Source organism: Oncorhynchus mykiss, chromosome 4, assembly GCF_013265735.2.
Source record: "Oncorhynchus mykiss isolate Arlee chromosome 4, USDA_OmykA_1.1, whole genome shotgun sequence".
NCBI classification, from domain to species: Eukaryota; Metazoa; Chordata; class Actinopteri; order Salmoniformes; family Salmonidae; genus Oncorhynchus; species Oncorhynchus mykiss.
In genome coordinates, this window is record NC_048568.1 from 29652116 (window position 1) to 29713063 (window position 60948).

General features: G+C 44.1%; 3 protein-coding genes across 4 annotated transcripts; 1 reads left to right on the top strand and 2 right to left on the bottom strand.

Annotated features, from left to right (window-relative positions):
- Positions 1-3817: 3817 nt before the first annotated feature.
- Positions 3818-30157, bottom strand: LOC110522457 (leucine-rich repeat and fibronectin type-III domain-containing protein 5). 2 transcript variants are annotated; one of them, XM_021600873.2, is made up of 6 exons: positions 29484-30157; positions 9789-10705; positions 9311-9485; positions 8757-9096; positions 5632-5932; positions 3818-5513 (listed from the first exon to the last, which is right to left on the bottom strand). In XM_021600873.2, exons 2-6 carry the CDS (start codon positions 10677-10679, stop codon positions 4902-4904), a joined length of 2319 nt encoding a protein of 772 aa, XP_021456548.2. In that variant the 5' UTR covers positions 10680-10705; positions 29484-30157; the 3' UTR covers positions 3818-4901. The 2 variants fall into 2 exon arrangements, with proteins under 2 accessions (XP_021456548.2, XP_036831969.1); XM_036976074.1 differs by lacking the exon at positions 29484-30157 and having other exon boundaries at positions 9789-11740.
- A 468-nt stretch (positions 30158-30625) lies between these two features.
- Positions 30626-33702, bottom strand: LOC110522459 (sterile alpha motif domain-containing protein 15). The gene is made up of 3 exons (XM_021600878.2): positions 33228-33702; positions 32927-33025; positions 30626-32065 (listed from the first exon to the last, which is right to left on the bottom strand). Exons 1-3 carry the CDS (start codon positions 33297-33299, stop codon positions 31895-31897), a joined length of 342 nt encoding a protein of 113 aa, XP_021456553.1. The 5' UTR covers positions 33300-33702; the 3' UTR covers positions 30626-31894.
- Positions 33703-33916: 214 nt separating this feature from the next.
- On the top strand, positions 33917-54686 carry LOC110522458 (methylmalonate-semialdehyde dehydrogenase [acylating], mitochondrial). The gene is made up of 12 exons (XM_021600876.2): positions 33917-34199; positions 40788-40829; positions 40990-41064; positions 47759-47920; positions 48047-48125; positions 48651-48953; positions 49289-49410; positions 50010-50199; positions 50407-50588; positions 53229-53408; positions 53735-53833; positions 53994-54686. The coding sequence occupies exons 1-12, from the start codon at positions 34161-34163 to the stop codon at positions 54093-54095; spliced, it is 1575 nt and encodes a 524-aa protein (XP_021456551.1). The 5' UTR covers positions 33917-34160; the 3' UTR covers positions 54096-54686.
- Positions 54687-60948: the final 6262 nt, after the last annotated feature.

A 60948-nucleotide genomic window follows, 5' to 3' on the forward strand; every position in this document is an offset into this window, starting at 1 on the left:
TGGGGTCAAATGAAGTGTACATGAACCTACCTCATTAAATCAATTATATTACAATTACATCTGAATAACACTGTAAGTGAGCCTGACCCAGGGTAGACATACAGACAGCTAGTAACAGTTGATTATTAGTAAACAAGGAAGTCTTTTGTTTTTATTTGACCATTTCAATTATCCACCTCACTCCCTCCCCTACTCCCTCCTGGTACAGACAGACTACTGGAGCTTCCCAGAAACAGTAATCACATTCACTATTAATGAGACGTGTTCATTCTGGACCCATTTACTGCTCTTAATAATGCATACTCTCTGGAATTGTCTGTGGGTATATTACACTGTGTGCATATCAAACACACACACACACACACACACTCTCCATGTCCTCCTGGAAGAGAGATATCTGGTGGTTCGGTCATGTTTTCTGTCTGGCCTCAGGCTTAATACTCTCCAGGAAAATATGAGAATGTATTATGCGGGGGGTCTCAGGGGTTGTTTAAGAAGCTAAAAGACACAATTACATCTCTACAAATGGACAATAAACTACTCTTCTCCTTCTTCAGTCTATAATTTATGTCTGGCAGGCTTTGCACTGATTTAACCACAGTTTCAAATTCATCTGTCACGCTGAAGCATTACAGATTCTGCGATATAAATGTAAAGGTTATTGTGATTGAGCCGACATATGTAGAGTTTTACCATGAATGCAGTCTCCACTAAAGCGGGAAAGTTGTCTTTAAATGTCAATCGCACTGTTAAGCTGAACTTCCACGATGCTGGTTGAATAGTCCCTACTCTATGAAGGGTGCCAAGTGTTTACGCCAGAGCTGATTAGTGTCGGCCCTGGAGGCCCGAAGCACTTCTGGTTTGCATCCTCTCCTTCTAATAAGGGTGAGTGCAATTAACTACCCGGTAGAAACAAAAAACAGAAGTGTTTCGGCCCTGCAGGACTGGAATTTAACTGCCCTGGTTTACACAGTAATAAGATTAGGAAGTTACCAAATGTCAATTCAAAGTCCCTTAGCAAGGGAGGAGGACCAGAGGGAGGAGCTTTAAGAAACATGCAGGAGTTGAGGGAGCGCAGAGGAGTAAGCGCTAGAGGGGAAGGGGGGTTAGAAGTCGGACAGAACCCTGCAGTGTGGTTTTGTATTTGGCTGCAGGGCACACTTCACTGGGCAAGCTCACTGGCAGATGTTCAGCAGTGGTCCATTTCCACCCCCTCCTCACCCCTGCTGACCATTTCCTCACCCCTCTCCTCAGCCCTACTAACCTCTTCAACACCTCCTCACCCCTGCTGACCATCTCACCCCTGCTGACCACCTCCTCACCCCTGCTGACCACCTCCTCAACCCCTGCTGACCACCTCCTCAACCCCTCCTCACCCCTGCTGACCACCTCCTCAACCCCTTCTCATCCCTGCTGACCACCTCCTCACCCCTGCTAACCTCCTCAACCCCTCCTCACCCCTGCTGACCACCTCCTCAATCCCTTCCCACCCTCCCTCCTCAACCCCTCCTCACCCCTGCTGACCACCTCCTCAACCACCTTCTCACCCCTGCTAACCTCCTCAACCCATCCTCACCCCCCTCCTCACCCCTGCTGACCACCTCCTCAGCCCCTCCCCACCCCCCCTCCTCACCCCTGCTGACCACCTCCTCAACCCCTCCCCACCCCCCCTCCTCAACCATGCTGACCACCTCCTCACCACCCTCCTCACCCCTCTCCTCACCCCTGCTAACCTCCTCAACCCCTCCTCACCCCTGCTGACCACCTCCTCACCCCTGCTGACCACCTCCTCAACCCCTCTTCACCCATGCAGACTTACACAGATGCTATTTTTTCAGTTTTTTTTCCAGTTTTTTTCTTTCTGGTATCTCCCTCTTTCTTTACCCCACACTCTCTCCCCCGCTCTTTTTCTCAAACCAACCCCCATTTCTCCACCTCTCCCTCTCTCTTCATCCATCTCTCTTTCCCTCTCCTCAGAAATACACGTGTTATTAACACACACCTCTGGCACCCACTAGAGACTGAGTCGAGGTCCGGGCCTGGCTCCTCCGCTACACATTTTAATCATCCATAATGAGAGAGAAATAATAAATACATGTGCCTTTCGCTCCAGCCTGGCCTGTTTGGCTGACATACAGTACCAGTCAAAAGTTTGGACAAACCTACTCATTCCCGGGTTTTTCTTTATTTTGACTATTTTCTACATTGTAGAACAATAGTGAAGAACAAAAGTGAATCATGTAGTAACCAAAAAAAGTGTTCAATCAAACTATATTTTATATTTGAGATTCTTCTTAGTTGCCACCCATTGCCTTGATGACTGCTTTGCACATTCTTGGTATTCTCTCAACCAGCTTCACGAGGTAGTCACCTGGAACGCATTTCAATTAACAGGTGTGCCTTGTTAAAAGTTAATTTGTGGAATTTCTTTCCTTCTTAATGCATTTGAGCCAATCAGTTGTGTGGTGACAAGGTGGGGGGGATATACAGAAGATAACCCTATTTGGTAAAAGACCAAGTCCATATGATGGCAAGGACAGCTCAAATAAACAAAGAGAAATGACAGTCCATCATTACAATAAGACATGAAGGTCTTTAAGTCCAGAAAATTTCAAGAACTTTGAACACTTCTTCAAGTGCAGTCGCAAAAACCATCATGTACTGTGATGAAACTGGCACTCATGAGGACCGCCGCAGAAAGGGAAGACCCAGAGTTACCTCTGCTGCAGAGGATAAGTTCATTAGAGTTACCATCAGAAATTGCAGGCCAAATAAATGCTTCACAGAGTTCAAGTAACAGACACATCTCAACATCAACTGTTCAGAGACTGCAATATGTAGCAATATGCCATCCCATCTGTAGCAATACACCATCCCATCTGGTTTGCGCTTAGTGGCACTATCATTTGTTTTTTTTCGACAGGGCAATGACCTAACACAACTCTAGGCCGTGTAAGGGCTTTTTGACCAATAAGGAGAGTGATGGAGTGCTGCATCAGATGACCTGGCCTCTACAATCACCTGACCTCAACCCAATTGAGATGGTTTGGGATGAGTTGGAGAGTTAAAAATGCTTTAAGATTATACCGAACCTTAATCTCATTTGTTTTTCAGTCGTGACTCGAGATTAAAGGTTGTTTGTAATGGAAACAACCTGTTTGTTTATATTTTCTTTGTTAACTAACATTGAAGTGAAACAAGCTTCTATTTTGGGGTCTGATGGGCTACAGTTGAACTAAGCTGATGGGGCATTTATAAATTATATTCTTCAAGAATCGATGGGTACATTTCATTAACACAGAAGTCCAAATATTGATGAAGTAACTGCAGATCGTCCCTTTAAGAAAGCAACAATAGAGCTTGACAGCTTGTAGTCAGTCATTCCTATGAGCAAAATGAATGGAGAAAGAATAGGGTTTTGGAATAAATGCCGAATATAAGATCTGAGGTTAACACAGGCTTATGAGATCTTATACGTTTTGTTCCATAAGATAATATGTCAGTTAACATGACCTTTATGAATTATGAAGACTTTATGTGCGTTATTTTTAAATTACCAAAATTCACAAAAAGTGATGTTAGTTGATGAAGATTATGGCATAGAACAAAATGCATAAGATCTCCTAAGCCTGTGTGTACCACAGACCTTATTTTCAGCGTTTATCCAAAAACTCTATACATTTTCCCATAGGCTTTGTTCAACGGACCATGGCAGAGTTAGTGTCTACAAATAGTCAACATTGCTCTCTATAGGTACCTGGTAAGTTATGTCACAAGCATATATCATAAGATATCATAAGGTTAAAACTACATTAGATTCCTTTTTCTCATTGGTTTATTTATACTGGTAAACATCAAACAGAAACAACAGTTAAATCAAGAGCCGACTTCTCATATACTGTTTTTTGGCTTTCGTTTCCTCTTCACCGACAAGTCAATTTACAACGATTCTTAGCCTGACATGACAAACAATGTTTTAATAATTGTAAAAAACATGAAAATGGACCACACATCCTTTATCACTCTAGTCATCATGTCTTTGTTTGAAGTATCATATCAGCTGTGACAATAATCCTATGTGTAATTATGTGATAAAATGTACTGATTCAAACAAGAGGGCAGTATTAAGCTCAATCGATGCCGCCGGGTAACGTGAATGCTGCATTGTACTGCGTGTCTGGTGCAGCTTGATGAAAAATATCCAGCTCTGTCACCAGACTAAATGGCACCATATTCCCTATATAGTGCATTACTTTTGACCAGAGTGCACTATAGGGAATAGGGTGCTATGTCACACACAGCCTGGTTACATTCTGTTCTACACTTCTGTCTGGGGTGTTCTGCACATTCGCAATCCCTCCAAATGCCACCGAGTTAATTAAGACATGTCTTCAACCGTCTGGAAAACTGATGACAAGAAATATGTCCATTCATAGTCTACACAGTGATTGTAATCACTTTACATTACAGGCAATGTTATAACAAGTATAATCGTCCATCCCTTTCTCTACCTCTCTCTCTAAATAATGCTAGACTTCCATCTGCATTCAAAACCATGCGAACACTTACGGGTGTATCGCATAACATGTTACACAACTCAACAATTTTGTACATGAAGTTGCTTTATACATTTTTTGGTGCCTTCAGTTTTATCCAAAGTCAATATAAAGATGACTTTGAGAAGATATTTGCTTTAAGGTCGATAATCAAATGTTAAACATTTGTCCTTTAAAACCCTGTTTGGCCTCCTTGTCTTCAGAAATACAAGAGGAATCTGTGGGTCTTGCAGACTAAAGACTGCAGTAACAGTCTGAACAAGGTATAAAGTCACTGTCTGCTCCACCACAGGCCACAAATCCAATCCAAGAAAACAAAAACCCTATAAACCTGTAAAATCCTGATCATAGAGTGCTTTCGAGAAGCCACTCGGATCCGTACAGCTTGTCTCTGCTTCTGTGTATGTTTGCCATTGCACTTTCCAACTGGGGCAGTTCTCCACTCGTGGACAGACTGTGTTTGGAGCGCAAACCCCTACCAGGCTTTGGCTGCTGCTGCTGTACCAGGCTGAAGTAGCAGCACTCCTTGTACGAGTCCATGTTCAGAGAGTGCCGCCTGTTCACCCTCACGCCCCCTGCTGGCACTGTCATGTAATGGTGGGAGGACCCTCCAGGGGGGCTTGGCCCTCTAGCGACCTTTGTCCATTTTGTGGAAACGGCGGAAACAACCATTTTAGCTTCCGCTGAGTTATTCCGGTTTGTGTTCTCTAACTCCACATCTGTCTGGCAGTCGGGAATGGATGGCTTGGTGGATGTGGTGGTGGTCAGGACTGGGGATCGCTGCTGCTTGAACAGCTCAGGGGGAGGAATGCCCACCCTCAGATACTCATCCACCTTCTCTGGTTTCTCCAGACAGAGAATCTGCTTGGACAGAGACTTGGACATGGACTTGGGGACGCCGCAGCCCTGGAGCTGACCATCACTGCTCAGAGACCGGATCTCACCCATTTCCAAAGCCTTATGAAAGAGAGAGGTTTTATTGATCCCCCAGGGAGAAATGACCTCATCAGCTGTATAATAACAACAGTACAGAGACAGTAGTAACAAAGAAAAGAGCAATACTCAATACTCCTACCTTATCCTCATCGCCTTGGTTACAGACTCGGTACCTCACTATGAGGAAGACGATGAAGGATAAGACGGACGCCACGATGATCCCTCCGATGATGACCACGATGGTCCCTCCCAGGAACTGGGACTGCATGAAGTGGCAGCGGAGGTACTGGGGATCGGTGGTGAAGCGGATGCACCCCACCACCCGCGTGGCGGTCAGGGAGGTCACCAGGTCGTCGTAGATGGCCAGCACACACAGGTCGTACTGTGTACCGGCAGCCAGGTTGTTCACCAGGATACTCTTACTGCTCGGAGGGATCATTCTGAAAACAGAGAGAGAGAGAGAGTGGAATGAAAGAGTTGAGAGCATACTAGGGCAATTGCAGACCAATTATAAATCATATTGCAAGAAGTGTTCAGAGATGAGAGAATGTTATGTCTCAGATTGTAACAGAATCACAATGAAAAGTTGAATTGCTAATGTGTTGTGAAAGGGGTGGAAGATAAAAAAAGAATACTTCATTGTCCTAGTTGTGGAAATGGAGATTCATCTTTTATTTTTACCCAAGCCCTTGAGACACAAAAACACCCAGTGAGAAGTCGGAAGCATGAAAGATGAACGATTGTCTGCACACCCATTTCTCAGAAGAGACCGTCACAATAGGTCCAATGGCTCAGTTGTTGGGCCATGGCGCTGTATGCTTGAAAGACCAAAACTGTGTGTTATTCATTCACAAATGGACCTCATAAACACAACGTATGTAAAGTATGTGTAGACCAGGCCTGTTCAATGTCCGTCCTGGAGGGCCAAAACACTTCTGTTTTTCATCATCTCCTTCTAATAAGGAACTGGTTCAGACCTAGAAAACCAGGTGAGCTCAATTAACTACCAGGTAGAAACAAAAACCAGAATGTTTCAGCCCTCCAGGACTGGAGTTTACCAGCCCTGACATAGACTGTAAGTCACTTTGGATAAAAGTGTGTGTTAAATGGTCATATTGTGTCATGAATATAAGCTTCAAATATGGAGTGAAAGGGTTGCCAGATGAAAGAGCCTTGTGTAGACTGATTTCTCAGAAGAGGCCTGAAAGATCTTCTAAGGCTTTGTGTAACATGCTGCTGTCTCTTTCATCTCGGCTTTGCCCTACAGCTCAGTGCTGACATTTTGTTTTCATGCTGTTGATGAGGTATTTCCATTGGTGTACATGTTGTGTGTACTTTATACACACTGTTACCTAGGTGACTTTGTAAGTCACTGAATAAGAATGTCAGTAAATGAATTACTTTTCACAATTAGAGAAATAGCTAATCATTAATGAGAATGTGCACATTTGACATTCATTTTAAACAACATAATAGTCACTCAACACCAATCAGGAACTACTACAAAAGACCATTGTGCCTGGTTCTTGTTAGTTCTCATTCGGGCCTGGCTCTGAGAGTTGAAATGAGGCATCAATATCAATCATCAAGGACTCCAAAAACAGTCCCTATATACAGCAGCAGTGCGTGGGTAAAATCACTGGGGAAGCCAAGCCAGGAAAATAGCTATATTACAACCTACTGTACTGTATGTGTTGTGATAATTGTGTTGTTTGCTCTATAACCTGTTAGTTCATATCCCTTGCCACCGTGATATATAGGTCTAAGGCCGAGACAATAAGAAGACACAGTGGCAGAATAAATTCAACCACATCTTTGTTTCATCACAAAACCGGAGAGCAAACAAACAGTTACATGACCTACTACAGTATGGTCAAGCAAGTTAATGTTTCTGACATTTTCACCACTAAACAACTATTGATTTAGAACCACAGAGAGTTTGCAATGAAACAGGAGCTGCCTCCACTATTCCAGCACCATTTCAACTTCAAGATTTCAACATGATCTAATCACCTATAGACCTTAAACCTATAATTTTGCAGAATCCACATAACCTGAATATGACAATGTATGAATTTACAGTGCATTCGGAAAGTATTCAGACCCCTTGACTTTATCCACATTTTGTTACGTTACAGCCTTCTTCTAAAAGGGATTAAATGACAAAAATCCTCATCAATCTATACACAATACCCCATAATGACAAAGCTAAAAATGTAATTGATTAGACATGATTTGGAAAGGCGCACACCTGTCTATATAAGGTCCCACAGTTGACAGTGCATGGCAAAGCAAAAACCAAGCTATGAGGTCGAAGGAATTGTCTGAAGAGCTCCGAGACAGGATTGTGTCGAGGCACAGATCTGGGGAAGGGTACCAAAAAATGTCTGCAGCATTGAAGGTCCCCAAGAACACAGTGGCCTCCATCATTCTTAAATAGAAGTAGTTAGGAACCACAAAGACTCTTCCTAGAGCTGGCCGCCTGGCAAACTGAGCAATCTGTGGAGCAGGGCCTTGGTCAGGGAGGTGACCAAGAACCCGATGGTCACTCTGACAGAGCTCCAAAGTTTCTCTGTGGAGATGGGAGAACCTTCCAGAAGGACAACCATCTCTGCAGCACTTCACAAATCAGGCCTTTATGGTGGAGTGGCCAGATGGAAGCCACTCCTCAGTAAAAGGCACATGACAGCCTGCTTGGAGTTTGCCAAAAGGCACATGAAGGACTCTCAGACCATGAGAAACAAGATTCTCTGGACTGATGAAACCAAGATTGAACTCCTTGGCCTGAATGCCAAGCGTCACATCTGGAGGAAACCTGGCACCATCCCTAAGACACTATGAGATGCAACAATTCAAGTTTTTTCTGTTAATGTCATTTGGCTCGTGATTGGTGTGAAGCCAAATCCAAACTGGCTTCCCTTTACACTTTTTTTTGTTGGTGCGCCAGGACCATTCACAGTTGAGCTCACTTAGTTTAGCTGATTGGCTACTATTTTATTTTAAAAATTATCAAGGGAAGTCAAATGTTCGCTGGCTTCATTTGCATTCAATGCTATGGGTGGCAACAATGTCATATTATTTTTGACCAGACAGCATCAGATAGATGGCCTACACATACTGAGACAGAGGGACGCTGTTTCACTCGCTCCGATGGTTTCTCCTGTGAGATACATTCAGCCTCTTGCGAATTGAAGGAAAATTATGAAACACAGAGGGACGGAAGATAAATTAACTTTTTTTCTGCCTATAGAAGCCAAGGCTCACCTGTAAACCAGAGAGTCATCGTAGGTTCCGTTGTATTGGATCTGGAACATTCGGATGCCCGGTATACTTCTTTGGAAGCTGAACCTGACCAGGGCCGAGGTAGACGTGGCCTCAGCAATCACCACCTTCTTCTCCTGGCTCGTCTTTGTGTTTCCCAGTGGAACCACTCCTCCGCCTTCCCCACCACCACCCATCCTCGTTACCGTGGCAATATCAGAAGAACCTGGGTCCTGTTCCTTCTCCACAGTACTGTTGGTGATGTGTGGGAGTTTGGCGATCACCAGGTCAACAGTTTGTTGGGACTCCCCGGCCGGGTTGGAGGCAACACAGATGAAGGAGCCTGATGGAGAGATAGAGAACATTTATTTGCTTTTCTGTTTCCTTTCAAATGAAGGGGGAAGCTAAATGTAACAAGAGAACAGAGTTCATCAAAGAATAATTTTTATTTGGATTAAATGGTCTAAAAAACCGGCCTCAGGGGTTGTTAAAACCCGAAGCATACAAACAGAAACCCTCAACATAATCACCATAACAGACATTTCAATGACACGCACCTGAGTCCTTCACAGTGCTGATAAGAATGTCCAGGGTCCCATCACTGTGCACCGCAGCCCGGGAGGAGTTGGACATGAGCCGGCCGTCTGGGGCGATCCAGTGGATGATGGGGTCTGGGTCGCCCCTGGCCTTACAGCGCAGAGCTACACTCTGACCCTCCAACGCTCGCAGCTCCTAGATGGTGTTAGGGTAAACGATATTACTTACTGTGATAATTAGAGTGATCGCGACAAAAGCAGTTATCATGATTTGCAATAGCACGATAATCAATGTTAGGCAATCATTGCAATAAAAGTGGTTATCTTGGAAAGGGAGGACTATCAATATTTTATTATTGACCATGTTATAAAACAAAAGGTGTGTTCAGTGACACGCTTGATAATGCATCTTTTGTCAGTTATCATGATACTGTTATCACTGGGTTATCGCGATACTATTTACCAATGATGTGTTGTGACTGTATCATCTCAGCCTTACCTGGGAGTGTCTGGTGATAAGAGGGGGCTCACAGAGGAACTCTTCTTCAGACACGGTCCAGAAGTATCGCCCAGCCAGGTGCTGCGGAGCCGCACATGTCTCCAGATCATCCTCCCTCCTCAGCCTCCTCAGCCACAGCAGCTCACAGTTACACCTCAGTGGGTTCCCCCCAAAACTCAACGCAAATGACGTCGGACCCAAGCTCCCTGATGTGGCCAAGACGCCGGCCCGTTGGAACACTGGGTCTGGCGGAAGCTTCTGGAGCTTGTTGGATGTGACGTCAAGGCGTTTGAGCTTCTGCAGGCCAGAGAAGGTTCCCTCAGGAATGTAACTAAGCATGTTGTGGTCCAAGCCCAGGGTGTGGAGGCTGGTCATTCTCTGGATGGCCACCCAGGGGGCGCTTTCTAAGTTGTTGTAGGACAGATCTAACTCCTCTAGAGCTGTGAGATCATTGAAGGCCCCGATGTGGATATGAATCAGTTGATTGTTGTTGAGAATGAGATGTTGGAGCTTGGACATCCCACTGAAGGTGTCGTTGGTGAGCCTCGTCAGACGGTTGCTGTCCAGATGCAAGGCTCTGAGGTTCTCCAGATCTTTAAAGGCGTGAGGCGAGATGGAGCCAATGGTGTTCCGAGACAACGTCATGTCTTGCAGTTTGGTCATGTTGGCGAAGTCCCGTCGTTTGATGCTCGTAACGAAGTTGTCGCCCAGACGCATCTCCACGGTGTGACGGTCGATGTCGGGCGGGACGAAGAGGAGGCCCTTCTTGTCACAGAGGGTTGCTAGGTTGGGGTTAAGCATCTGGCAGATACAGCGTTTTGGGCACACCTGGACCTTGTGGGCTTTTACAGCCATGCCAAGTACCATCAGGTAAACTAACAGGGTCTCCATCAGGATTTGCAGTTAGGCTAACACACCTGGACAGATAAGAAAGAGAAAGCATTTTAATATCCTACATGTTGAATGGAGATAACCCCAAGACACTGATCTAAGGTAATTTCCCCCCAAATAGGAGAGAGAAAGTATTTTAATAACATGCAATTGGATGAAGTTGCACCAGACTGATCCAAGGTCCTTTTTATCCACTGACAGGATGGGAGCATACGCCGAAGTAGAGACTGGAGAGAAAATATTTTTTTGTTTATTTGGATACAGCTACTCTTCCTGGAACCTGGGGTACAATCAAATCACAAAACAAAGCCATCATATACACCCACACAAAAATAATGAAGTAGAAACAAGAGAGAGAATTTGATATGTTTATTTGGATTTCCATTAGTTACTTTTTCCAGAGCTACTCCAAAGATACTTCTAACTAACCCAAGACAGACCAGAGCCTGTGGTTTCCAATGGGAACAAATTAATCAGTGGGCAGAACAAGCAAGGAGATGGGCAGAGTCAAGCATGAGCTAGTGAGATCCTATTGTCATGTTCCAGCATTTATTTGCATATTTCCATTAGGGAACGCCTACTCTGTGAAATGCACGTGTGCAGTAACTCAATTCCCTCTTGCACTCCTGAACAACGCAATTTTTAAAAACTTTGGCAAAGGGTAAAGTCTACAAAGCAGGGTCTGCTTTGTTCGTTATAGATTCTCGTTTTGGAAACAGAAAAAAACTGTATGGAGATCGAATGTTTCATTGATGAGAAAATTAGCAGAATGTCGACCAAAATCCATCTTGCTCCATCTTCTCACAATCTTCTCACAATGCCTGCCACTGGGCTTCCTCTCATCACCATATTTGGTAGTGAGTGGAAACGCCAACCGGATGCTTCACATATATACATCTGGTAAAATATCTGGCTTTTCGTTCTATCTGTGGCTACTCTTCCTGGGGTTCGGACAAAACAGAACAAAACAATCATACAACAGGTGTCACACCCTGATCTGTTTCACCTGTCTTTGTGATTGTCTCCACCCCCCTCCAGGTGTCACCCATCTTCCCCATTGTCCCGTGTGTATTTATACTGGTGTTCTCTGTTTGTCTGTTGCCAGTTCAACTTGTTTGTCAAGTCAACCAACGTTTTTGTATCAGCTCCTGCTTTTCCCCAGTCTCTCTTTTCTCATCCTCCTGGTTTTGACCATTGCCTGTCCTGAGCCTGCCCACCCAACCACTCTGCCTGCCCCTGACTCTGAGCCTGCCTACCATCCTGTACCTTTACCCCGTCTCTGGATTAACGACCTCTGCCTGACCTGAGCCTGCCTGCCATCCTGTACCCCTGTTACTGTAATAAATATTGTTACTTCGACACGGTCTGCATCTGGGTCTTACCTTATCCTGATAGTACGAACTGGCCATGACTAACCCAGCAGACCGGGCCAGCTGCACGACGCCATCTCCTCCCAAGGAGCCACCGTCGGGAGGCATGAGAAACTGCTTCGTGGCCTTATGGAGGGGGTCCAAACGTTGGCTCAACGCCATGACCGGGCATTGAACAGTTTGCTGGAGCAATTCCACGGGCTGTCTGGGAGGCAGCCTACCACGGTGGTAACTCCACAGCCCCTCAGTAACCCAGCTGCTAGCAACAACATCTCATCAGCCACTCCACCTTCTCGGGAGTCCCGTTTAACCCCCTCGGAACACTTCAATGGAGGGTCGAGCACCTGTCTGAGTTTCTAGCTCAGTGTGCCCATATTTTTGAGCTTCAGCCCTCCTCCTTCCCCTCGGATCGTTCCAGTCATCACACTGATGTCCGGGAGGGGTCTCACGTGGGCTACTGCTGTATGGAAACAGCAGCCGGCAATATGCGTTAGTCTGGAGCGTTTTGTGGGAGAGGTGAAGAAGGTTTTTTACGCCCTGTTCTCCGGGAGAGAAGCTGCCCGCGAGCTAATCCAGCATCGGCAAGACTCTTGCAGTGTGGCTGACTATGCAGTGAATTTCCACACATTGGAAGCGGAGACTGGTTAGAACGAGGAAGCACTGTTCGATATGTTACAGCACGGCGTCTCGGAGGAGGTCAAGGACGAGCTTGCTGCTCGGGAGTTACCTACGGATCTCGATTCCCTCATTGCTTTGATCATATGAATCGATGGGCGATTATGGGAACGACGGAGGGAGAGGAAATTCGACTTTGCTCTCACGTCCAGGGATTCCACCTTGCCTCCAAGTCGTCATGGAAGTTCCCGATGATCCCGTTGCCGAGAGAACCCGAGGCCTCCCGACTTTCCCTGAGAGTCGAAGGAGATGGCTGAATCACCGCTTCCCGAGCCTATGCAACTACGTAGAGCTGGGCTATTGCCAGCGGAACGGCAATACAGGATCAACACAAAGAGTTGTGGCTGGAAGGTGCGGAACTGGCTGGAAGGGGCGGAACACCCATTCATCGTATGGACCGACCACAAAAATCTGGAGTATCTCCTCACCGTTAAACGCCTCAACTCCAGGCAAGCTAGATGGGCCCTGCTGTTCACATGGTTCAACTTCTCCCTCTCATATCGGCCGGGATCCAAGAATGTCAAGCCGGATGCACTGTCTCGCTGTAATAGCCCCACGGCTATTACTCCTGGTGCCTGAGACCATCCTTCCCACCTCGTGCCTGGCAACGACACTCAGCTGGGGTATAGGGAAACAGGTCCGGAAGGCACAGCATTCCCCGCCGAACCCCGCGGTCCTGGAGTGGGCTCACTCCTCTAGACTGGCCTGCCACCCGGGGTCCCACCAGACCCTGGCATTTGTGCGACAACGCTTTGATGGCCCACCATAGTCCCTGATGTCTCCGCATTCGTCGCCGCTTGCACAGTGTGTGCTCAGAACAAGACTCCTCAGCAAGTTCCGGCTGGCATTCTGCAATCTCTGCCTGTTCCTCACCGTTCCTGGTCCCACATATCCCTGGATTTCGTAATGGGTCTCTCCCCGTTTGAGGGCAACACTGTCATCCTGACTGTGGTCGGCCAGTTTTCCAAGGCCACCCACTTCATTCCTCTCCCCAGACTACCCTTGGCAAAGGAGACGGCCCAGCTCATGGTGCAGCACCTCTTCTGGATCCATAGACTGCCCAGTCCTGGAACACCTTCTCAGCAGCAGGAGTCCAGCTTACATGCCCAGCCAAGCCCTAGGTGAGCGCTGTCAATGGCGCAGCCACCAAACTAAAGTCTCTCACAAATCTCCAGTAGCAATGAGCAAAACCCCAAAAACACTGGACTTGCTTGACTGTGCTGGGCCGCAGCCAGTTGATCACCGATTCTACCTTTTGGGAGTTCATCCGTACACAGTCCTGAGACGATGTACCCCAGGAAGGAGATCTGAGGAATGGAAAATTCAGACTTTTAGGCCTTCACGAACAAGTGGTAAGATAGGAGTCTTTGAAGAACCTGGGGAACATGTTGGATGTGTTCAACCATGGACCTGTAGAAGATGAGGATGTCATCCAGGTACACAAACATGAACTGGTGAAGGAAGTTGTGCAGCACGTCATTTACCAGGGCCTGGAGCATTTGTAAGTCCAAACGGCATGACACGGTACTCATAATGTCCATTTGGGGCGTTGAACACTGTCTTCCGCTCGTCTCCCTGTCTGATGCGCACCAGATTGCATGCCTTCCGTAAATCCAATTTTGAGAAAACTGTAGCTCCCTGGAGTCTCTCAAAGGCTGACAACATAAGAGGAAGAGGGTAACGGTTCTTCATGGTAATGTTATTTAAACCCTAGTAATCAATACAGGGACGTAATCCCCCATCCCCCTTTCCAACAAAGAAAAAACCCGCTCCTGCAGGTGAAGTGGAAGGCCGAATAAAACCAGCCGCCAGCGCCTCCTTAAAACCTCTCTAGGGTACGTGCTGTCCCACCTGGCAAACATCCAGTGAGATTGCAGAGCGCCAAATTCAAATACAGAAATGCTTATTATAAAAATTCAGAAAACAAAACATATTTTACATAGGTTTAAAGATTAACTTCTTGTTAAACCAACCACAGTGTCAGATTTATAAAATGCTTTTCGGCGAAAGCATACCTAGCCCAGAACATAGCCCAGTTGACAAATTATTACAAACAGTAACCAGCCAAGCAGAAGCGTTACAAAACTGAGAAATAGAGATCAAATTCATCCCTTACCTTTGATGATCTTCATATGGTGGCAATCAGAAGACATTCATTTACTCAATAAATGTTCCTTTTGTTCGCTGAAGTCTCTTTATATCCAAAAACCTTTTGTTAGCGTGTTTTCTTCAGTAATCCACAGGCTCAAACGTCAAAATTGTCAAAACAATCAGACAAAAAAATCCAAATTGTATCCGTAAAGTTCATAGAAACATGTCAAACAATGTTTATATTGAATCCTCAGGTTGTTTTTTAGCCTAAATGATCTATAAAATTTCAAACCGGACAATAATGTTGTCAATATATAAGGTACACAAGAAATGCACACTCTCGGGATTGCGCATGAAAAAGCTCTGTGACACGTCAGGGTCCACTCATTCAGACTGGTCTTACTCCCTCATTTATAAGAATACAAGCCTGAAATGATTTCTAAAGACTGTTGATATATAGTGGAAGGCATAGGAACTGCAAATGGAGTCCTAAGTCAATGGATACTGTAATGGCATTGAATAGAAAACTACAAAACCAAAAAAATAAATACGTCTGAATTGATTTTTCTCAGGTTTTCGCCTGCTAAATCAGTTCTGTTATACTCACAGACACTATTTTAACCGTTCTGGAAACTTTAGAGTGGTTTCTATCCAAATCTACCAGTTATATGCAAATAATATCTTCTGGGCCCGAGTAGCAGGCTGTTTAATTTGGGCATGCTTTTCATCCAAAATTCCGAATAATGCCCCCTACCCTAGAGAAGTTAACATAATTGTTCATGACAGCGGTCTCTGGACCTGAGAGAGAACACAGCCCTCCTCTCGGAGGAGTGGTGCCGGGCAGGAGGTTGATGGCACAATCGTAGAACCTGTGAGGAGACAGTTCACTGGCCCTTCATTTTCAGAAGACCTGACCCATATCCCAGTAATCCCGAGGAACGCGGTTGGCCGGAAGCAAGGTGCGTAATGTGTCGGGAGATGGAGACTGTATCTGACTCGCAAGTATTCTCCTGTCTACTGACGAGTCATCCCGTTTCCCGTCAGCTCGGGACAGGAGGCACAGATATGTCCAGACTGTCCACAGTAAAGACAACGTTGCTCGTTAATCCTGTGCCTTCTCTCCAGACCGGAAAGTCTTGTGCGTCCCAATTGCATTGGCTCCTCTGAAGGATATGAAGGAGAACCAGAGCCGAATTGAGAACTCTAACAGGGTACAGGCCAAGCAAACTCAGCATAAGGCAGTGGAACAAACTAAAAATCGACTCCTTTAGCGGAACCCGAAATACTGGAAACAACTGGGAACCCTTCCTCTCATGACGACGTTCCCGAAGCCGGTTGTCAATCCGGCTGGCCAGAACGATAAGCTCCCCCAGAGTGTCAGGGTTGTCCAGGGAAGCCAGTTCATCCTTGAGAACCTCACTGAGTCCGTTCAGAAAGGCTGAACCGCTCTCAGTGGCGGGTGTCCGAAAGTCAATGGCCTAATCAGCTATGCTGCCCTGCCGAAGCACAATGAGTCTTTGAGCAGTGTTCCTGCCACTGATGGTGTGATCAAAAACCCTCTTCATCTCCTGGGTGAAGCTTTGCCAATTAAAACAAATGTCTGATTGCTGCTCCCATATGGCCGTGGACCAGGCCAGAGCCCGTCCTGAGAGCAAGGAGATGAGGTATGCCACTCTGGAACGCTCTGTGGGAAACGTTGAAGGCCAGCGAGCATTGGAGCAGGAACCCACGACACCTCCCAGGATGCCCCTCATATCGCTCCGGTGCCGGGAGATGAGTCTCCCAAGGGGATGCTGAGCTGGTAGGGAGTGGAGGGTTAGGAACAGCCACAGATACAGCAGCCGTGTGCTCCCATCTGTCCTGTCTGCAGAGCGGACAAAAGAGTTCTTAAATCATCCGACAATGTCTGCAGCTGATCCTCATGGCGACCAATCACAATTCCATGGTGGGTGAGAGCCGACCTTAAATTGTGGAGTTCTGAATGTTCCTCGGACAACTGAGAAATCTCTGCTGGGTCCATTGTAGGCTTAGGTCTACTGTAACAATAATACTAGTACAAACTCGAACCCAGGCGCAGAGAAACATAGCAAGCAGAGATAAGGGTAAATCCCTAACTTTTACCCAGAGTCTTAACAGAAACAAGGCAACCGCACAAGAGCACACTAATAAAACATGAGACCTAAGCAAAGATACAGGTCAAGATACAGGCCAACTGAGGAAACTAAATAACAAGGAAACCAGGTGAACAGAGAAAGTAATTAAACACAGGTGAATCCAATAAGTTATAATTAGGGTAACCTGGAAACTAGAAAACAGGGTAAGGGTGCCCTCCAGGGATAACCTAAGGAAACAACAATCAAATAACAGAGAAACTGTGACACTTGGTCGTTCCAAACTTCTTCCATTTAAGAATGATGGAGGCCACTGTGTTCTTTGGGACCTTCAATGCTGCAGAAATGGTTTGGTAGGCACAGACCCTTCTGTGCCTCGACACAATCCTGTCTCTGAGCTCTATTGACAATTTCTTCGACCTCATGGCTTGGTTTGTGTTTTGACATGCACTGTCAACTGTGGGACCTTATATAGACAGGTGTGCTCCTTTCCAAATCATGTCAAATCAATTGAATTTACCACAGGTGGACTCCAATCAAGCTGTAGAAACATTTCCAGAATGATCAATGGAAACAGGATGGACCTGAGCTCAATTTCGAGTCTCGTAGCCAGTGGGGATTTTATTATGTAAATCTAAAAATTAAAAATAAATCTGGAATGCATGTCAGTAAAGCCACAACACAACACTAAACAATACATGAATTGCACTATGGCCTACATAAACCTATCCCAACAGCAGAGTCCCAACAGCAGTCCCAACACCTTACCACTGCTACATCTGACTATCAGCGGAGCCTTGTCGGGCAGTGAAACAGTTCATTCAGCCTCATTTACTGCCTCTTAAAAAGCATAACTGATATGGCTGACTTGCTTTAACAAATGTGATGTCTGCTGACAATTTAGATGTACAAACTATAGCATAAGGGGATGACAAGCGGATAAGAGACAATCCGTAATCGTGATTAAGACATTAATGAGCGAGCTAGGACGGATGTAGTCAATGTAACTATTTGTTCAGCACTTTTGAAATGTACAGCGACAGAATTCAGAACATGGGCCTTTTTACAGTGTTCTCCCTGTACACCAAGTCAGAACTGTAGGATAAATAAAGGGGAATATAAGCAGACAATGAAACCTCTTACAATATTCAATGATTACATTTCTCAAAAACAGGTTATAGGCTAGATGTGCACCACCAAGTCAGAACAGTAGGCGAAATTAAGAGGTGAAAATAGACCAAATTATTAGGATGAGGCACATGGGCTACTAACAGCTTACTTCACAACATACACTTAGTATTACTTTCTTAGCTACTGTATACATATCTCCCTGGCATATTACATAATTTATGCAGCAGCATACAAGACATTTTTGGACTCACCTTGTTGTGCTGTGCTCACTTTAACAAGAAGGTGGTGTGGTGGTCCTTCGTGGGCAGATTTGGTCATCGAACACAGTAATATAATTGTAGAGAGAGCAGAGCACACACTGTCTCCCTGATCTGACATTCCAATGAACACCGCTGCTATGACTACAATACATCTAATTCCCTTAGAGAACAGGTTTATGACCCTGTTTTATAGATATTTTTACCACTACTGAGTACAACAGTTATAGAAATGTGTTGACTCCCTGTCCTGTGTTGACTGCTCTGGTGGCTGGTGCTGGTGAAAGGGGAGTAGTAGCCCTAGCAGAGAGGTCCGAAAGTAAAGTCAATAACAAAAGGACTATTGTGTAATTGTTAAATGGACAAGTTATGACTCCTTAAGCATGGCAAATGATCCTGACTCAAAGTGGTTGTGTGTATATAAGGGTTTGCGTGTGTGTGTGTGTTTGTGTATGTGATAGAGATATAGTGAGTTAGTATGCGTGTCTGAGTGTGTGTTTATGTGTGTGTGTGTGCCAACCAGCCTTCTGCTGTGCATGGCACGGCCTCTGGATGTGCAATGAGGCGGGGCGGACCTGCTACTTTCCGACTCAAATGGCACTGGAGACGTGATATTGATTCACCCCGTAGAGATTAGGCTTTTTTCACCTGTGAAAACTCAGCCAAACATGAAGAGAATGGTTACAACAGTAATCCCTGCTAAATTTGTTTTGTAAGGAAAAAGGGACAACCCCATTGCCGAGACATGGGGAGCAGCAGGAAATCCATGTCGGAGCCTGTCTACCTAATTTTGCCTTTAAAACTTCTTAGGGATAGTCCCTTTTTTTCAATTTTCGCCTAAAATGACATACTAACTGCCTAACTAATTGCCTGTAACTCAGACCCTGAAGCAAGGATATGCATATTCTTGGTACCATTTGAAAGGAAACACTATAACACAATAGATCTGGTAGAAGAAAATACAAAGAAAAAAACAACAATTTTTTTTCTACCACCATCTTTGAAATGCAGGAGAAAGGTCCCGGTTCTAGCCATCACTCTGGTTGTAATTATGATGGTGTCCACAAGATGGCAGCAGTGTATGTGCAGCCGGATAACTTGAAGCATGAGCGAACTACATTAAATTTAGTGTGAAGTCACACAGGTACATTTGGGCAAATTGTAAAGGAGACATTGGCATTCATATTAAATTTTTCTGCAAAAATATCGTCAAATCTGTATACTTGGACTTTGATTTAGCTTTTCCAGTATTAGTATCCCTATTATAAGTTCAACATTTGCAATACAACCAGTTTTCATAACTTCATAACTGAATATTCGTATCATTTTTGTCCAAAAGGAAAAGGCATGCTGTCGCAAAAGGTTAGCACCTACATTTTGCGACAGACACGGATATTCCCATCGAGCCCAGCTCATTGGCTATCTAGCTAGCTTTGTTTAACCCCGATTAGTGCTTATTTGACAAAGATACAGTCGATAAAATGAAGACCACCCGCGTCATCGGCGTGCCATGAAGGCGTCGCTCTCTGACCAAATATGGTGTCCTATAGGATATACTACACTCCTAATGATATAGTGAAGTCTCATTATGTTCTAGGATCTCTGAGGAATACATACGAACGCGATTTGACTGGTTGAAACACCATTTAGAGTTAGATTTTCACAGATTCCTTTCTTTGCAAATTGAACGAGTGGAAATATAAAATCGATCGTGCTATATGGACCTTTTTAGGATATGAAATAGGATTTAATCTAACAAAACGACACTTCATGTTATCTCTGGGACCCTTTGGATGATAAATCAGAGCAAGATTTCAGAATGTAAGTACACATTTCAACTTCAGAGGTGAATTTATCAAACCTATCGCGTTGAAAAAAGTGTTTGTTGTTAGGAGCTCTCCTCAAACAATAGCATGGCATTTTTTCGCAGGAATAGCTACTGTAAATTGGACAGTGCAGTTATATTAACAAGAATTTAAGCTTTCAGCCAATAAAGGACACTTGTATGTACCGACATTTGTTGTTTCTCTAAAATCTGTGATGGTGACAAAAGTCGCTGCATAATTTACAACTGTCCCGTTGACGGGACGCCGATCCTTTACGTTGGGGTTTCTACACAGCAATTTGCATAGCAAGCCACACTCATCACCTAAATGAACATTGATAATCAATCAATTATTGAATTAATAATCTACTCAATCTTAGAATTTTAACCCTTAGAAAACATAGAGAACATACAGTACACACACACACACACACACACACACACACACACACACACATGATCACTACTTGTCTTTGTGAGAGGTATTGATGTGTCGAAAGCACAGAAAACACACAGCTCAGACACCCATACCTACCCCACAAGACATGTCACCAGGGGTCTCTTCACAGTCCCCAAGTCAGAGCAATGACTACATGGAACTCTCTTCCACATCAAGTAACTCAATCGAGCAGTAAAACCAGATTTAAAAAACACCTCATGGCACAACACAGACTGTGAAGAGACACACAAACACGCACGCATACGCACACACCCTCTAACACATGTTCCTAATTGAAAGCAGTTTGCTAGACAACCTCCAGCTAAACAGATACACTCAGAGGCAGCAGCAGCATACCATTGTTTAGATAGAGGATATCTACTGTATGCTTTCCCTGGGGCAATGATCGCCCATAAAAAAGCCTTATGCAGCATCATACACATGCATGCATACACACACACACACACACACACACTTCCTTCTGCAGCAGGCCCAGTCAGGTCACGAGGGATCTGTTTTCAGATGGTCTAACATATGCTGGGGCTCATGTAGAGAAAGCTACTGCATCATCACACTCTGCTGCTAGGCTGGGGGAGAGAGAGGGGGAGAGAAAGAGAGAGGGGGGGCGAGAAAGAGAGAGGGGGGAGAGAGAGAGAGACTTACACAAGATACTAACCTCAACATTAAAACCTTCAGTCAAGATCTGACCTGAATTGACGATTACTACTAAGGACTATCAAGAAAAAACTTCTAACAAACCAAAATCTGCAGAAGAAATACAGCAGAACATGGAAATACCATCCAACACAAAACTGAGTGAGTAATATTCAGTCTGAAGCTACTTCTGAAGCCAAAAAGTAAAATACAATAATCTCTAGGTTATTTTGTTATATAAAGCTAAGGTAATAAGTATACTAAGCTACCAAGTTCAACCAAGCTAATTGAAGAGACCTGACAGCACCTTCAAAATGCACTGAAGTGTGAAGTCAGATGTGTGAAAACTCTTGAGCCCAACAATGGCAGGAGAGTTTCACCGCCCAAATGCAGAGGTTTGAGGAGAACATAAGCAACTTAATTTTCCACACAGACCATCCCCTGGCATGGCACAGTGCTATAAGAGCACACTACCCCTATGTCAAGAGAGAGGGTTTTGGCCCAGGATGGAAACTATGAACACTAGACATTGAGGAAATTGAAACAACCTCTGTCAACGTGTACAAGTCTGTGACAGTAATGGTGCAGGGCATCTTCATACATTTCCAGCAGGAATTTTACGGGATCAAAGAGAGAGCACAGCAGGAAAAGCTCTCTGTGACAACTCCCCCATCCTGAGTGAATCTGATCTCTTCAAACTGTCCTGCAGACGAGGATAGTCCCCCCCCCCCCCCCCAGCACTGAACACACCCAGGACCCACAACTGCACTGCTCCTCCATCCTTGAGAGGGATACATTCACAGAGCTGAAGAGAGACATGGTGGAGCTCAGAGAGCTAGTTCACACAATCCAGACAGAAAAAGCCTACAAAACAGGCAAGCACAACAACACCCCCCAAACAAGACCCGAAGGGCAGAAGGTGGAGATGGACGGCTGTCTGAGAGAGCTGGTTGCTCTACGGACTGAGGTGAGAGAACTTAAGAGGTACACATGGCACTGAAGGACGAGGTCAGAAAGCTGAGGTGTGACAGAGAGCAGAACAGCCCACCACAGACCCGGACCACAACCTCAACACAACAATGGGACAGACAACAAGGACCCACCAACCCAACAGACACCACTCCCCCTAACAGCCCTCCTGTCAGCTCCCCCATAGCTCTCCTGACAACCCCCCCCCCCCCCCCTCCCCCCCACCCCACATTCACTGAGGACACACAAAAGCCAGAGATTGTGCTCCTCATTGCCTCAAAGAGAATAAACTTTTTCCCAAACACAAAGTGGCTAAACTCTGGTGCCTAAACACTAGGCGTGCCCTGTAGCTGTTGTCAGAGGACAGACTAGGGTCCCCAGCCACATCATAACTCACACGGGCACAAATAACCTAAGGGCCCAGCAGGAAAAGGTGTCAACAGCACTCAAGGGAGTGATTGAAAAAGCTTATTCCACTATCTCCAACGCACAAGTGGTTATCTCCACCTTGCTTGAAAAAATAAAGGAGAGCAGCACTCTCTCGGAGCTCAGATGCAAAAATGTAATGACCAACATTTTCGACAGACAAGCTGTCTTCGTCAGGGTATATCTCCACCCTGCTACCACAAAAATAATTTCACCCTGCCACCATACAACAGGTGAATACAAGCATTTTATGAGACTGTGCCTCAAAACCTAATGTATACCTGGCCCACCACTCCACCATTGACTTGAATAGCCTTTATGACCAGGTCCATCTCTACAAGGCAGCAATCCCAACTTTTGCCAGGACGTCACCTTCAACCGTAGCCCCAGCACCTCACACAGGAGCAACAGAGCAACGGACACCCCTCCCACACCAGCGAGACACCCTCCCAGAACTGCAAGAACCCCCGAAGGACCTGCAACGAGAGAATCCATGCCAAGAGGACCAACACCCAAACCACAGTATAACCAGCCACACCCCAAGCAAACCCTGGCCACACCCAATATAGCCCCCCCATATCAGAACTATGCCTCTTCTGCCCATCCCATGCCCCCACCCCTGCAGCAAGAACCTCAACATGACAGCAGGGCATATGCCCAGGCCGTGAGCAGAGCAACACGCCCAACCCCCACTATCAGCGCCACAGGTAACTTTCACAAAGCTGTGAATGATCTGAGCGACAAGGATAGAAGGGCCTTCAATGTCATCAAAAGGAACATAAATTTAACATACCAATTAGGATCTGGCAAAAAATACTTGAATCAATTATAGAACCCATTGCCCTTTATAGTTGTGAGGTCTGTGGTCCACTCACATACCAAGAATTCACAAAATGGGACAAACACCAAATTGAGACTCTGCATGCAGAATTCTGCAAAATATCATTTGTGTACAACGTAAAACACCAAATAATGCATACAAAGCAGAATTAGGCCGATACCCGCTAATTATCAAAATCCAGAAAATAGCCTTTAAATTCTACAATTACCTAAAAGGAAGCGATTCCCAAACCTTCCATAACAAAGCGATCACCTACAGTGAAAATAACCTGGAGAAAAGCCCCCTAAGCAAGCTGGTCCTGGGGCTCTGTTCAGAAACACAATCAGACCCCACAGAGCCCCAGGACAGCAATACAATTAGACCCAACCAAATCATGAGAAAACAAAAATATTATTATTTGACACATTGGAAAGAATTTACAAAAATGCATAGCCTTGCTATTGAGAAAGGCAGCTGAAGGCAGACCTGGAACTCAAGAGAAGACAGGCTATATGCACACTGCCCACAAAATGAGGTGGAAACTGGGCTGCACTTCCTAACCTGCCAAATGTAAAACCCTATTAGAGACACATATTTGCCTCAGATTACACAGATACACAAAGAATTTGAAAATAAATAAAATATTTATAAACTCCCATATCTATTGGGTGAAATACCACAGTGTGCCATCACAGCAGCAAGATTTGTGACCTGTTGCCACAAGAAAAGGGCAACCAGTGAAGAACAAACAGCATTATAAATACAACCTATATTTATGTTTATTTGTTTTCCCTTTTGTATATTCCACAAGGAGAAACAGATTAAGGCCATGGTAGCATTCCAAATATCCTTATGCTGATATAAACACTTTCCGATTTGTTGACCTGGAGGGAATTGTTCAACACATTAGATAGTTTGATTAAAAACATTCCTTAATTAAACTGTCAGGTTGGGTTTAAATGGTTTAAGTAGGTCAGACCTGAACACATCATCCTGCGCGTGTGCCTGAATGCGTGCGAGTGAGTGAGTGAGTGAGTGAGTGAGTGAGTGAGTTAGTGAGAGTGAGAGAGAGAGAGTGAGTGAGAGTGTATGTGTGCCTACGGGTTTGTGAAACAGAGACTGTGTGTTTGTTGAAATAGCAATTTATATCAGTGTGTCTGCCAACCTTAATGCCAACGCGATTAAGGTTGGCAGCTCTTAGGTGACATTCTTGATACCATGGCAACACCTAAACAACACTTTGGGCTGGCATGTATTGAAAGGTTCATTCTCAGACAACCCAATACTGCATAGAGACAGTACTATTTTATTGACCTTTTGGATTCCAATGCTACTATTGCAGAGAGGTATACTACGATTGAAGCTAGATCTACTCAGAGTTTTCTAAAGTTAGTCAGCTTCAGTTAGCTTCACATTCCAGCTCAGGCTTTAATCATACTACAACAGTGGATATTGCTTGTCCGCCTAACGCTAACTATAGCAGTCTTGTAACTGCGTGTGCAGGTCGCACATAAATAGTCTAAATCAACTCTTCATTGAAACAAGCGAGTCAGTGCCACATTTTTTGTATTTGTGCCGAAATCAAAATGAGAGAAGTTGTCTTGCAAATTCAGCAACTAGGTGTGAAATAGGCTTTTTGAAGTGTCGTCTTCATTTTATTACTTATCGTTAATGCCATCTTTGGTGTGCGGATCAATGCACCAGCACCTTTTTCCCTCACTCCTATCAATACAACATTGTATTAAGGCACAAACAAGTTTTACTGTGTGTGAAGTTTCAAATACATTCCCACTTGATAAATGTCTAATGTGATAGGTATTCCTCAAATGAAGAGGATGATAATGCAATCTTTGCCAGATGGAGGGGGATCTGATTTCATTGGTACTCAAACAAGGGGCCAGGACTCCGGTCTGGAAGCACGCTTTGACTGCACCCACAGTATTGTTTTGGTATTGCAGTTTATCTGAATCACAGCAGAGAAAGACAATTCCCATTGAAGGCCCCATAAAGAAGTAAAATTTGAACATTCCTAATAAGACACTTTAGTCATCACCTTTGTACACAAAACCTGCATTGAATTATTCAAATTATTGTCGCTGAGGCCAATTTTTTCCCTCATCCCTCACAACTGAAGATATTAACATTTTATATTCATGCTCTGATGTCATGACCCCAGCTAGCCAGGGTATGTTCCGGTTGGCTTGTTTAGCTGTCCGCGTGCTCTGTCAGAGTCCCGGGGCATGTTTGCTAGAGTGCAGGCGGAGTAATCCCAGTAAGAAAGATGGCAGCAACCACGAAACAGCATATGCGAAGGTGAGTAGATTACATTGACAACAAAGGTCAGGCATCTTGGAGGCAGCCTCTAGTTGTTATTATACCTCACTACCCTCAACTCACAGCTCAGCCACTTCATTCAGGATAAATGGAGTTAGCCCTGTGTTAGCCTACCCGGGAGCAGGTTAGTTCTGAAGGATTCATTGCCATAGAAATGTACCTGGCTAAAAGGTGAGCCACTTCCGTGGTACCGGTTATCCAGGGTTGAACTCAGAGTTGACCAAAGTTACCTCAATAACTCCATAAACCATGTGCGTAGTATAGGGCTCTGGTCCTGTTCATAGATAACTTCTTTGGGACTGGGGGGCAGTTTTGAGTAGCTTGGATTAATAAGGTGCCCAGAGTAAACTGCCTGCTACTCAGTCCCAGTTGCTAATATATGCATATTATTGGTAGATTTGGATGGAAAACACTCTGAAGTTTCTAAAAGTGTTTGAATGATGTCTGTGAGTATAACAGAACTCATATGACAGGCAAAAACCTGAGAAAAATATCCAACCAGGAAATGGGAAATCTGAGGTTTGTAGTTTTTCAAGTCATTGCATATCAAATATTCAGTGTCTATGGGGTCATATTGCACTTCCTACGGCTTCCACTAGATCTCAACAGTCGTTAGAACCTTGTTTGAGACTTCTACTGTGAAGGAGGGGGGAATGAGAGCTGATTGAGTCAGGGGTCTGCCAGAGTGGCATGAGCTGATCACGCACACTCACGTGAGAGTTAGCTGCGTTCCATTGCATTTCTAAAGACAAAGGAATTCTCCGGTTGAATCATTATTGAAGATTTATGATAAAAACATCCTAAAGATTGATTCTATACTTCGTTTGACATGTTTCTACGAACTATAATATTACTTTTTGTCTGAACTTTCGCCTGGACTTGCCCGCACCTGGTGAGTTTGGATTGTGTACTAAACGCGTGAAAAGGAGGTATTTGGACATAAATTATGGACTTTTCGAACAAAACAAACATTTGTTGTGGAACTGGGATTCATTGGAGTGCATTCTGATGAAGATCATCAAAGGTAAGTGAATATTTATAATGCTATTTCTGACTTCTGTTGACTCCACAACATGGCGGGTATCTGCATGGCTTGTTTTTGTGTCTGAGCGCCGTACTCAGATTATTGCATGGTTTGCTTTTTCCGTAAAGTTTTTGGGAAATCTGACACAGCGGTTGCATTAAGGAGAAGTGGATCTAAAATTCCATGCATAACACTTGTATCTTTTAGCAATGTTTATTATGAGTATTTCTGTAAATTAATGTGGCTCTGCAAAATCCCCGGATGTTTTGGAACTACTGAACATAACACGCCAATGTAAACTGAAATTTTTGGATATAAATATGAACTTTATTGAACAAAACATACATGTATTGTGTAACATGAAGTCCTATGAGTGTCATCTGATGAAGATCATCAAAGGTTAGTGATTCATTTTATCTCTATTTCTGCTTTTTGTGACTCCTCTCTTTGGCTGGAAAAATGGCTGTGTTTTTCTGTGACTATGTACTGACCTAACGTAATCGTTTGATGTGTTTTTGTCGTCAAGCATTTTTGAAATCGGACACTGTGGCTGGATTTACAACAAGTTTATCTTTAAAATGGTGTAAAATACTTGTATGTTTGAGGAATTTTAATTATGGGATTTCTGTTGTTTTGAATTTGGCGCCCTGCAATTTCACTGGCTGTTGGCGAGGTGGGACACCCACATATCCCAGAGAGGATAACTGCTGGTGTTTTGTTTGCCATTGAGGTTACACTTTATTGATTTCTGAATGATGAAGGAAAAAGTTAATTACATTTAGGATAGCTGAATGAATGGGGTGACTGAATCAAACTGATCTTATAGGTCTTTCTATCACACACACACACACACACACACACACACACACACACACACACACACACACACACACACACACACGCACACCGTCAGACACGGAGGCATAAAATAATGCTTCATACCTTCCATTTTCTTCCCACTGATATAAGATATGTAACCTGGCTGAAGTTAGCTTAACCCTGGATGTAATGAGCTGCCAGCTACGTTCTCTAGTGGATGAGATCCCAAAGGGCTGTGAGGTCTGGGGTGTTGCTGGTTCAGTTTCACCATGGAGAAGGGCATCTTAGCATGCTGACTGAACAGGCCCCGCTGTATCAATAGAACTGCCTTCAGAGCTGAAATGTTCATTGAGGTGTGAGCCATCCTTTTCCCTTTGACCTGAAGATTCAAAAATGCATCTGTTTTTTTTTAGAGAGAGAATGGTTTATTTCTCCAGGCAAATACATCCAATCCTATGGGCCGAATAATCAATAGGCCAACTGTTTCCTTTCCTATTGAATATGTTGTGCTTTCAGCAAGCTACTGTGGCGTAGGAAATGTAAGTTTGGTCGATGTGCTCATTCTGCTTAAGCCCAAGCCACAGCTCTTTTTATGGGTTGGTGGTGGAAGGAACTATACTACTTTCTATGCACATCTCTCACTTTTTAGACTACGAATCACGTTTGTGAAAGACATAAATAAGCATTGTCTTTAATGGGAAGGCTATGTGGTGATTAATATTGTTAATGTGTGATATTGAATATAGAAAGTGATCAAAGAAGAAGTTGTAGCCTTTCTGGCAGTCAGCAAAAGAATATCAGTGAAATGAGGCATTCATGGGATATGGTGTGCTAGTCACAATTGTGCCTCTCAGGCTCCCATGAATAATAAGATAGATGATAACCAACACAGACACAAAAATAAGAAACACCTTTATAACTCATTAGGGTCACATATTCATATATCAGAGACCTGTATCAACATAAATATGTTTGACTAACCTATACCTTGTCCAGTCCTTAATTAATTTGGCTGCTCTAGTCAATCCGGGCTAATTTATTATATGCTATATAACAACATAACAAGTGAATGACAAATGCCTCATTTGCATTTTAGTAAGGGACGTGTATGGCATTAATTAAGCGTGGGCATATTTTCTTTCTTAGCACTGCAAGTTATCTTGGTTGGACTGATAAGAACTAATATCATGCCGAGCACGAGCGCAGTCATTTCATATCTTAATTCAATCTGATGTGATCCACCATGCATCTGTAAGTGGACAAAACGATAATGGGTACATTACATGATTCTCAATTTCACCTAGAAAAATAAAATAAAAACCTCAACATGCAAGCAAGGGGGTTCTATAAATACACATTTAATCTGACCGCGCCTTTCTCATCATATGATGGGAATTTTTGACCTTGCAGTGTTATAGTGTTATGGAGCTCCCGAGTGCCGCAGCGGTCTAAGGCTCTGCATCTCAGTGCAAGAGGCGTCCTACAGTCCCTGGTTCGAATCCAGGCTGTATCACATCCGGCCGTGATTGGGAGTACCATAGGGCGGCGCACAATTGGCACAGCGTCGTCTGGGTAGGCCGTCATTGTAAATAATAATTAGTTCTTAACTGACTTGCCTAGTTAAATAAATAAAAAAAAGCTTTTCAACTATACTATTTAGGAGATTACTCACGTTTTCATATAGCCTACTCCGGCGTGAGAGAGGCAATTAGGATGGGAGCCTCATTGCACTAAAAACCGTACCGCTGCTCCCCATGCAATTTCCTCAAATGCGATTCCCCCAAAGAGTTCAACAGCAATGTGATGCAGATGCTAACGTTTAATGTATGGTAGGCTATAAAATATAGGTAAAAGTTTACCTTGAAGACGGAACATCAGTTATGTTCGATCTAGGGTAGTACCGCGTACATTCTTCAACAAATGCTGTTATGAACGCCAATGCATTTTGACAAAATTCTGTGCAATGTAAATGGGGGTTCCTTGACTCAGGACCCCAAAAATGTGCGCTGGATCCTACAATAGTCTGTGACAATGGCCTTCGAAACCGCCGATGCCCTTCAAGAAATCCATGACCAGCATACAAAGCAACATTCCAACGCGTTCCTTCCCTGGTTGATCTTCGTGGAAAATGCTCACTGGAAGTTGCCTATCTAAAAAAAAACTGCAGGTGAATAGGGTCCCGCTATCGCTTTGAGGGTGCAGCTTTGCAGCTTTCCAGCTTCAACACAGTGGCTTGACTCTGCGCATTCCACCAGCATGCACCGTTTAGCAGAGAAAACGCCTTTGAAGAGACAGGCAGCTATCTATTCGGCGCTGTCTACTGACGGCGGGTGCTGAATTCGGATCGCGTTACAGCAGCCAAATGTTTGCATCGCTTTTTGTCGGCAGGTCCGCGCATGATATGCTGGCTCAACGCGACCTAATTCAGACGGACACCCCGCCAGACCCAATGTGTAATCCGGTCTGGACGTCACAGATGTCGTTGACTACTGTCAACCTTTCCCCGCCACCGAGCCAGCTCCATTTCGCGGGTGGCTAGAGGTGCTGTGCTTGGAATGGTAATAGAGGGTGCCCCCAGCACTAGGGGCCATTTGTGCATTTATCCAGACAGATGCAGTGCTTCCCAGCACAATCTTAAAACTGTAGTTTACTGCTTCATTAATTTAGTCAGAACTCAACTGCACATCTGACAATGCAGTATCCCTATAGCATGCAAATATATATATATATATATATATATATATATATATATATATATATATAAATAAAAATGAATTACCATCTTATTTATCATCACAAATAATTATGAGCTCACCACATTTATGAGCAAGCACTAAGCCAATTAAGCTCAATGATTTGATGCAGTGAGACATACACACACACACAATCTAATTGGTTCATAATAACAATAGATCTGCTGCAGCTCTGCAAACAAATAAAGCACACAAATAACAGCAACTGTAGCCTAGGCACCTGTGGATAGGACCCTATATATAATATCCTTACAATGTGTATCATGTACTGGCAAATTGAAGAACAGCCTTGTACTATGTGCTAATTTCAGCATCTTTCAACCTAACTATTTCTGCATTATACAAGGCAACATCCTTCTCATGCCAAACAAGGGTGTTTGGCAAGAAAATGACAGGTTGGCTATAACCGCCTTGGCACTCCCTGCTTTGCCTCTGGCACCTACTCCTCAGGCTAAAGCACAGGGCTAGCCACAGGCTATTGCTGATGTGTTTCTGTAATGGAGGTGCTTCAGTGATTTACAACCTTGCTTGAGACCTGAAGACTTGCGTTAGTACCTGAGCTGTATAGGCTTTAGATCAACGGGCTAACATGGTATTGTGGCATGAAGACGTGATGAAGATGCCTGGGAATGATACCTCTGAGGTCATCTTATCATCTTCTGCACTTCTTCACGTTGAAAATGCACTTAACACAGGTGTTCTCTGAGTGCGTTCTCTTAACAGGAAATATGACTCTTCCTCAGAACAAATACATTCCTGCCTCTTACCACAGCAATTCATAATACACAAAGTGTCGGGTTTCATCTAATACAGCACTACACTGAGGATCTCTACTGCAGATCAATTCAGCCTCATTCAGACACTGTATACAGGCATGGTTCAGATCAATAAAGACAGCTTGAGCCCAAGGTGTTGGAATGAAGGGATCTGTGGTAATTTCAAGAGCCTTTTGAGTTTTCCTCTGTCTAATACATTATTTTAGGATGCAGAAAACGACATCCTGTTGTTGTACCTTGCATTACCTAGTTAATCAATAAAGGACAGTGTAATGAGGAAACTGTGTGCCAACTGTTCATGGACCAATTGAGTATTCATTTCATTCAATAAACCTTCATACTCTGTCGGTCCATGCATAAGTGGAACATTGCCTTAAGGGGCCTTTGGCTTAGAATATTTATCTGTTTTCATGCACACTATGTCAGGAGGTCTAGACCCTTTGGCACAGCAGGTAGTGCACTAACTACAGGGTTATAGTTCTAAGCCCTTCACTTCACCAGATGTTACCCCACAATCACATTATTACAAATGAAATCATCTGAAAAACTAAATGCACACCCCAGAACACCAATTTAATCACAAAGTGCCTTACAAAACACTGTCTTGATATAGTGTCTCAACATCTGTAATTGAATGGAACATTATTGTCTCATCATTCACAACTAATGTCATCTTACAAACAACACACTGACAGACAGCTCATTCATTCATGTTTCTTTTATCAGACGGACAGATTCCATTCATTGTTTCCTGTCGAGGAACTGTGTGTAGGTGAAGGAATCGGCCCAGTCCCCTGTTCTGCTCTTCTTCTCCAGGAACAGGCCCATGCTGTCTCTGGGGGGGTCTGCGATGCTGCGGCTCCACAGCGGCTCTGATGTCCCCAGCAGCTCACGCACATGGGCAGAGATGGCCTACAGGGGGGTATAACACAGGGAGGAGGAGCTGAGTCAAACCATAGGCTACTAAAATATATGTGTCACGTTCAGTAGGGTACGTTGTAGAATGTTCAGATAGAAATGCATTGCATTTTAGAATAGATATGCCCCTCTGAAATGTATACACTCTTAGAAAAAAAGGTGCTATCTAGAACCTAAAAGGGTTCTTCGGCTGTCCCCATAGGAGAACCTGTTGAACAACCCTTTTTGGTTCCAGGTTCCACCCTTTCCACAGAGGGTTCTACCTGGAACCCAAAAGGGTTCTCCTGTGGGGACTGCCGAAGAACCCGTTTGGAATCTAAGAGTGTAGAGTGAGGAAGAAATGGCAGCTTTATTCATAGTATTTCTATCTGCAATAATCAGTTCGTTGCCCACTCCTAATTACAGGGGTGTTCATGGCTGATAACCCTAACTCCCACAAGCATTAATAATAGGTTATAAATGAGAGCATCACCATGCACATTAGAAATATAAACCCTGGTCCAGTTTAGCTGCTATCACCTGGTGAGTTGGCCTATGAAATAGGAATTATTATCTGTGCTGCATCTGATTTTCTGCATTTGGCTGTGTATGAAATAGCATGTTGTGCGGCCTATCATAAAAAAATAGCCTACAACTGAGATGGGAAGATTGTCCAATGCTTTCTTATTTGGGTTGGAACAGTCCTGCACACATTCATGTTGGCACTCCCAGGAAGATTTAGTGCAGAGATTACTGGAGTCTAGCCTATTTCTACTTTCCATTCATACTTTTTAATTCAAAAATAACTCTATCGAAATTAAAAGTAAGTCAAACAAAAACGTTGAATTTGAAAGCTTTGTAGGACCATCTCCTTACCTTCATATCCTCAAAGTCTGTGATTCCTAATCTTGGCAGATAGCAGCAATTTACATAAATCAGCTTTTTACCTGTGATGAGGTTCTCAGTGAAACAGGCCTGGGGGGATAAAGACAGAGCTGTTGAATAAGTGTCTCTCTATCACCAAAGTAGCCCACGCCTGGACTGCTTCTGTCTAAGCCACATTATTATAAAGTTACTCTGATGCTAGGCTAGCTAAAATAAAACTGGATAGTTACTTGGCATTGTGAATAAATTAGTAACTAAGTCACTTAATTGTTAACTGAATATGTTTACTCACTGTATAATGTGGATATCCTAAGGATATTATCCATTTTGCCACGTCCTGGCAACTCCAGTGAAGGAACGCCATCTTGCCTGTGTGTCTGTTACCATAGAAACTGCCACCTGTCGGGAAAGGTGCTAATGTATCTATCTCATAAATATAACATGTTAGGTAAGCACTGAAATACTTTCAAATGCATCCTGATGTAACTTATTTATAGCAGTAAAACTCAGACCAAGGTCAATATAAAAAGTGTCTGTCACATTAGGAATAGTGGAATCCGAAATAAGTAATGTCATTTCAAGTGACTAATTGAATATGCTCTATTCTATTTATATTCTACGATATTCCATAATATTCTAATGTATTCTACCATGTTTGCTCTATTCTATTTATATTCTACGATATGCAATAATATTCTAATGTATTCTACCATGTTTGAAAGAAGACACTTGTTCTCACGTCTTCGTTCGATAAGGAAAAAAATGGTGTAAATTAGAATGATGGACTCTACTTGGGATCAATGAAAGAGATGTAACAGAGTAGTCATTTTCGTGTCAGCGAAGACTGGTCACAATCATTAAAGGCCAGCCAATGCGCTTCATACATTTGGGGGAGTTTATTCGTTTTGGCCTACTGATTGGTTCTTTCTCAAGTTATTGTCCCGCCCAGATTGGGTCCTATTCACGGGAATCATGCATGCCAATTTCACAGATTGTTAAAGCATCTGCTGCGCTCGTCAATGTGGCCCAACCTCGCTGTCTCAGTGAAAGAGCAGATCAACATTTCAGCGTTTGCTCTTTCTACGTCCTCAGCCAGTTTGACGCAATGATTGTGTGACTGCTATTCGGCTAACCTTTTCTAGTGTCTAGAGGTGTCTGTATTTTGGGTCTGACCAGCTGGGGAGTGCGTACTTTTGGGCTAAAAGCAATCACAGTTGCTTCAACCATGGCAGGGATACTAGCAAGGTCGTTATGGAGCAAAAAGGTAAACCACATACCACGTGCAGCTTTTCTAAATGCATTGTTTGTTTGAAGCTTGCTAAGCTGACTTGCTATCTTGCTCGAATGGCACGTTAGCTAGCTCGATAGTTAGTTGGTGCCACACTTTTCTACGTCGAAATATACACTTATAATTATTTCCCCCCCTTGGCATTGCAACATATAGCTACTTCCTGTAGCATGCAATTGGACGAGTTAACGTTAGCTTTCGAGTTCAACTAGCTAGCTACAATGCCACATAGTTAGCTTAGCTAGTCGTCTTGCAGAAAGTTAGGCTTTTGGATCTTAGCCAATAGAAACTAAACATTGAAAAGTGATCCTTATGTGTTCTATATCGTGGAGCTCTGCTCCTAGTGGTTTACCCATCTGCATAGGCAGAGAATAGCCTGAGAAATTATGTACACACCTGCAGCCAATAGGAGCACAGGTGACCCAATCAGCCTCCCGTTATCTTCAGCGACAGGACTGGACAGAAGACGCCTAGAGAGAAGACTCAGTCTCCACGTTGTCCTTAATGAGCATGCCTTTTCCACCCCAAAAGCTCTTTTAAGAGCTCAGTGTCGCTGCTCCACTATGGCGGCTACGGACCCACATGACTTATGTGTTGTGCGTTTGGGTTTGCAGCAAGCTAGGGGCGGCCACACAGATCCCCGATATGCCCTAGCTGCACCCTCCTTTCTTTAAAGGAGAGAAAGGAAAGGAGAGGAAACAGAGGTGGGCATTTTTCAAGGGAGATCGCTCTCTGGAAGATGCCATGACTGTGCTTGCCTCAGATTCTGAGGCATCATATGACGACGTTGTCTCCGGAGATGACGAGGACGTTGGGAAGTGTCTGGGTTTTTCTCCGGAAAAACCCAGTCTACTGACCAAAGCTGAAATTAGCATGGGCGTCACTTTTAATGGCCAGAGCGCCGGCGAAGGCATACCAAAGTTCACCAAAGTGGACGGGAAATGGCCTCAGGAGATCCCTAGGCTCGAGGACGCCCTAGCCGCGTACCTCGCCCCAGGTTCAAGCTCCTTGCCGTCGTCCAGGAAACCCACACTACCTACAACTTAGGACCGACTCGCAGCACAGCTGGTAGAGAAGTCATTCATTCTAGGTGTACAGGCTATAGCAGCAGCTAATAATATTGCACTCCTGGCAGCCTCTATCCTGTCTCACCACGGGTAGGACTGAGCTGTCGTGAAAGGAGATAGAGGAAGCGTTGAAGATTTCCGGTGCCATCCTCCATCTCACATAGGCGTTGGCTCTATGTGCAGGGAGGTCCATGGCCATTTCGGTGGTTTTGGAGCGACACCTCTGACTGTCTTTGACGGCTATGAAGGAGACTGACAAAGCCGCCCTAATGAACGTCGGAGCAGCAGTCAAAGATGCGATGGTGCGTTTCGGGAAGCTTGAGGAGTAGAGAAAGCAGCTGTCTAGACACCTGCCATTAGCAGGAGGGTCTCAAGCAACTTCAAAGGAACCCCCTCGCTCCACCATCTCCAGTAGACACGGGTCTACGGTCAGAGAGAGAGCCCGTCGAGCGGCAGCACCTGGTGTAGTCAGAAGAGACGATGACCGGACGAGTGGGAGAGGACAGGACTTCAGGTGACAATGGCCACTGTTCATCCCCCAACAGGAATGGAGGAGCCGATGTGTCCTTTGTTAATAAAGAATGTGTTCCATCTGGCTTTGTCACAAGATAACCTATTTTCCATAACAAAATTGAGACTGCTTAGGTTCCTTCCATCTCTCTCTCTTCCTCTCACCACTGTGTGTAGCACAGCCCACTATGAGTAAGTAGCTGAGCACACACAGGAGGACGTTGTGAGTGGGAATGACATGAGGGAAGCGAGACAGACGCTCTTAATAAGCCGTCATGCTATACCTCATAAAAAACCCTACACACTCTTAGGAGTGAGGTGGCTAGGGGTTTAAAGAACAGTCTGCGTACACAGCCCCATGTTGGGCCGATGATGCAATCGCTGTTGGGAGACGGCACATTAACTCAGGTAAGCGTCCCAGTTAGTGTAGCTCAGACCCGTCCTGCGTTCACAGAGGGCTGGAACCACAAGGTTACGAGTGTAACCAAAGGGTCGGACTTCTGTGTCCAGGGGCGGCTTGGGCCATAGAGGAATACAGGTCCTTCCTACGGCTTCGTGCTCTCCCGCTCCCAGAGCATTACTCGGAGTGGCAGCGATGCTGCACCCTCTCCTCCTGGCTAAGTCGTTCGCTGAAGAAGGGTTATACCATCTAATTCCACCCCCATTTTCGGGCGTGGTGGAGACGGTGATGAAGACGCCAGAGAAAGTAGCTAGTTCCCCAAGAGAAAAGGAACAGCGGGCTATATTCACCCTACTTCCTAGTGCCAAAGAAGATGGGGGGAATGAGGCCAATATTGGATTTACGCACTCTCAACGAGAGCGTAGCCAAACAGCACTTTTGAATGCTTACGACAACGTCTGCTGGAATCTATCCACAACAAAGACTTTTGTATAAGCATAGACCTAAAGGATGGGCATACTTTCATGTGCTGGTGCATCCTTGTCACAGGAAGTTTCTGCGTTTCGCCTTCCAAGGGGTGGCGTACGATAATGGCTTTCCTGGCACCTCGCAACTTTTCCAAATGTGCGGAGGCGGCATTGGAACCGTTGCTTCGTCAAGGGATAAGGCTACTAGCCTACCTAGACGACCTACTGGTTCTTGCCCCGTCAGCAGAGCTGGCGATCATACACACGACACAGACAGCGATTCATCTCACACGTTTGGGGTTCGCTGTGAATTGGGAAAAGAGCACGCCTTGGCCCAGTCATCGGATTGTCTACCTGGGCTTATAGCTAGACACTAGCTATGAAGGCTCGAATGTCAGATCCTCGGCGGGCTGCCTTGTTGCTAGCCCTACGAAGGTTTTATCCGAATCACGTGGTGACAGCGCATTCTGTTATGACACTCATGGGTCTCATGTCATCTGCCCACTCCGTGATTCATCTGGGACTTCTGCACATGCACAGAACACAGCGAGGGTTTGCCCAACTATGACTGGATCCAGTGAGGCACTGTCATTGTTTTTTTCTTCTTCTGGTAGTTCTCCTCTCGCTCAGAGCGGACCTGAACTGTTGGAGAGACCCGTGCGTCCTGACGCAAGGGGTCCCAATAGGCAGAGTGTCCTCCTACATTCCAGTGTTTTACAGATGCTTGTTTGGCTGGATGGGAGGGACATGTCAGGCTCTGGCGGTAGGTGTTTGACCTCCCTCGGAACACCACATCAGCCTCCTGGAGTTGGAGACAGTTCTACTGGTTCGGACCCACTGTCTACCCTACGGGGTCAAGACGTGCTGGTCTGGTCGGACAACCAAACCACAGTAGCCTACATATATCGGCAATGAGGAGTCAGGTCTCCTGCACTCCACTGGCTGGCGGAGGAATTGTGGCTGTGGGCTCACGAGCACCTTCGCTTGTTGACAGCAGCCACATTCCAGGCTATCAGAACGTCGGAGCAGACCACATGTCTCGAGGTGGTACCCGAGACGACGAGTGGCAGCTGCACCTCAACATTGTTCTCCAAATATGGGAATGGTTTGGGGTGGGCCTGTTCCGAGGTGGACCTGTTTGCGTCACTTGTTAACGCGCAGTGTGCTCTATGGTTTTCCCTACGAGCCCAGGACGAACCGCCACTAGATAGAAGCTTTTGCGCACCAGTGGCCAGATGTTCTCTTGTATGCATTTCCACCGCTGTCCTGCGTTCTCCCACTGCTAGCCTGCGTGAGAACAGGAGGGTTGTCAATCATATTGATAGCCCCCGATCGCCCAGGGGCTCCGTGGTATGCGGAGATGACTCAAATGTTGATTGTGCCGTCATGGCCAATTCCACATCAAGAGGACGCGATGTCTCAGGTGGCAGGCATGATAGAGCAATTGCCTCTAATTGGCCAGCTACTTGGGGTTTGGCCCCTGAGAGGGACAGGTTAGAGCGCAGTGGATTATCTGATTCAGTAATCAGAACTATACAGGGCTCGCGTGCCAATTTCACATCCAGATGGAACGTGTTTTCACAATGGTGTGCCAAAGAGAATGTGGACCCCGTGTGCTGTCAGGTCGAGAGCGTGCTCTCATTCCTACAGTTCATGTTTGACAGGCAGCGCTCACCTGCCACCGTTAAGGTATTCGCGGCAGCCGTCTTCAGCCACCCTCTAGTGAAACGGTTTCAATTGGAACGGGGCGGCTTAGGCCAGCGGCTAGAGTCATGCTGCCCCAGTGGGATTTAACTTTGATACTCGAGGCACTCTGTGAAATGCTGTTCGAGCCATTGAATCAAATCCCCCTCAAGATGTTGTCTCTGAAGACGGCACTTTTGCTTGCCTTGACTATAGCCAAGCGTGTCAGTGATTTGTGTGCTCTTTCGATGAGACCGACTGCCTTGCCATCAATGGCGACTTGAGCAGAGCGGTGTTATGTCCTAACCCGGCATTTATGTAGAAGGTTATTAAGAGCTCATATAGGTCACAGACCGTTGAACTATGGGCTTTCTCCCCCCGCCCCCGCCTCCCCATTCAAAGCGGAGAAAGGAGAGGCTTCATTGCCTGTGCCCAGTGCGCGTCTTGGCGTGCTACGTGCAGCGCACGGCAATGATTAGGTCATCGCCTCAGCTGTTTGTGTGTCACAGTGCTAGTACACTTGGTAGACCACTTTCAAAACCGCTGCGGTCTCATTGGCTTTGCGAAGGAATTGAGACAGCTTATGAGGCGGCAGGGCGGCCACTGCCTCATGGCGTCAGAGCCCACTCCACTCGTGGAGTAGCGGTGCCTGCTGCCTTTTTCAGAGGAACAGGGGTAGAGGGTATTTGTGCAGCAGCGTCTTGATCGGCATGTCTCCTTTTATCCGATTCTACCTGTTAGACATGTCATCATGTCGTCTAGCTCGTTCTATACTCAGCGTGGCTGAAGGGAGAATTTGAGTTAAGAAAAGATGCAGAACTATTGGGCAGAGTTCCCATTAGGTCCACTCTCAGTTGTCAGAGAGTAAGACACGTGCCACATGACCTTTGTTTGACACTGTCAGAACAGCACAGAATGTCTGGACTGCCCACCAGTGTATCACTGTATAGGGGCGGAGTGATGAGGGAAATAGTGCTGTAACTAGTGTTACTTTACTATTAGACCGGTCACTGGAAATGATGGAACATTGAGGTGTCATGTATCTGCTGAGGCAGAGTAGTTGGCCCATATTCTATTATCTGCCCACTAGTCATTGGCTTTACCTATGGACTGAGTGTGGCGGGTTACACTGAGGAATCGGTGAATAGGTCTTCTAAATTGGTTCAGCCTGTACTCAGCTTTGCTGATGAGAAGGCTAGAATTAAGGCAAAAAAGGCAGGATCAATGGACAGGGTTTCCATCAGGTCCGCTTTCTCCTATTAGAATGACTACATGTAACGGGTTTCCTCTTCTGAGGAGAAGTAGCAAGGATCGGACCAAAACGCAGCGTGGTAAGTGTCCATGATACTTTAATAATAACTGAACACGACTCAATACAAAAATAACAAAGTGAATGAACACGAAAACCGAAACAGTCCTGAATGGTGACACAAACAACAAAACAGGAAACAATCACCCATGAGAAACAGGTGGGAAAAGGCTACCTAAGTATGATTCTCAATCAGAGACAACTAACGACACCTGCCTCTGAGAACCATACCAGGCTAAACACAAAACACAACATAGACAACCCACCCAACTCACGCTCTGACCATACTAAAACAAAGACATAACAAAAGAACGTGACAGTACCCCCCCCCCCCCCCCCCCAAAGATGCGGACTCCGGCCGCAAAACCTGAACCTATAGGGGAGGGTCTGGTGGGTGTCTGTCCGTGGTGGCGGCTCTGGCGCGGGACGTGGACCCCACTCCATCATAGTCTTTACCCGCTTCTTAACCCGCCTCCGTGGCGCCTTTCGAGCGCCGACCCTCGCCGCCGACCTCAGACTCCGACCTCAATCTCCCGAATGGACGGGAGATTCCGGCAGCACCGGACCGGCGGGAGACTCCGTCAGCTCCGACGTGAAGGGCGACTCCGACAGTGCCGAAGTGACGGGCGATTCTGGCAGCTCCTGACTGACGGGCGGCTCGGGCAGCTCCTGACTGACGGGCGGCTCGGGCAGCTCCTGACTGACGGGCGGCTCGGGCAGCTCCTGACTGACGAGCGGCTCTGGCAGCTCCTGACTGACGGGCGGCTCTGGCAGCTCAGGACAGACGGGAGACTCTGGCAGCTCAGGACAGACGGGCGACTCTGGCAGCTCAGGACAGACGGGCGACTCTGGCAGCTCAGGACAGACGGGCGACTCTGGCAGCTCAGGACAGGCGGGAGACTCTGGCAGCGCTGGACAGGAGTGTCACTGATTGAGTGGAAGCGACCCCTTTTATAGGGACACCTATACTCCTATTGGCTGCAGATGTGTGCATCATTTTTTTCTCAGGCTATTTTCTGCCTAGGCAGTGGGGTAAACCACTAGGCGCAGAGCTCCCCAATGGGGCTCCACTCATACTGTAAAACTGGAGTTACAACTCCGATAACTATCGTTTTCTCTCGTTTACAGGCACCCTTTCAGATGGGTCGCATGTGCTATTCATCATCCGTGGTGAGTTTACATCATGCAATCATAACTACATTTATGAGTGTTTGTAACTACAGAAGACTTGTCCAGATTGTATGAGCATGTATTCTAATACATGTACAGATATGATGATTTGATATGGTGGATGACTGCATTGTCCCCCTGTGCTTTTGCAACCTTCCAGCCCACCACCAAGTTGTTCATTGACGGCAAGCTTGTTGAGTCAAACACCTCAGAATGGCTGGACATTCACAACCCTGTAAGTATTTTTGCATTAACACACCCACATCACAACGGGAGTTCATGCAAACACTAAAAAGCAATGTATAAACCGGTCGGGAGCTGGAGATGAAGAACTCTTTAGGGTGTCATTTAATATGTATGATTTGGAAAGTGAAGAAATGGGAGCCTATTCTTCATAGCCAGTTCAATTTAACCTTGACATGTTTATGCACTCACATTCACTAACTCAGGTCCCCCCCGGGCCTGTCTGCATCTACTTCATGTAACGTTTCATTGTCTTGTTCCAGGAAATATTCACACTCTCTTTACTTTTTCCACATTTTGTGTTACAAAGTAGAATTAAAAATGATTTCATTGTTGTCAATGATCTATGCAAAATACTCTCAAAAAGTAAGGGTAAAATTCAAACATTTGTTAAAAAAATAAATACAACACAAATTGATTAGATAAGTATTCAGCCCCTGAATCAATGTTAAAATCACATTTGGCAGCAACTATAGCTGTGTCTTTCTGGGTAAGTCTCTAAAAGATTTCCACACCTGGATTGTGCAGATTTTGCCCAATATTCTTACAAAAATTATTCAAGCTCTGGCAAATTGGTGGTTTATCATTGCTAGCAGATTTAAGACAACTGTAACTCGGCCACTCAGGAACATTCACTGTCTTCTTGGTCCACAACTCCAGTGTAGAATTGGCCTTGTGTTTTAGGACAGTGGTTCCCAAACTTTTTATAGTCCCATACCCCGTCAAACATTCAAGCTCCAGCTGCGTACCCCCTCTAGCACCAGGGTCAGCACACGCTCAAATGTTGTTTTTTTGCCATCATTGTAAGCCTGCCACACACACACTATACAATACATTAATTCAACATAAGAATGAGTGTGAGTTTTTGTCACAACCCAGCTCGTGGGAAGTGACAAAGAGCTCTTATAGGACCAGGGCACAAATTATAATAATCAATCATTTTGCTTTTTATTTAACTATCTTGCATACAGTTGAAGTAGGAAGTTTACATACACTTAGGTTGAAGTCATTAAAACTAGTTTTTCAACCACTCCACAAATGTCTTGTTAACAAACTATAGTTTTGGCAAGTCGGTTAGGACATCTACTTTGTGCATGACACAAGTATTTTTTCCAACAATTGTTTACATACAGATTATTTAACTTAGAATTCACTGTATCACAATTCCAGTGGGTCAGAAGTTTACATACACTAAGTTGACTGTGCCTTTAAAAAGTTTGGAAAATTCCAGAAAATGATGTAATGGCTTTCGAAGCTTCTGATAGAATAATTGACATCACTTGAATCAATTGGAGGTGAACCTGTGGATGTATTTCAAGGCCTACCTTCAAACTCAGTGCCTCTTTGCTTGATGGTGTTCTTCAGCTTGCAAGCCTCCCCCGTTTTCCTCCAAACATAATGATGATCATTATGGCCAAACAGTTCTATTTTTGGTTCATCAGACCAGAGGACATTTCTCCAAAAAGTACGATCTTTGTCCCCATGTGCAGTTGCAAACTGTAGTCTGGCTTTTTTATGGCGGTTTTTGGAGCAGTGGCTTCTTCCTTGCTGAGCAGCCTTTCAGGTTCTGTTGATATAGGACTTGTTTTACTGTGGATAAAGATACTTTTGTATCTGTTTCCTCCAGCATCTTTACAAGGTCCTTTGCTGTTGTTCTGAATTGATTTGCACTTTTTGCACCAAAGTACGTTCATCTCTAGGAGACAGAACGTGTCTTCTTCCTGAGCGGTATAACGGCTGCGTGGTCCCATGATGTTTATACTTGTGTACTATTGTTTGTACAGATGAACGTGGTACCTTCAGGTGTTTGGAAATTGCTCCCAAGGATGAACCAGACTTGTGGAGGTCTACAATTTTTTTTCTGAGGTCTTGACTGATTTCTTTTGAATTTCCCATGATATCAAGCAAAGAGGCCCTGAATTTGAAGGTAGGCCTTGAAATACATCCACAGGTACACCTCCAATTGACTCAAATGATGTCAATTAGCCTATCAGAAGCTTCTAAAGCCATGACATCATTTTCTGGAATTTTCCAAGCTGTTTAAACAATTGTAAACTGTAAACAATTGTCAACTGTAAACAATTGTTGGAAAAAATGTCTTGTCATCTTGTAGATGGCCAAACTGACTTTCCAAAACTATAGTTTGTTTACAAGAAATGTATGGAGTGGTTGAAAAACAAGTTTTAATGACTCCAACCTAAGTGTATGTAAACTTCTGACTTCAACTGTACTTGAACTGTTAGTGGAATTCCTGCGAAAGAGTAACGGTTAATGTGATTGGATGCTAATTATTTGACTAGGCTACCTGTATTTGACATTGTGTTGTTATTTTGCTGAACACTAGATGTTACATTTTATTTTTGGCAGTGAAACGAGGCTACTAAGGCGAGGGGAAAAAACTCACCCAAATGTATAGCCCAGTTGGAAAATATAAATCGACTGTTTGAAAATGTACAAAAATAAGTATCACATTTGGCGTACCCCCGACGGCATTGCACGTACCCCTGGGAGTACATACCCCATTTTGGGAATACATGTTTTAGGGTATTTCCCTGCTGAAAGGTGAATTCATCTCTGTCTGGTGGAAAGCAGACTGAACCAGGTTTTTCTCTGGGATTTTGCCTGTGTTTAGCTCCATTCCGTTTCTCTTTTTTTTTTTTATCCTGAAAGTCCCGAGTCCTTAACGATTACGAGCATACCGTAACATGAACACAGCCACCACTATGCTTGAAAATATGGAGAGTGGTACTCAGTAGTGTTTGGGGCAAATCCAATACAGGACAAAAAGTTAATTGCTTTGCCACATTTGTTGCAGTATTACTTTAGTGCCTTGTTGCAAACAGGATGCATGTTTTGCAGTATGTTTTATTCTGTACAGGCTTCCTTTTCACTGTCAATTAGGTTAGTGTTGTGGAGTAACTACAATGTTGTATATACATCCTCCGTTTTCTCTTGTCACAGCCATTAACTCTGTAACCCGGGCTTCAAATGAACACCTGGAAATAAAAGTAGATTTTGGCATTGGTGGGTAAGATGTCTATTTCACCAGCCACGTAGGCGGGTGGTCAGGGATCCACATTGCAAGCATTTCACTCGCAATTGTGAATAAAAAATAGTAAAGTGTGATCACATTTATAGTAAAATAAATGCTGCAGTAGCTGTTCAAAGAATTTATGACGTTTTTGCTTCATAGCTATTAATCGCACAGTCAAAGCACTACGAATGAATAATGCTTGGTTGGAGCCTGTGCGGAAGTGAAGAGCTTCATGAAAGATTCATTATTAGAAGCGCTGCGCACAGGCATAAACGTTGATCTAATTTACTTGAAACTAAAGTCTACTGAAGTGAGACTTTGTTCTTGTGTTTCTTGGCTATTTACATTTTGTTCACAAGCTAGGTTGTTTTTCTATTTGAGTTTCAACTGCTAGGGAAGAGAAGACGATGCTTCTACTAGTCAGACTCAATCTCACATGCTATTACAGTCACCTCCGCCCTTAAAGGGACAGGTGAACGTTTTTCTATCTGATACTGTATTTTGGTTAAAAGACTCAGGTCACAAAAAATGTACAGTGGGGCAAAAAAGTATTTAGTCAGACACCAATTGTGCAAGTTCTCCCACTTAAAAAGATGAGAGAGGCCTGTAATTTTCATCATAGGTACACATCAACTATGACAGACAAAATTAGGAAAACAAATCCAGAAAATCACATTGTAGGATTTTGAATGAATTTATTTGCAAATTATGGTGGAAAATAAGTATTTGGTCAATAACAAAAGTTTATCTCAATACTTTGTTATAAACCCTTTGTTGGCACGTTTTCTGTAAGTCTTCACAAGGTTTTCACACACTGTTGCTAGTATTTTGGCCCATTTCTCCATGCAGATCTCCTCTAGAGCAGTGATGTTTTGGGGCTGTTTCTGGGCAACACAGACTTTCAACTCCCTCCAAAGATTTTCTATGGGGTTGAGATCTGGAGACTGGCTATGCCACTCCAGGACCTTGAAATGCTTCTTACGAAGTCACTCCTTCGTTGCCCGGGCGGTGTGTTTGGGATCATTGTCATGCTGAAAGACCCAGCCACGTTCCATCTTCAATACCCTTGCTGATGGAAGGAGGTTTTCACTCAAAATCTCACGATACATGGCCCCAATCATTCTTTCCTTTACACGGATCAGTCGTCCTGGTCCCTTTGCAGAAAAACAGCCCCAAATCATGATGTTTCCACCCCCATGCTTCACAGTAGGTATGGTGTTCTTTGGATGTAACTCAGCATTCTTTGTCCTCCAAACACGACGAGTTGAGTTTTTACCAAAAAGTTATATTTTGGTTTCATCTGACCATATGACATTCTCCCAATCTTCTTCTGGATCATCCAAATGCTCTCTAGCAAACTTCAGACGGGCCTGGACATGTACTGGCAGGGGGACATGTCTGGCACTGCAGGATTTGAGTCCCTGGCGGCGTAGTGTGTTACTGATGGTAGGCTTTGTTACTTTGGTCCCAGCTCTCTGCAGGTCATTCACTAGGTCCCCTCGTGTGGTTCTGGGATTTTTGACCCCACGGGGTGAGATCTTGCGTGGAGCCCCAGATCGAGGGAGATTATCAGTGGTCTTGTATGTCTTCCATTTCCTAATAATTGCTCCCACAGTTGATTTCTTCAAACCAAGCTGCTTACCTATTGCAGATTCAGTCTTCCCAGCCTGGTGCAGGTCTACAATTTTGTTTCTGGTGTCCTTCGACAGCTCTTTGGTCTTGGCCATAGTGGAGTTTGGAGTGTGACTGTTTGAGGTTGTGGACAGGCGTCTTTTATACTGATAACAAGTTCAAACAGGTGCCATTAATACAGGTAACGAGTGGAGGACAGAGGAGCCTCTTAAAGAAGAAATTACAGGTCTGTGAGAGCCAGAAATCTTGCTTGTTTGTAGGTGACCAAATACTTATTTTCCACCATAATTTGCAAATAAATTCATTAAAAATCCTACAATGTGATTTTCAGGATTTCTTTTATAATTTTGTCTGTCATAGTTGAAGTGTACCTATGATGAAAATTACAGGCCTCTCATCTTTTTAAGTGGGAGAACTTGCACAATTGGTGGCTGACTAAATACTTTTTTGCCCCACTGTATCCAAGCAATATACCACATTAGTTAGTTACTTACTAGTAACGCATGTATTGTTTTAGAAACATTACAAAGCATGTTCATCTTTTTTCCTTTTTTTTGGAAGTCATTTTTGAGGAGAAAAAAAAATTCTGCCTGGTAAAAATGTGTGCCTGGTAGATTTTTACATCTAGCTGCCACAGTGGCTGGTGAACCAAAAAGTACATTTTATGTCCTGTCTGTCACTGTTTTAAAGTCACAATTGGCCTCATGGTGAAATCCTTGAGCGGTTTCTTTCCTCTTCGGCAACTGAGTTAGGAAGGACACCTGTATCTTTGTAGTGACTGGATACGCCATCCAAAGTGCAATGAATAACTTCACCATGCTCAAAGGGATATTCAATGTTAGCTTATTTTACCAATAGGTGCCCTTCTTCGCGAGGCATTGGAAAACCTCCCTGGCATTAGATAACCTCCCTGGTCTTTGTGCTTGAATTTGTGCTTGAAATTCACTGCTTGACTGAGGGACCTTACTATGTATGTGTGGGATACAGAGAGGAGGTAGTCATTCAAAAATTGTTGCACTATTATTGCACACAGTGAGTCCATGCAACTTGTGACTTGTTAAGCACATTTTTACTCCTGAACTTATTTAAGCTTGCCATAACAAAGGGGTTGAATACTTATTGACTCAAGACAATCCAGCTTTTAATTTAAAGTTTGTCAAAATTTCCGACTACATTTTTGACCAAATTCACATGGAAATGTTAGTTATAAATCTGTCATTCTCATTGAAAGCAAGTCTAAGAAGCGGTAGATCTGTTCTATGTGCGCTATTTCTATGCTTACCGTTAAGATTTGTTTTCGTGTCTTTTACTTTCGGTTTTGTACACCAGTTTCAAACAAATGAAAACACACTATTTTTGGTTGCTGAAATATATTTTCCATGAAAAGGCAAGTGGCTAAAAAAGCCAAGGCAATAGCATGGTGGTAGAGCATGGCATTAAAGGCAAATTCTCCTGAGTCTAAACATTATATAGTCATTCTGAATTATGTATCCATGCATCATTACAGATTGTGGTTGATTTATAAACCTGATAACTTTCAATTGAACAGTGAGACATCTGATACTTTGGGTACTGAGTGAAAATTCAGCAGTTTAGTCCAAGATTTGATTATCAGTTCCTGAGGCATATAGATTGAAAACACTTCAGCAGTTTAGTCAGTTCAAGATTTGATTGTCAGTTCCTGAGGCATATAGATTGAAAACACTTGTATACATTTTACTTCAGACCGTTTTTAAGTTGTGGAGGTAATTAAGCAGGCAAATCATATGATTATAACCAAACATTTGAGGATGTGGTGGTTGCCGATCTTGTTCGTCATCAGGCTGGCCCTGACAAATAGAACATTTTGAAATGCTATCGGACTCCCTATTCCACATGTCATGACACTTATCCCTGTACACAGTTAATTTTTCTCTCAAGTTTCTTAAACGTTACACCCTTCTGGACAGGCCCCAGATGTTGTTGGTCTCTGTTCACAATGACCTGGTCATCTTTTGTCCCTCTTCTCCCCCTAATTCAGGCTACCAATGAGGTGGTGAGTCGTGTGCCCAAAGCCACCCACACGGAGATGCTGGCTGCAGTAGACTCCTGCTCCAGGGCCTATGCCTCCTGGTCCGACACTTCCATCCTCACCCGCCAGCAGATCTTCCTCCGATACCAGCAGCTCATCAAGGAAAACATTGTAAGGAAAGCCCCTGGTCTGAAATCAGGCCTGCATACATGTTTCTTAACAATAACCGGGTCCTAAAACATGAATGTTTAACAAAGATGATTGGCTAATTTTATTTATTTTCTTCTATGTTTACAGAAAGAGCTGGCCAGGCTGATCACCCTGGAGCAAGGCAAGACTCTAGCTGACGCGGAGGGAGACGTCTTCAGAGGACTGCGTGAGTAGACAGTCCCCTTCAGTAGGCATGGGAAACAGGAAAATGTTTATTTGAAACGGGGAGATGGCTACTATAAGAACTTGTCCAATAAATGCTTATTTTAGTCTTCTCTAGTCTGTATGGGAGTCTCTGTATGGGAGTCTCTGTATGGGAGTCTCTGTATGGGAGTCTCTGTATGGGAGTCTCTGTGTGGGAGTCTCTGTGTGGGAGTCTCTGTGTGGGAGTCTCTGTGTGGGAGTCTCTGTGTGGGAGTCTCTGTGTGGGAGTCTCTGTATGGGAGTCTCTGTATGGGAGTCTCTGTATGGGAGTCTCTGTATGGGAGTCTCTGTATGGGAGTCTCTCTATTGGAGTCTCTCTATTGGAGTCTCTGGATCTCTGATGTCTTGGTCTCCTTTAGCAACACACGTATTTGACCCTCTGCCAACCCTCTTTCACCCCTACTCTGATCTCTACCTCCAAATGTACTGTTTGACCTTCAGCTCCCTGGCTTTTCTCACCGTGTCTCTGCTCCTTTCTGCCCCCTAGAGGTGGCAGAGCACGCCTGCAGCATCACCTCCCTGATGATGGGGGAGACCCTGCCCTCCATCACCAAAGACATGGATACCTACACCTATCGCCTTCCCATCGGGGTGTGTGCCGGCATCGCCCCCTTCAACTTCCCTGCCATGATTCCTCTGTGGATGTTCCCCATGGGCATGGTGTGTGGCAACACCTACCTGATGAAGCCCTCCGAGCGCGTCCCAGGGTGCACCATGCTGCTGGCCAAGCTGCTACAGGATGCAGGGTTGCCCGACGGGACCCTGAACATCATCCATGGACAGCACGCTGGTGAGACGGGGTTGTGTGTGTGCTTAGTCTTTGTAAAACATGTGTCCTGTTTCCCAGGATGCAATGAAGCAGGCTATGCTGATCATGTGTTAGTGCTGCATCGACAAGACCATTCAGACTACTGATATACCTCAAGCATTATGTTAAACGCTTTGCATAATGTGTGTAGGTAATGTATTTAAGTGCTTTAGGGGAAGGAGTCCATATAAGAAAGGTTGTTTGTTTCATTTCCAAGGTGATTACGCCGCGCCATCTTGTGCCCTTACAGTGCCATGTAATGATGATGGGATGATGTTGATGAGTGAAATTAGATGACCTTTGACCTCTTTCCGTAGCCGTGAATTTCATTTGTGACCACCCAGCCATCAAGGCCATCAGCTTTGTGGGCTCCAACCAGGCAGGAGAGTACATCTACGAGAGAGGATCTAAGAACGGCAAGAGAGTGCAGTCCAACATGGTAAATATGATGACCAGCAACCGTTCTATGAATGGGGTCAATTGGGGATTAAATGATTGAAGAATCCCTTACGCATTTAGGAAACATGTCTGCCTTAAAAGTGCAAAATGCAGAAATCGCTCTGCCATTTCCCGGTTGCAAAAAATAGAATAATTCACCTAATTTGTGTTTGTGACAAAATAAGTTTGTAGACAATCATTGTACCATAAACCGCTGTGAAATATATTTTACATTACCAAAAATATTGTATTTTTAATTGTTTGTAGTGTTCAAAACCGAAAGACACAATAACGAAACTTCAGAATGCAAAACATAGAAATAGCGCACGTAGAAGATTTACCACTAAATTAGAATGACAGATCTATAACTCGTTTTTCGGGTCGCCCAAAAAGTTACATAGCAGCTTTTATATAGTTTACTGTGGCCTTAATCATACATACATGCAAGATGAATATGTCTATCAAGACTGAGCCAATAGATGGCTGTCGATCCTTGAGTTTTTTTCTTGAGATAGTTATTGCTTAGGTCTACTGTATGTCTTTGCACGTTCCTAAAATGTATTGCAGTAAATGTAGCAACCCATGTGTTCTGGCTTGTAGGGAGCCAAGAACCACGGTGTGGTGATGCCTGACGCCAACAAGGAGAACACTCTGAACCAGCTGGTGGGCGCGGCCTTTGGCGCAGCAGGACAGCGTTGTATGGCTCTCTCAACTGCCATTCTGGTAGGCGAAGCTCGTGATTGGCTTCCAGAACTGGTGGAGCGCTCCAAAGCCCTGCGCGTCAATGCAGGTACCTCACCCTTTTACCTAAAAGACTCACTAACCCCTGTGTGAATTTAAGACTTGCTAGTGTTTTTTTCCCCATTTTAAAACAGTACATCCAATAGGACCACTAGCTCCAGTCCACATACCGTATCATGCAACATTGCTCAGGTTTGGAATGTCCATCCTATGAATTCTAATTCCTTGTTTTCTTCCTTTGTGTGGGTGTATCTAGGTGACCAGCCAGGTGCTGACGTGGGTCCACTGATTTCCCCTGAGGCCAGGGCCCGTGTTGAGATGTTGATCCAGAGTGGTGTGGACGAGGGAGCTACGCTGCTGCTGGATGGACGCAATGTCCACGTCAAAGGATACGAGAATGGAAACTTCGTAGGACCCACTATCATCGGCAACGTTACGGTAAGGGGGGCGCGGTCTATGAATTTTGGTCAGCTGAGTGATTGACTGTCAGTAGCTGAGCTAAAGCCAAGGTTTCCTCATCTACAAGTATTCCGGCTACATTATTACATTACATCATGTAACTTTTGGTGAACCACCACACCTCTATACTTAAGCAATAGCGGTGCGATATACAGTGCCTTGCGAAAGTATTCGGCCCCCTTGAACTTTGCGACCTTTTGCCACATTTCAGGCTTCAAACATAAAGATATAAAACTGTATTTTTTTGTGAAGAATCAACAACAAGTGGGACACAATCATGAAGTGGAATGACATTTATTGGATATTTCAAACTTTTTTAACAAATCAAAAACTGAAAAATTGGGCGTGCAAAATTATTCAGCCCCCTTAAGTTAATACTTTGTAGCGCCACCTTTTGCTGCGATTACAGCTGTAAGTCGCTTGGGGTATGTCTCTATCAGTTTTGCACATCGAGAGACTGACATTTTTTCCCATTCCTCCTTGCAAAACAGTTCGAGCTCAGTGAGGTTGGATGGAGAGCATTTGTGAACAGCAGTTTTCAGTTCTTTCCACAGATTCTCGATTGGATTCAGGTCTGGACTTTGACTTGGCCATTCTAACACCTGGATATGTTTATTTTTGAACCATTCCATTGTAGATTGTGCTTTATGTTTTGGATCATTGTCTTGTTGGAAGACAAATCTCCGTCCCAGTCTCAGGTCTTTTGCAGACTCCATCAGGTTTTCTTCCAGAATGGTCCTGTATTTGGCTCCATCCATCTTCCCATCAATTTTAACCATCTTCCCTGTCCCTGCTGAAGAAAAGCAGGCCCAAACCATGATGCTGCCACCACCATGTTTGACAGTGGGGATGGTGTGTTCAGCTGTGTTGCTTTTACGCCAAACATAACGTTTTGCATTGTTGCCAAAAAGTTCAATTTTGGTTTCATCTGACCAGAGCACCTTCTTCCACATGTTTGGTGTGTCTCCCAGGTGGCTTGTGGCAAACTTTAAACGACACTTTTTATGGATATCTTTAAGAAATGGCTTTCTTCTTGCCACTCTTCCATAAAGGCCAGATTTGTGCAATATAGGACTGATTGTTGTCCTATGGACAGAGTCTCCCACCTCAGCTGTAGATCTCTGCAGTTCATCCAGAGTGATCATGGGCCTCTTGGCTGCATCTCTGATCAGTCTTCTCCTTGTATGAGCTGAAAGTTTAGAGGGACGGCCAGGTCTTGGTAGATTTGCAGTGGCCTGATACTCCTTCCATTTCAATATTATCGCTTGCACAGTGCTCCTTGGGATGTTTAAAGCTTGGGAAATCTTTTTGTATCCAAATCCGGCTTTAAACTTCTTCACAACAGTATCTCGGACCTGCCTGGTGTGTTCCTTGTTCTTCATGATGCTCTCTGCGCTTTTGACGGACCTCTGAGACTATCACAGTGCAGGTGCATTTATACGGAGACTTGATTACACACAGGTGGATTGTATTTATCATCATTAGTCATTTAGGTCAACATTGGATCATTCAGAGATCCTCACTGAACTTCTGGAGAGAGTTTGCTGCACTGAAAGTAAAGGGGCTGAATAATTTTGCACGCCCAATCTTTCAGTTTTTGATTTGTTAAAAAAGTTTGAAATATCCAATAAATGTTGTTCCACTTCATGATTGTGTCCCACTTGTTGTTGATTCTTCACAAAAAAATACAGTTTTATGTCTTTATGTTTGAAGCCTGAAATGTGGCAAAAGGTCGCAAAGTTCAAGGGGGCCAAATACTTTCGCAAGGCACTGTATATGTATTTTTTACCTGGTGAAATCAAGATCATTTTTACATTTAGCACATTAAATTACTCCACCAATTAGCACGGATAGAGCAGCTTACTATGGAACCGGTAAGCTCGTTGTTTGGTGGACAGATGAGTGCGACTGAAATTGTACCAGTAGGGAGAGCGAGAGGGGTGGACATGGAGGGGGCATGCTTAAAGCGCTGAGCATCATGTCATAAATTGGAATGTGTTTAGGCTATTACTAGCGTCATGACTTCACTGAAATATATTTATATTACACTAGACATTAGGAATATCTTTGGAACAATAAATAACATTATTAACCGGTTCTCAAGATTTGAAAATAAGGGTTCTGTTCTGGAATACTAGAGATCCATTTCCTTTCCTCAATGTTTTTCTTGTTTTTGGTTCGGTTCCCTGAAACGGTTCCAACCCCTGCTTGTAGGTTAATGTCTGGCTGGAGTTAAGAGGCCTGACTTGACCAGCGACGTCTGCCTGCTATATGGAGATCTTGACTGATGAACCATTAGTCACATTGATGGTTGTGTAATCTTGTCCATATGGAGAGAAGATAAAACAGTGCCTTTGTCAACCCGACTTTCCACTCTTTCTCACGTTCACTGTCCTTCAGGTTTTCGGGTGTGAATCTTCTGTGTATCCCCTTCCACAAGTCATACCACTTCACTTATTATATTGGATCTGATTTGCCTTCAACTCATTTGGAAGGCCTGCAATAATAATAATAATAATACATGATAGTCCACCCAATCTCTATTCTTGACATAATATCCTGTAGAACACTGACAGGGAGCTTAATCTCATGCTTTTCCACTCCTCCTCCCCACCCCAGCCAGCGATGAAGTGCTACACGGAGGAGATCTTTGGGCCTGTACTGGTGGTTCTGGAGGCAGACACTCTGGACGATGCCATCTCCCTGGTCAACAACAACCAGTATGGCAACGGAACCGCCATCTTCACTACCAACGGCGCTACCGCCCGCAAGTACACACACGAGGTGGATGTCGGACAGGTGAGCCATAGTTCAACGTTCAGAGAATTCCGGTAGGTGCTTAGGAAAGTAAGACTTGTGTGATTTGATGTCAAGCATTGCAAGTAGTTTCTCATTGATCATTGGATGACATCATTTCCTGATAGATTGGTGATTCATAGCTTGTGGTTACTCAGTGGGGGTTTCATCTGCTTTTAATGGGATTTAAGACTATGAGGGACAACCATCTATTGTTCACAGAACTATTTTGCAACAATGCACAAGGCCTTTTCATGGATCCCTCAAGCTGTAATTTCTCTGTTGACATTTATCTCCTTGATTCATAATGTGATCTGTATGTCTGTCAGATTGGAGTGAACGTGCCCATCCCCGTCCCCCTGCCCATGTTCTCCTTTACCGGCTCCAGGGGTTCCTTCAGGGGGGACACCAACTTCTACGGCAAACAGGTTAGCCCAACACCGGCAATGACCAGCACAAGCCCACAATTGTTTCTCACCCACCGATTTTATCATGCGATCATATTGATCCTACGTTTTTGTTTCAGACAACTATATATGAGGTGGAAGATTTCTGTGCTTGACTGTCTCTTTTGTGTTGTCGCTACAGGGCATTCAGTTCTACACTCAGATCAAGACGGTGACATCACAGTGGAAGGCTGAGGACGCCACGACTAAGGCTGCAGCAGTTACCATGCCAACCATGCGCTAAACGGAATGTAAATGTTGTGTTCTCTCCCTGGCACAATGTTCTACTGACTGACATTCACACGGGGTTAGCACCCAAGGGGTATGGATAACTGATACGACTTTATTGCAGTCCTGGAATATGTTTTATACAGAGTGTACTACGTGAGCAAAGTTTTTATACTTTGGAGTTTGACCCTATTAATGAAAGTAATGTTTCTTATAGGGTGGTGGCAGATTAGATCTGAAATGTACTGTTACTATAGCCTCAAACTCTTCTGCTGCTCCTGGGAGTTCCATGATAACGATGGACTTGGTGGAATGCAAAGGGTGAGAGAAGGCCTCTGTTGCCCATAGGCAAAGATCTAGGATCAGTACTCCCCTCGCATCCTAACTATAACCATTAGGAGGGGAACAGCGGTACACTGACTGTAGATAAGCATCTAGAAGTGGCTTCACCTGAGTCCCACAGCCATCATGGTCCTTAGTGTCCCCAACCTGTGGAACAGAGACACTGTCAAAGTGTTAGTATTTGTGTGAGTGCATTCTAAAAATCCAATTTGTAACATTAGTGAGCGGTGTTCCTGTTTTACATGGAATAAAGATATCCATTGAATACTGTGGCTAAGTATACTACTTCCTATGCCTCATCACTGAGCTCTATATAACTAGATATTGTATTTTTTACATTTCTCTCTCAAGCATGAATATTGAACAAGAATATGGCAACGTTCAGGATGAATCAAACCACTATTTGAACGGAATGTACGCTTTAATTCATCAATATATATATATATATATAAAGCGTCTCCAAACACACTTTCATAACCCTAAAATTTGCCTAAATAATCTACAAAATCAGAGTTTTTTTCAATCTACAAGTTGGTGCTTAAACTGACTAATATGGATACATTTAGATGGCTTTCCTTTGAGGCCTACAGTACATTCGGAAAGTATTCAGATCCCTTGACTTTTTCCACATTTTGTTACAGCCTTATTCTAAAATGGATGAAGTAGTTTTCCCCCCTATAATTATAAAGCAAAAACAGGTTTTTACATTTTTGCAAATTTTATTTAAAATTATTCTTAAATGCTTGTTTTCAGACCCTTTACTCAGTACTTTGTAGAAGCACCTTTGGCAGTGATTACAGCCTTGAGTCTTCTTGGGTATGACGTTACAAGCTTGGCACACCTGTATTTGGGGAGTTTCTCCCATTCTCTGCAGATCCTCTCAAATGTTTTATTTATTTTTATTTCACCTTTATTTAACCAGGTAGGCCTGTTGAGAAAAAGTTCTCATTTACAACTGCGACTTGGTCAAGATAAAGCAAAGCAGTGCGACCATTAACAAACAGAGTTACACATGGAATAAACAAACGTACAGTTAATAAGACAATAGAAAATCTATATACAGTGTGCAAATTAAGTAAGGAGGTAAGGCAAAAAATAGGACATATTGGCGAAGTAATTAAAATGTAGCAAATAACACTGGAGTGATGGATGTGCAGATGAGGATGTGCAAGTAGAAATACTGGTGTGCAAAAGAGCAGAAAAAAACATATGGGGATGAGGTAGGTAGTTGGTTGTATGTACTATTTACAGATGGGCTGTGTATAGCTGCAGCGATCGGTAAGCTGCTGTGACAGCCAATGATTGAAGTTAGTGAGGGAGATATGTCTCCAAATTCAGTGATTTTTGCAATTCGTTCCAGTCATTGACAGCAGAGAACTGGGAGGAATGGCGGCCAAAGGAGGTGTTGGCTTTGGGGGTGACCAGTGAAATATACCTGCTGGAGTGCGTGCTACGGTTGGATGTTGCTATGGTGACCAGTGAGCTGAGATAAAGCGGGGCTTTACCTAGCAAAGACTTATAGATGACCTGGAGCCAGTGGGTTTGGTGACGAATATGTAGTGAGGACCAGCCACCGAGAGCATACAGGTCGCAATGGTGGGTAGTATATGGGGCTTTGGTGACGAAATGGATGGCACTGTTATATACTGCGTCCAATTTGCTGAGTAGAGTGTTGGCGGCTATTTTGTAAATGACATCGCCGAAGTCAAGGACCGGTAGGATAGTCCGTTTTACGAGGGTATATTTTGCAGCATGAGTGAAGAAGGCTTTGTTGCGAAATAGGAAGCCGATTCTAGATTTCATTTTGGATTGGAGATGCTTAATATGAGTCTGGAAGGAGAGTTTACAGTCTAGCCAGACAGCTAGGTATTTATAGTTGTCAACATATTCTAAGTCAGAACCGTCCAGAGTAATGATGCTAGTGGGCGCGTGCAGGCAGCGATCGGTTGAACAGCATGCATTTAGTTTTACTAGCATTTAAGAGCAGTTGGAGGCCACGGAAGGAGAGTTGTATGGCATTGAAGCTCGTTTGGAGGTTTGTTAACACAGTGTCCAAAGAAGGGCCAGATGTATACAGAATGGTGTCGTCTGCGTAGAGGTGTATCAAAGAATCACCAGCAGCAAGAGCGACATCATTGATATATGCAGAGAAAGAGTCGGCCCGAGAATTTAACCCTGTGGCACCCCCATAGAGACTGCCAGAGGTCCGGACAACAGGCCCTCCGATTTGACACACTGAACTCTATCTGAGAAGTAGTTGGTGAACCAGGCGAGGCAGTCATTTGAGAAACCAAGGCTGTTGAGTCTGCCGATAAGAATACAGTGATTGACAGAGTCGAAAGCCTTGGCCAGGTTGAAGACGGCTGCACAGTACTGTTTTTTATCGATGGTGGTTGTTGTCCTGTTGGAAGGTAGACCTTCGTCCTGAGCACACTGGAGCAGATTTTCATCAAGTATCTCTCTGTACTTTGCTCCATATATTTTTCCCTCAATCCTGACTAGTCTCCCAGTCCCTGCCGCTGACATTTTTTTCATGCCTGCACACATCTGTCCCACAGCATGATGCTGCCACTACCATGCTTTACCGTAGGGTTGGTGCCAGGTTTACTCCAGATGTGACACTTGGCATTCAGGCCAAAGAGTTCAATCTTGGTTTCATCAGACCAAAGAATCTTGTTTGTCATGGTCTGAGTGTCTTTTTATGTGCCTTTTGGCAAACTCCAAGCGGGCTGTCATGTGCCTTTTACTGAGGAGTGGTTTCCGTCTGGCCGCTCTACTAAAAAAAGCCTGCTTTGGTGCAGTGCTGCAGAGATGGTTGCCCTTCTGGAAGGTTCTCCCATCTCCACAGAGGAACTCTGGAGCTCTGTCAGTGACCATCGGGTTCTTGGTCACTTCCCTGACCAAGGCCCTTCTCCCCAGAATGCTCAGTTTCGCCGGGCGGCCATCTCTAGGAAGAGTCTTAGTGGTTCCAAACTTCTTTAATTTAAGAATGATGGAGGCCACTGTGTTCTTGGGAACCTTCAATGCTGCAGACATTGTTTGGTACCCTTCCCCAGATCTGTGTCTCGGAGCTCTACGGACAATTCCTTCGACCTCATGGCTTGGTTTTTGCTCTGACATGCACTGTCAACTGTGGGACCTTATATAGACGGGTGTGTGCCTTTCCAAATCATATCTAAATCAATTGAATTTATCACAGGTGGACTCTAATCAAGTTGTAGAAACAACTCAAGGATGATCAATGGAAATAGGATGCACCTAAGCTCAATTTTGAGTCCAATAACAAAGGGTCTGAATCCTTATGTAAATAAGGTATTTCTGTTTTATTTTGTATACATTTGCAAATGATTCAAAAATCTATGGTATTTTTTATTTATTTAATCCATTTTAGAATAAGGCTGTAGGGTAACAAAATGTGGAGAATTGGTCTGAATACACTCCGAATATTCTATATATTCTAAAACCGTTTTCTCCATGTATTCTACTGAGTCTGTCAACAAATTCTCATTAATAAAGGTACACCACATTTAAAGGGATGGCTTTTTGAAATGTGATTTATAGATCAAGTCTAAGAAGCTGTAGATCTGTTCTATGTGAGCGACGTCAATTGTTTTTGCATCTTGTACTTTCGGTTTTGTACAGCAGCTTTAAACAGCAGACACAATGTTTTTGGTTATGGAAAATATTTCAGAGGTTTAGACAGTATAGTGTTGAGAATCTTTGTACCATCTTAAAACTATTAGAGTTTTAGCAACCAGGAAATGGCAGCACAATTTCTGCATAGTGCAACTTTTAGATGAAATTGAAACCCCAATGAGAATCTGTTGGCCGGCAAGTAGGAGGATATTTAGTGGTTGATTCAAGCAATAAGGCCCGTGGGGGTGTGGTATATGGCCAATATACCACAGCTATACCACCCCACCCGACTCAACGTGGAGTGCCTGAAAACAGCCCTTAGCCGTGGTATATTGGCCATATACCACTCACCCCTGAGGTGCCTTATTGCTATTATAAGCTGGTTACCAATGTAATTAGAAGAGTAAAAACAAATGTTTTGTCATTCTGTACCCGTGGTATACCACAGCTTTCAGCCAATCAGCATTCAGGGCTCAAACCACCCAGTTTACAATAACATATTTGTCACAGATTACTCAAGTGGCTACTCTAACAATTAAATTAAATGTCTTGAAAAATGGAAGGCAGTCTGGAGAAGGCAAGATCAGGTGGAACCATTCTAGCCAATGAGAGTGCAGATATGCGATTGAACGCCCATCACAATGGTTTCCACTAGTAATCACAGCCATGATGTCAAAATTGGCTATATTGTAAACATTTATGGGAGAAAAAAAAGTGCTTTTTGGTTTGAATTTAACTTGAGGCATAATGTTACCAGTGTGGTTAGGGTTAAGTTTAAAATCATATTTTAAGAAAAAAATTGAACTTGGCGGGATTTATGACTCTGTTGTTGTGGTGACCAGGCACAACTCCGATATATACGTTTTTTTTCTCAGAGTTGTCCGGATGTCACGTGTCCTAGTTGTATCAGTACACTTGTAACAACCTAATCACTACAAAACTTTGAATCGACCAAATAAGCCACGCGTAGTAAATAATACTAAAAAAAATTGACACGCATTGCCCTCTATACAAAAACTCCTTGCTTGGTGAGCAAAAAAATAAATTAAAGACTCCACCAGCTGGTGAAGCCAGATTTTGGGCCCAGTTATCCCTCACACTTCACCTCTTCATCTGAATTCATTCAGTGCCCGCAAGGTAGCCAGCCACACATGTAGAGCACATTACATGCCTGCGTAAGGTAAGTCTGATTGGGCGTCTTCGAACGGATCCCTTTTGTCATGTCGATGACCATCGTTGGTCACCACATTTCAAAGTATGGTGCATGATGGGAATAAAATTGTCCGACTTGCCCCTACATGGAGTTGATGTTCTTTCTCACTAATTGATTGTACATTGTACAGACAGAGACCCACCTGTTTTGAGCCCCACATTTTTAGCAAAAATAACTACAAATAATTATAACATTTTTGGTGGGGGCTTGCCTGTTATTTTGGCATTAACACGTGTCACATATCAGTTTGCAAACAATGTAACAAATAATATATATCATTGAGTTAATAAAGCCGCATACAAACATGGTCTCTTTTTTGTTTTCTTGAGTAAGGCAGCTCCAAAATGCAGATGTTTCAGCCTAGCTCAGTGCTTTCTGTGATGGTGGGGCAAGCCAGCAGAAAATATGGAGCGTTGCGCAGTGATTGGCTCAGTGTTCTGTCACTCATGGGGACTTAACATCACTGCCAAGTGTAAGAGCAGACCTTGAAAATTATTGCCCTTTGGCTTCTGCCATAGAAGTGCCCATCCAAGAAGGCTCAAGGTCATTGGCCACAGATAAAATGACATCAAATCACGTTATATATACAGTAGCTTTGATTGGACTGAGCATGTCAACGTCATACTTTCAAAATCATAGCTAGCAGTCATCATCAATCAAGTCGACAATCTACTGGCAAATCCTTTTTAAACCTTGTCATATGAAGAGAAATTATAGATAAGTGTATCAGTGCTCAATGGCCATTGGACCTTAACATTGCATAAAAAGTGGTTTGGAAGAAATCGGTGACTAGCTGTGTGGTCCCAGATCTGAGATTAAGGAGCTCTTTTCCAGGTTTAAAATGATAAACATTCAACATTGACCATGCTGTCAACGTTTACTCAGAGGACCGCCCCGCCACCTTCCTGTTCAAGTGAGCTAAGCTCCAAAAATGTATTATGTGCTGCTTCATAAATGATGTACTATGCCAGGGAGATATGTCTACTGTAGCTAAGAAAGTAATACCAAGTGTATGTTGTGTAGTAAGATGTTAGTAGCCCATGTGCCTCATCCTAATAATTTGGTCTATTTACCCCTCTTAATTTAACCCACTGTTCTGACTTCTACTGTAGCCTATAACCTGTTTTAGAGAAATGTAATCATTGAATATTGTAAGAGCTTTCATTTTCTGCTTATATGCCCCCTTTATACGGTTCTGACATGGTGTACAGGGAGAGCACTGTAAGAATGACCCATGTTCTGAATTCTGCTGCTGTACATTTCAAAAGTGCTGAACAAATAGTTACATTGACTAACTAATCTCTTATCCGCTTGTCATCCCCCTTACCGCCATAGTTTGTCCATCTCAATTGTCATTAGAAACCACATTTGTTTAAACAAGTCAGCCATATAAGCTATGTTTTTTTAAAGGTAGTAAATGAGGCAGAATGAACTGTTTCACTGCCCGATAAGGCTCACCTGATAGCCAGGGGTAGCAGTGGTAAAATGTTGGGACTGCTGTTGGGACAGCTTTATGTGTAGGCCCTAACAGTTTGTGGGCACCGTTTATCACCATTATAGTGCAATTAATATATTGTTTAGTGTTGTGTAGTGGCATTTCTGGCATGCATTCCACTTACAATTGAAGTTGAATGTTTACATACACTACTTAGGTTGGAGGAATTTAATTCGTTTTTCA

Bases quoted from the DNA above. Each gene is read 5' to 3' on its own strand.
- LOC110522457 (XM_021600873.2), bottom strand. From the start codon at position 10,679: ATGGAGACCCTGTTAGTTTACCTGATGGTACTTGGCATGGCTGTAAAA. The intron at 9,097-9,310 runs GTGCGTGTCATT...TCTCTCCATCAG, and splicing joins CAGCACTGTGAAGGACTCAG to GCTCCTTCATCTGTGTTGCC. The intron at 5,514-5,631 runs GTAGGAGTATTG...CTCTTTCATAAG, and splicing joins ACCAAGGCGATGAGGATAAG to GCTTTGGAAATGGGTGAGAT.
- LOC110522459 (XM_021600878.2), bottom strand. From the start codon at position 33,299: ATGGCGTTCCTTCACTGGAGTTGCCAGGACGTGGCAAAATGGATAATA. The intron at 33,026-33,227 runs GTGAGTAAACAT...TTATCCCCCCAG, and splicing joins TAGGATATCCACATTATACA to GCCTGTTTCACTGAGAACCT. The intron at 32,066-32,926 runs GTAAGGAGATGG...ACCCCCCTGTAG, and splicing joins CAGACTTTGAGGATATGAAG to GCCATCTCTGCCCATGTGCG.
- LOC110522458 (XM_021600876.2), top strand. From the start codon at position 34,161: ATGGCAGGGATACTAGCAAGGTCGTTATGGAGCAAAAAG. The intron at 48,126-48,650 runs GTGAGTAGACAG...TCTGCCCCCTAG, and splicing joins AGACGTCTTCAGAGGACTGC to AGGTGGCAGAGCACGCCTGC. The intron at 49,411-50,009 runs GTAAATATGATG...TCTGGCTTGTAG, and splicing joins AGAGAGTGCAGTCCAACATG to GGAGCCAAGAACCACGGTGT.